This window comes from Orcinus orca, chromosome 7 (genome assembly GCF_937001465.1).
Source record: "Orcinus orca chromosome 7, mOrcOrc1.1, whole genome shotgun sequence".
Taxonomy (NCBI): Eukaryota; Metazoa; Chordata; class Mammalia; order Artiodactyla; family Delphinidae; genus Orcinus; species Orcinus orca.
The window spans coordinates 119421118-119492775 of NC_064565.1; the positions used below are offsets into that span (position 1 = coordinate 119421118).

At 50.3% G+C, this 71658-nt stretch overlaps 2 protein-coding genes across 3 annotated transcripts; both read right to left on the reverse strand.

The window, feature by feature from the left end:
* Nucleotides 1-1471: 1471 nt before the first annotated feature.
* NDUFA10 (NADH:ubiquinone oxidoreductase subunit A10) lies at nucleotides 1472-50480 on the reverse strand. 2 transcript variants are annotated; one of them, XR_004482210.2, is made up of 11 exons: nucleotides 50320-50480; nucleotides 46626-46794; nucleotides 45670-45885; nucleotides 45041-45127; nucleotides 42979-43100; nucleotides 40745-40824; nucleotides 36920-36974; nucleotides 34944-35029; nucleotides 26151-26259; nucleotides 22605-22702; nucleotides 1472-1907 (listed from the first exon to the last, which is right to left on the reverse strand). XR_004482210.2 is itself a non-coding variant. In XM_004262538.4 (10 exons), exons 1-10 carry the CDS (start codon nucleotides 50392-50394, stop codon nucleotides 1839-1841), a joined length of 1068 nt encoding a protein of 355 aa, XP_004262586.1. In that variant the 5' UTR covers nucleotides 50395-50479; the 3' UTR covers nucleotides 1472-1838. The 2 variants fall into 2 exon arrangements, 1 of the variants encoding a protein (XP_004262586.1); XM_004262538.4 differs by lacking the exon at nucleotides 22605-22702 and having other exon boundaries at nucleotides 50320-50479.
* A 4417-nt stretch (nucleotides 50481-54897) lies between these two features.
* Nucleotides 54898-68612, reverse strand: LOC101271143 (olfactory receptor 6B2). Its single transcript, XM_033423998.2, is given in 4 exon segments — nucleotides 54898-55588; nucleotides 55591-55722; nucleotides 55725-55751; nucleotides 55754-68612. Coding segments are annotated over 4 exon segments (828 nt in total). The 5' UTR covers nucleotides 56184-68612; the 3' UTR covers nucleotides 54898-55349.
* Between the last annotated feature and the right edge of the window lie 3046 nt (nucleotides 68613-71658).

The window sequence follows — 71658 nt, forward strand, 5'->3', positions numbered from 1 at the left end:
CACTCAGAATGCAGTTTGACTGCCACCCTGGGTCTGCTCAGGGCTGCGAGCATTCTTGTGAGGCGACGACGCGGCAGCTCTGGGGGAAGACGCGGCGTCGGCCGGGCCCCTTGGGGCTTCAATGTGCAGAGACTTGGGCACCATCCACTTGCTCTTCTGCCCAACCTCATGGGAAAGGAACCACCGAACATGACACCATTCACCCCCTCAGCCCCACCAATCACAGAGCCACACCCCGTCGGGGGTGTAGGCTGCCCCCAAAGCTGGAACCGGCCTTGCCCGCCCGAGTGGCCTGTCTGCCACCCAAGTCCTCTGGCCACACGCACGCCGACCCCGGCGGGAGGGACACTGCAGGGTGGTGGCGAGAGAAGGGACGCGCTGGCCCGTTACGGCCCAGACGCCAGAGCAGCCAGGACAGTTGAACGTGGTCCCCTCTTCCGTCCTCCCCTCTCTAAGGGGTCTGTGCGGCGCCCAGGCCACGAGACTGCAGGACTGGCCCCACGCCTGGCACACTTTCAGTCAACCGTGAAAGCGCTTTGGGTTTTAGTGAAATGCAAAATGTCGCCCACTTAAATCTAGACTCCAACTCGGAAACTGCTGGGAATCTTTACGTTCAGTTCTTAAAATCCAAAGAGAGAGAGAGGGAGAGACGGGCGAGGGGAGGGAGGGAGGGAAAGGAAGGATGGTGCGGGGGCCAGCGGGAGCTCCAACACAGCCACGCCGGAGGGCACCTTCCACGGTGAGGATGCCGTCTCGCCTGCGCCATCCGGGACGGAAGCCACGGGCCACGTGGCTTCCGAGCACCTGAGCTGTGGCCAGCGCAACTGAGGACATGGATTTTAATTCATTTACATTTAAATAGACACGTGCGGGCTCGGAGGGACCATGCTGAACACAGTGGGGCTCCACAGTAGAAAACCCAACTTAACAGGACTTACAGCTTAACTCCGCAACTAAAACGAGGACCTCAGCAATTGGCCTTCAGGAAATCTTACTTTTGTTTCTAAGTTTCAACAGAGGTGGATAAGCAAATGCAATTTTCTCTCACGTGACTCAGTTTTGATCAACAACTTGACTTTTAGGTGATAAAGAGAGTATGTTTTGCTTTTGTGTTTTACCCACTGACACTGTGCTTGAAAGTCCCCTCAGGAAGGAGTCGCACCACCAGCGACGGGGGCCGTCACAGGAGACTCTTCCCAAAGCCCTTTCACAGCCAATACTCTGCTCTATGAATCTAGGGTAACTGCTTCCTCTTTTTGGTATTTCCTCTTTGCTTTTTTCCTTTTTCTCTAATGTAGTAGTTACATTCTAAAACAAAAAGAAGAAATGCTTCAGAAAAACTCTTCAATCCTAATACATGTCTTGATCAAACCAAACCACATCAAAGCCAACTGTTGGCTAATGGTAAGTGTGTGTGCGTACACACGTATGTGGCGCGTATGCGTGTGGGCAGATGTATAATGGAGGGATGTGCCACAGGAACGGTTTTATTTCTTGAAGTCTGAACACACAGTGTACAAAACCTGCCTGACACAGAGCATGACTGTGACGAAATGAGATTCTCCAAGTGACACCTGCTCTTTCACAGCAGACTGTTTCTCCCCAGTGATCATCGTCCCAGAATCAAGCTGGAGGGCCCCCCTTTAAATGGGGGTGCCTCCTTCCACTCCCGTAAGTACACTGCAGGGCAGACTGCTGTTTGCTGGGCCGTTTCTTCCACTGTGCAACTTCAGAATCATTCACTCCCACCCCCGATGTTAAGCTACGTGGAGTCCAGGGGAGTCAGGCGGCCTGGGTGCACCTCCATCCTCGCGAGGCAGCTTCCACGGAGGCGGCCGTCACTTCAGCCAGATCCATCTGTCCCCCACGTCCTCGTTGTACCCAGGGCTGTACCTGCGGCCCGGCAGCTGCGGGAGGGAAAGCCGTGGTCACCAGCAGTTTACAACGTCCGTCCGTCCCCGCAGCTCACCTGACGGCTTCCTCCACTCCGCCCTTCCCCTCCCCGCGCCGGCAGGGCCTGCTTCTGGCGGTCCCACTGTAAGGGTGAGGGGTCCCGCGGAAGGAAGCACAACACGACCCTGCCCTCGGGAGCCTCCATGCTGCTGGGGGGGCTACAAATGCCAGTGGCCAACCCGCGTGTCCGTGCTGCTGCTGGGAGGGTGGCCACGGAGCCTCGGGCAGAAGTGGCACTGACCTAGGGGAGCCGCAACTTTCGGGGGGGAGAGGGTGGGAGGGGAGGTGTCTCAGCCCCTCTCTCTGCCCCACCTGCCCATCTCCTGCCAGCACCTCCTGCCATGGGCCCCACCACAAATCGGGGGCAGGGGCCCCAGGGGTGCAGGGCACACACAGGGTGGACCTGGAGGGGCACAGAGGCTCCCTCACATGGCCAGGAGGGCTCCCAGGGGAAGGGAGCCTGCGGCGAGGGCGAGGGGTCCACAGGCTGGGATGGCGCGTCACGGGGTTGGCCTCCACCGTGGAGCGTGGAAGCCTGGCTCTGAAGGCCAGGCTGGAAGGAGTCTTGCATGGGCCGGGCAGGGAACAGGCAAAGCACAATGAGATTCATCCAGTTAACAGTGGGGACAAAATACGGAGTTTTCTTTTTCCTACCTTCCAGTTAATGTGGTCCAACAGTAGATACGTACACACTACATACTGCACACAAAAATCTTCCACGCTTTGCCCTTGAGAACAAGTACTGAAGCAGCTTAAAAAAGAAATCCGCCTTTCCTTGATTCTCATCAGCAGAGGGCATTCATTACCAGCCACACCGAGGTGGAGGCAGAGGCTACAGTGCAAGGAGGGGGTCACAGTCACACCCGAGGCCAGACACAGCCCTGCCTGGACACGCCCCGCGGCCACACTACCCATCCCGGCACTGAGCCTGCGTCCCCTCTGGCAGGTGCACAGGCCTGCAGGGGGCGTGCGCGGCTGCAGGACGTGGAGAGAAGCGGGGACCTGTAAGTGGGGAGGACCGAAGTGCAGGCTGACCGCAGCTTCCGGCCCTGGAAGCCTCTGTGCACAAGGTTTCGTCCAGGTGCTAGGAGCATCCTGGGTATACAACAGAGGAGAAAGGAAACACCCGGCTCCCCCCCAGGAGTCATCCCCTTGGGCGGAGACTGGGAAGGGAGCCAGTGGCACACGACGGCCCAGGGTGCCCGCCAAGGGGGAGCCGGCAGGGGGCGCACACGGAGCAGCAGAGCCCGGGGACGGGGCGAGCGGGGACGCCTGGCGTGGCCACGGGAGGAGCAGGGGACAGGAGTGGCAGGAGGACCCGGGAGTGAGGGAGGCACCCCCGCTCTCCAACTCCGACAGGCACTGCGGCAGAAGGTGGTCACTGGGCCGGAAGAGCTGCAAATGCGGCCCTGCGCGAGGGTCTCAGCGACCTCCACGGGCCTTAAGGGCTCAGGAGAGCCTGGGCAGCACAGCAGAGCACGAGCGGTAGAGAGGCGGGTGGCGCCCCAGGGAGGCGGGCACCCCCCCAGGGAGGCGGGCACCCCGGTTGGCTCCCAAGCGGAATGGGAGCAGCGCGTGGGCCGCCGCGGGGAGACCACCAACGGGCAGGTGGGGAGCTGGGTCGGTGGCCGAGAAGGCGGGGCTCTGCTGGAGACCCAGCTGCACAGCTGCCGCCTGGCATCTCGAGGGAGGGGCCGCCATCCCAGCGAGGACGGCGCGGGGGAGAACCCGAGGAGAGGAGGGGCCCCGGAGCCTGCGAGCAGGGGGCGCTGTGTGCGGAGATGGGGTGTGAGCAGAGCCTCTGTGTCAAGGGGGTACTGAGATCGCAAAATCCCCCCTAGACTCCCACGCCCTCACGCCCAGACCCTGTGCCTGTGCAGACATGATTAAGCCGGGACCTCGAGGCGGGAAGACCGCCCTGGACTGACAGGTGGGCCCAGGGTCATCATGAGGGTCCTGGAAGAGGGTCAGGTCAGGAGATGCGGTGGCAGAAGCAGAGGTCGGCCTGACCGAGGACGGGAGCCAAGGCGCGAGGGGCCCTAGAAGCTGGAAAGGAAAGAAGCAGAGGCTCCCCAGAGCCCCAGTGGGAGCACAGCCCCTCGCCTGGGTTTGTGCTCTGACCCCCAGAACCGGAAAATGACACGGGCACCTTCTCACCCGCTCCGCCGGTGGCCGTTCGTTACAGCTGCTACAGAAAACCCATGCAGCTTGTTCTACGTTTTATGACGGAGACACTGGGCGTGTCTGTACAACGAGAGAGAGGCCGCGCTGAGGCCGTGGGAGAGCGGCCACCCCCTGGGAACAAGAACCAGGATGGGGGCAGAGGGGCCACAAAGCAGGAGCCGCGGGTGCATCTCCCCACGTGGTCTCTCCCTGTCCACAAAGACGTTCCCAGCCAACTGCTATGAATACACAACTGCTGCAGCAATAAAAGAACAATCTTAATTTTTATCACTCCGTAATTTTTATCACACCAGAAAGTGATTTCTTTTCATCGGAAAGGTTTTCAAGCTTCGCCGACACCAGCACACCGGCACCAGGCCAGCCCCCAGCACCTGCTGAGGAAGGGCCGGGAGGCCACAGTTTGGCTCTGCTGTCTTCTTTGCAAATCAAATTTTAAACCACAGAGCAGAGAATAAAAACTCGCGGAATGTGGAACCGCTGAGTGCAGCCAGCGTCTATTAACTGCATCACAAAATCTGCTCTCTGGACCTCCTGGGGCAGCACCTAACTGGCCTTTCATACCCAGACAAGGGTCCCCAGACCCTCAGGGTTCCCTTTCAGTGCAGTTAAGCCAACAGAGAACCCCAGGAGGGTTCCCATTTGGGATGCTTCACAACGAGAATGCAAAACAAAGCTTCTTCCTTTTCATCACCTCATATCTGCATCTGCTTCTTTAAGTCAGCCTTCAAACCTCCCAGCCCCAGTCCACCACATTCACCACTTGAGAAAACACGCTCTGTGGCCCTGTGAGGACGGAGTGGCCCAGGACCTCCTGGCGGGAGCATCTCTCAGAAGCTGACGCAGGCACCTCGTCCGACCGTCAGCACGAGAGCGTGACTCCTGGCCGCGGGCCCGCAGTCAGTTTTGTCCTGGGTCAGGCGGGGGAGCCGCAGGCATGGTAGGTCTGAGCTCAGGGTGGTGCGGCTGAAACAAAGTGATGCTGCTGAGTTTGACTGTGAGGACACTTTAAACCCTGGGTGAGCTCTGATTTTAGAAAAAGGCGCCCATCTCTACACGCTACAGGCCGGGACGGCGTGGGTGCCGTGAGTGGCTCAAGAGGTCTGGGCTCACAGAGGCTGCTCCTCCCAGGCACTGCTGTCACACGCAGCTTAGAGATGCCGGCACAGGCTTAAACTGGCAGCTGCTTGGACAAAAGCCAGCTGAGAAGAGAAACATACATGCACTCATCCTCCTGGAGGAAACTGTGCATTCCTTCTACATTTGATACACTGTGTCCTGGCTGCTTTGAGACACGAATAAAAGTCCCATCTTCTCTAACCTTATAAAATACACACAATATATAAACCAGTTGGGAAGTGGGATGGTAGCAGGTGGAAAGTGCTGGAGGAGTGGAGGGGATGCAGAAGTCCTCCCTGACCGACCCGGACAGCGGAGAAGAGGACACGGTCAGGAGGACGGGGGGGCAAGGGTGACAGGATGGGGTGGAGCGCGTCCTGCTGGAGCCGCCGGGCGTGGAAAGCTGCTCCCTGATGGCCACGACCTCAGTCACCTTGGCCTCTAGCGGCGCCACTAGGGACAGCCCAAGCGAGAGGCCAACCCATGCCAGGTGATGCCTGTAGTTCCCGCCACGAGGGAGTAATAGGGCCTGGACTCAACCCCTGGCCACACGCATCTGGAAACTGGACCACCTGAGTGTGCTGGTGGCACCGCGTAGACATGGGCTGAGTGCTAGGGGGAAGGACCTGGGCAGAAGAGAGCCACATCAATCCAGCGCGTTTGGTCTCTAGCTGAGCAGCAGGCAGGGTGCGTGGGGCGGTGCCCCCGCAGCGGGTGGAGAGCACCCCAGGCAAAGGACGTCCCAGGGTGTCTCCGGGTGAGCAGTCCAAGAGCTGCCCTGGGGCTGAGCCAGCCAGAGCAGAGGGACCGCTCACTGCACGCCGGGGACCGGGCTAACCCTTCCCTGGAAGACAGGCTGCTCTAGACCCACCAAAACGGTTAAACATCAAGCCCCCAAAGCTTAAACTGACTTGCAAGTATCTTAACTGCCTGCCATTCAACAGAACGAAACAAAACCTGGTGCTCATAAACATAAAGGCTCGTGACTTACGGCAACCGATGTTCTAGACACGTGAGAGAGAGAAATGTAACCTGTAACCAGGGGACAAAATCAAGCAGACTAAGGACATGACAAAGATGATGGATTAGGAAACAAGGACATTAAAACAGCTATAAAAATATTCCATGTAATCAAGAAATTAAATGGAAAAGGAAAATAACGAAAGAACTGGAAAATATAAAAAGAACTTCTAGAATTTAAAAAAACCCAGGATCCCCGAAATACAGATTCCACTGGGTAGGTGTGGCAGCCATGCAGATGTGCTGCTCAGATGCCCTGCTGCGAGGAGGCCCGAGTGGCCGAGGGCCCAGGTGCTGACCCTCTGGGCCCGCCACCCTGTTCACGCAGAGGCCACGCCTCCCACGTAAGGGTGCAGCCCACGACCAAGAGCAGCAGAAGTTCCATGGCAGCCCATCCATGGGCCGTGGGCCTCTTTCAGCAGGAGCCTTTGGCTCTAGGACACCCCGTCGGCCTGGCCAAACCCTTCCTGGGCTGTTCCTCCCCAATCTCCTCCCCTCCCCTTCCCTGTCACAGGGCCAGACTCCTTCCACCTCAGGTCTGGTCCCTTTATCCTTCACAGGGGCTTCCCTCCAAAACCTCATCAGTGTTTACTCCCATCCTGGCTTCTGTTTCTCGGAGGACCCAAACTAACGCAATGAATTAACAGCGTTATTACATGTAACCGCAGAAGAAAACAGCAGTGAACTTGAAGACTGAGCAACAGAAACTATCCCAAACAAGACACAGAGAGAAAAGGTCAAGGACAAATGGACAGACCCTTAGTGGCCTGCGGGACAGGATCAAGTCAGCCAGCATATGTGCACTCAGAGTCCTCGATGGGGGAGGAAAACGATCTGAAGAAATAACGACCAAACATTTTCCAAATGATAGGAAAACTAGAAACCCTCACCGCCAAGAAACTCAATAAACGCCAAGCCGGACAAACAGAGAGGAGACCACAGGAGCACATAATAATTAAAGAGAGAGTAAGGGGAAGTCTTAAAAGCAGCCAGAGAAAACAGCTCCATTAGGTACAAGGGCCAAGGATAAGAATAATTTCATATTTCTCATCAGAAACTGTGCAAGCCAGGAATCTATGGAGTATCTTCAGTGTTGGCAGAAAACAACCGTCAACCCAGAATTCTATGATGAATGAAAAATCTACCAAAATGAAATGGAAATACATATCTTTCTAAACAACGGCTAATAGAAGTCATCACTAGCAGGCCTGTAGTAGGAGCTCAGCTATTGAAGGGGGCTCTGCTCAGCCAGGTGAAACCTGGACCTGCATGAAGGAACCGAGCACAGCAGGAACCACAGCTGCAGGAAGAAGGGCAGGAAGGAGGAAAGACGGAATAAAAAGCTCGAATGAACTGTTTAAAGCCAAAGTAGTAACAGTATATCCTGAGGTTCCTAACATGTGTGGAAGTGAAATACACACGCGTAACAGCACAGAGGACAGAAGGGGGGAGAGAAGCCGGCTGCGAGGGGCTCACGTCATGTGTGACGTGGCCCGATGCTGGCTTTCTGGGGGACCGTGACAAGGTAAAGGTGTGCACTGCACACCTCACAGCAGTCACTAACGATGAGATAAAGAGGTGCAGCGGATAGGTCAACGGAGGGAATGAAACAGAACCACGTTAAACAATCAACTAGCACACAGAAGCCAGGGAAAGAGGGAGTAAGATGCTGCTGCAGGGCTGAAACGTGAGCAGGTCAGGAGCAGCGGGTCCCTCAGCAGAAGCGCCTCGCCCTGACCCAGGAAGCCCCTCCCCGGAGGCGGCTGACAGCACAAAGGTCACGGGCGCGCCCCCTTCAATGGATGACCTCGGTGCCGGTACTCCGGTTTCTGCTCAGAGAACGCCTAACTCTCCAGCCCCAGCTGCTACTGCATGCAGTTATCTACCAGTTAGAGAATCACTCTCAGGAAAGAAGTCCCGTAAGAAAACTGCCGCTTTATGAAAACTAACGATTTGGGAGGAAAGAACACTCAGTGAGTCTGATGACCCGATGCCCTTGGAAATACCATTCGGGAGAAAGCCGACCACACCCCCGCTGCTCAGCCCCCATCAGACGAATCGAGGGTCCTCACGGGCCCACAGCGAGCCTCCTGGACGTGCGCGGGCCCGCTCTCCCCAGCACTGGCTGCCCTCCCTGGAGCGCCCTCCTGAGCATCATCTCTTCCTCCTGAACGCCTGCCCTAAACGACGCCCGCTCCTCCACGACACCTTTCCTCAAGCTGAGGGAGCCAGCACCACTCCTGGGAACTCCCGAGTCCACTGTCCCATCCTCTGGGTACCCACCTTGGTGACGCCTGCCGCAATGAAGATGGACTTGGATCCTAGAGGGCGGCCTGCCTGCCAGTCCCAGCACCGCCTTGGGATCGGACACGGGAGGTCAGCAGGCAGGCACTGTCTTGGAGGTAAAAGATGTTAAGTGCCGCACTCGAGGTCACCGGGCGAGAAGAGGCAGGCTGACACCCGAGCCCAGATGCTCTGACCCTCGAATCCAGGAACGTCTTGCCCACCAGCCCCTGCAGATACCGCTGTATTAAACGGCACGTCTCCGTGCGCTGTTAGCGCGTGAAGTCCCTGCACCACGTGGAGCTTTCCCCTCCTGTCAGCCAGTACACACTGAGCTCTGCCGCTGTGAGACTGCAGGACGCATGTCAGGGTCCAGTCCACAACCATCCTGCCCTGGGAAGGCCCCGCTTTTCCTGCCCTTTTACGTGTGCCTCAAAGAACTACCCGGGGAGTGGGGGCACTTTTATTTCTTAGCACCACCTCAGGGGTAGTCAGTGATGCTCGGGGTTTCCTGGTTGGAAGAGTTTTCCTGGAGGACTAAATATAGGTAGTAATTCTAGCATCAAATCCTGTGTTGTATTACCGTAAAAAGGAGAATATTTTAGAAAAGGATGGACTACGCCTTGCCTCTTCTGGATCTGCTCTACTCCTCTGGAGCAGTAGATAGTACTGTTAGGTACTATTGACTCTGCTCTGTCTAGGTGCACCAAGGAGCTGGAAACTACTAACTAGCTGTGGGGTGGCTCGGGGACTCCAATCCCCCACCCCTGTTACTCATTACTGCATACGAATGCTGATGAGCCCGGCTGAGAACTTCTCATTAATTTTAAAGAAGAGCACCAGAGAAATTAGTTATTAAAGTCACTTCTTTGATATACAATTTCCCCAATTTTCCATTATCGTTAAACATAAATCAAGTATAAAAAAATGAAATCAACTTCCAAAAAATCTTATTTTATCAAAGTCCATTTTCAAAAACAATCTTTTTATTTTAAAAATGAGTGCCTCCTATTTTGAGCACACGAACACCACAGCCTATTACACATACGTCCACACTGAGGTCCTATCTTCACACCACACGTGTCACAACATCATATACTTTAAATGTCTGAATCCCATTTAACTCATGTTAACTGTGAAGAAGAAAAGCTCCTAACTCAAGCGCCCGTTCAAATACCTGAAAGCGGGATGTGTCCTAAAAATTCTAAAACCAAAGGAATGACTGGACACACGCAAAGTCCAGGCACCCCTGGTGGGTCAGGGTGCATGTGAAACACTACCCTATCATTTCGCACCAGCAGGTCCCTGTGAAAACCTGCAACTGCACACCAATCAGTGCACCTGGTAGAAAGTCTACCTTTTATCACTAACTTTCTTCTCCAAGGGACATACGTTATTTTCTGCACGCAGAAATATAAATAACGGACATGGAGACGAACACTGGACTTCGATCATGAGCTTTCCATGGGGCATGCACTGAGGGCAGAGGGGTGCGTGCCTCTTCCAGCCACAACTAATGAAGGACAGACTGAAGACATTTAGCACCTACTTTCATGTTAAACGACTTCTAAACTGAGAATCGGTATTTTAACATAAAAGATAAATACCAAATTAAGCTCTAACTAAGGTTTGAACATCGAGAGGAAACATGAAACGACCGAGTCTGTACCTTTCTTCTTCGGCAGGTTTAGATACATTGATCCTAAGGCCTTTCTGTTTATTGCAAGTTTGTCCTTATTAAGGTGAACTTCGTAAAGGCAAGAACATACAGTGTTAACATATTAAAGTTATTAAACATCTCTATTTTTAAAAATGGTAAAGAGGAACTTGATACGGAAAATGAAAATAGTAACCTGAGATAGTAAAGAAATAAAAATAGCAGGAGAGAAAACCGAAGATCCTGTTGTCCTAGCAACTGTCTTGGACAAGATCGGATTCATGGAAGGAACGCAGTATCTTAACAGCATCTGGCCTCCTTAAATTGGAAAGGGATGGAATCGGTAAAGTGGAGACCGACTCACAGCTTGTCTACCCCAAGGGAGGGCTGCACAGTAACAAAAAGTGACCTGGCACAGTGCCTGAAAAATGACTTAAAAGAATTAGCAGGCGCTCATGCACACACTAGGTATTTACATGAATTTGTCTATAGGGTCACTTCCAAACAGAAAATGGGAGGGGCTGTGTGAATGAAAAATGCGTTGACACATGCTTCTCAGGCTCCGGGGACTCACGCCCCTCTGAGAGCCCCGGGCAGGCCCTGGAGACCAGATGGGAGGCTGAAGGCCAGCAGGACCCCAGCCAGTCCAGCCACAGGACTGAGCCACACGCCCAGGCCACCAGATCAACCAAACCAAACCAAACCGACGTTACAAGTCCTTCTGTTCTATGAAAACCCGAGCTCCCTTCTCTCCTAAAAAGGTCGCTCCGCACTAGTGGAGGCCCCAGGGCCACAACACAGCTGAAGGGGCAGTGCTGACACGTGAACTGTGCCACGAGCCGCCGGCCCAGGCTGCACGGGAGGCCCCGCGGCCCCAGCCGGGACCTGGGCGTGAAGGGCTGCCTGCCATGGACGGCAGACGCCGTGGCCTCACCTGCCCTCCCGGAGCCGCGGGGCCTCACCTACCAGCGGCGACGAGAACCGTCATGCCTTCCTGTGGGCACAGCGCGGGGCCCGCCCACACGGGGGCTCAAAGCTGGCCAGCGAGGCCACTTCCTCGTCAGCCTCCTCCCCCACCCCGCTCCCGTCCCGTGCCCTCAGGCCCGCTCCCACCGTGACCCTCTGGCCTCACCCTCAGGCCAGCCTCCCCGTGCCCCAGGTGCGCGGCCGCGGGGAGATGCCTTCCTGACCCGACCCCCACCCCGCTTCTGCCGCACACCTCCTCCTACCAGTGTCGCCCTGGGCTGGCCCCCGAGCCTCACGCCCTTCCCTTGTCTCTCAGGTTCTCCTCACAGGGCTTCTTGCAGTCAATGATTCTAAACAAAGCCCGCGGCTCATCCCAGGGGCCCACAAAAGCCCTTTCCCCGCAGCTAGACTCAGGATCCCCGAGCAGCCGGGAGCCCCCGGGACCTGCCTCGGTTCCCAGCCCTCACCACTCCCCCTTCCCGTCATGAACACACGCCCCGGAGCCAACACACCAGCCCCCCTGCCCGCGGCAGCCCCGTCCCGGCGGCCTCCAGCCCTCCAGCCTTCTCTCGGAGAAGACCCAGGCCCCCAGGCTCCCGACGAATCGGCTCACCCCCTCGTCCTGTAATCCCAACACCCGGGCCACCACCGTGAAGCCCTCTCCCCCGTCAGCCCCCAGCGGGAAGCACGTCGCATCCTGTGTCCACGTGCCTGTCGCCCCCACTGGTCGGTGACTCTCCAGAGCTCTGTGTCCTTAGAGCAGCGTCTGGAACTGAGAGTGCAACGAATGGGCGCCGGATGAATACACAGGACAGGGGAGCTCCCAGGGCCTCTTCCTGGCTCTGCGGTGTGACAAGCGTGGCCACCACGGAAACGTATCACCCTGCACGCTGTGGAGCCAGAAAGCAGGCGCCCAACGCCAGGGCTGCAAGAGCTGAGAGGCCCCATGAAGAAGTTCCCGGAAAAACAGGCCCCTTCCCAGGATATGGGCCACCTGTCGGGGCGTAAGTCATGCAGACCGCATGCCCAAATGTCAGCGTGGACCTCAAACTACACAAGGGCAAGCAAAAGAAAGAATTACAAACGCCCAGGAAGCAAAATGAGTTGCCTGGACCCTGTGACCTGGACACTTCCCACTCAGGCCCCGGCGCCCCTGAGTCTGTCCAGGCTCTAAAGGAAAGATATCCATAAACCAGAGTGCCTGACGGTCTACAACGAAAGGCACTGTTGCCACAAGCAACTCCCCCTCTTAGGAATCCCCTGCACCCCCACATCGTCCCCACTGCCATCAGCATCCAGTTCAGAGCACACCCAGGTGTGGTCTACACTGCTCCCCACTCTCTTCCTAGGACCATACACGTGAGTCTGAAAGTCGTAAGACCAATACCCACGTCCATCGCAGGGACCTCAGGTGCCCACTCTCCTGTCTCGCAGTCACAGCCCTTCCCCTGTGGACCCTCTTTCGTTTGAATCCTTCAATGATAGTTTAGTTTTGAAAACCTAGGGAGTAAGAACAAACCTGGCTGCACAGGGAACAGCAAGGTCGACATCCAACACGGCACGCAGAGCCATCCTCCTAACACGTGGTTCAGATTCTATCGCTCAGAGCATGCCAACGGGCCACAGCTTTGCTACGACTTCAACCAAAGTCCTCACACCACGGCCCACAGGCCCTTGCTGCGCGCGCCCTGCTACCTTCTCACCTCACCTGCACTGGGCCCGCCCCTCCATTTCACCACGTGGACTCTTCCTTTCCTAGAACGTGCCAAGCCTGCCTCTACCTCCCGACCCTGCCCCCTCCCCGCAAGTGCAGCCGGGACACCCACGTCTTCTGGTACCCAAGGCCTCTCTCCACAAAACAGCTCCCACCCGGGACAGCTTTACTTCCGCCCCACAGCACTCAGAGGCCCCCCCCTACGTATTTGGTGATCGCTTGCCCATTCCTCCCCCAACTCTGTCTTATTCCCCAATATCCCCAGTGCTCAGAACAGTGCCTGCAACAGAAAGTATTTGCTGAGTGGTAAGTGACTCGATGTAGAACACGGCCTGAGATGACCCCACTGGGGCGTGTCTGCAACGTCAGGCTCAGCACCACGTGCGCGGGCTGAGCCACCATCCCTCGTACCACTCAGTGCTCTGGAGATGCCCGAATAGCTCTCCCGGACAGAATCCTCCCATCACCGCACAAGCCTTTTATCCTCTGCGTTTCCCTCCTACGCCTTCAACGCTGGGGAATGAAAGATTTCTCCATCCCGGGGGTTCACTGAGCAAAGGAAGACACAGAGCTCCCCACTTGGACCCTCTGTGGAAGGGACATGGGAAGAACCAGCACCAAATCAGCTTTCAGATCATACAAAGAAACAGACGCCTTCCATTTCCAGCAAAACAACAGCCCGATACCCTGAAAAACCTCGTGATATAAAACCTCTACAAATGCTTTTAAATGCACTGATGGGCTCTGCGAGAAATCATAAGGGGCTGAAATGAAGAGCGAGCTGGAAACCAGAGGGAGAGTTGCAGCCTCCGCCACCCCGGGGCATCTGCAGAGCCGCTGGGAGGCAAGGCAAAGCGGCACCCCGTGCAGGTGGACACCTGTGATGCACCTCTGCACATATGCGCAGCTCCGAGGGCGCACCCTCAGGGGAAGGCGGGAGGGAAGAAAGCGCCCTGACGGCAAGGGGGTCTCAGCGGGCGTCTTAAGAATTCACAGCCTCAGCCTGTCCTCACACAAGTGTGGGGTTCCAATCCTCACCATGCGGGGCCTGGAATCCCACAAGCAGCAAAGGAGCTTAAATCCCGGTTCCTCCTGAATCTCAGGGCCTGGAGGCGGCAACAGACCTTCCAGGAGCAGGGCTGTCAGCGTTAGCAACACACAGGCTGCCCCGTGAACGAAATATTTGGGGCGTGCTTACACCGAGAGAGTCTGGGTTCACCTGAAATCAAACGTCCCTGGGGCCCAGGGATAAATACCCACGAAGCATGAACTCAGTGTCCAAAGTCTCCAAAATGCAGAAGGAAATAAGCCACCATGGGTGAGAATCAGAGGAAACAATAAACGACAGAGTTAGACAGGCCTCCAAACCTGAGATCACACACAGAAGACAGTGACTGCATTTAAGACGTTTAAAGCAAGAGAAGAAACTGAAAACAGAGGCAAGGAATAAGATCCTACCAACAAATCAGAAAGTACCCACGTAACAAAAAAGGAATTTAAATCTAGACCTATCTTGGTTAAACTCTAAAACACCAAAGACAGAAAGAGTAGAAAGTTCCTGAAAGAGAAAAGGAGACCATAATATTTCATTTAAAAAAAAAAAAAGGAAGCAGACACTTCTGGGGAAGAAACTGTCATAAAGGGACTTCCCTGGTGGTGCAGTGGTTAAGAAGCCACCTGCCAATGCATGGGACACAGGTTTGAGCCCTGGTCCAGGAGGATCCCACATGCCGCGGAACAACTAAGCCCATGCGCCACAACTACTGAGCCTGCGCTCTAGGGCCCACAAGCCACAACTACAGAGCCCGAGTGCTGCAACTACTGAAGCCCGCACACCTAGAGCCTGTGCTCCACAACAAGAAGCCCACGCACTGCAACGAAGAGTAGCCCCTGCTCGCCACAACGAGAGAAAGCCCGTGCGCAGCAACAAAGACCCAATACAGCCATAAATTAATTAATTAATTAATTTTTTAAAGAAAGAAGAAACTGTCATAAATTCCTGTTGCTGGGGTGTTTATGGCCATGAACATATGGAAAATACCACTTGCACCTGCATAAACAATTAGTATCACAAATTTTCTTACCTCCCGTTTGTTACCCTAGAAACAAAATTGTTCTTCTGATGCAAGCTTCTTGTTGCCCCTCCCTTTCCCTTCTGAAGTTAATCATGTAAGCGTCTAATTTTAGCCATTTACCACCTACTTATTTTATAATTCCCCATATGCATATGAATAAATTTTGGTTTACTTTTTCTGTGTTTAAAGAAAAAAAAAACACAAAAGGACGTTGCATGACTTTTTCCAAGAATTAGAAGTGTTGGCCAATAATTTCTGGCCACAAAGTATCAACAAGTTCCATATCCACTATAAAATATGCATACGATATAATGGATGTATTATGAGAACACCTCCCTCCTCAGGCTTCCCAAGTGTCTCCATAAGCACAGTGCAAGTGCACTTCAAGCTTCTTATGAAACCATGAAGTGTGTCTCTAAGTTTATTACCCTTGTTATATTAATCAGGATGATACAGTGGACCCCTGAACAACGTGGGCTGAACTCTGTGGGGCCACTTATCTGTGGATACTTTTCGATAGTGAACACTACCGTGCTACCCGGGCCCTGGGTGGCTGAATCCACGGACAGGGGGAACCACAGACCGTGGACACCGAGGCCCGCCTCTAAGTTATATGCCCCCACGTTGTTCAAGGGTCAACTGTATAAACTTCTCACGTTGTCAGTGGAGTTTGGCTAAAACATACTTAACATTAAATTTTTTTTCCCTAGAATATGAGGAACCAGGGAAACTGATTTCTATAGACCACTGCCATAAAAAAGCACCCCATCAACCCCCCCTTATTCCAGGAAATAAATGGCCACAAAACACCCTCCACTCTAATACTGAACCAGTCCTTCTCTAAAAGAAACAATTCCTTAAAATGTTCCCAAACTGCTGGCTCCCTCCCTGCAGGGAACCAATCGGCGTCTCGGTGTCTCAGAGACACACCAGCCTCCCGGCTGCTGGCCTGGGCGTTTCTAGAAATACGCTCTGCAGCCTGGCCAGGGAACCTTCTCTGAGGAGCAACAAACCTTTCCAGCTACAAACAGCTGCAGAAGACGCTCACAGAAGGGCTTCACTCATTCGTCTTTATCCCTCATAACACGCTTTCTAGAGGGAAATTTGGTAATAACTGTTGCTCATGTCTTCAACACTCAAAAGAAATTCTGTGAATAAAGAAATATAGTCACTCTATTTACATTCTAATTTCAATTTATCATTTTTTAAAATATCAAGCAACTAAATTTCCTTTCAGAAAACAGCATTCCTCTAAACAGTCACACAATTTTTACCCCACAGACAAATATAAAGGCTATGGCAGGCATGGTGACTTCTGGGAAGGGGGAAGAGCAAACACACAGCCGAGAGGCCTGACAGACATACCTCAGCCAGGTGTCAACGTCAACACCAGCAGTGATGTGTCACGTTGATGGTACTTAACCCTGTGGTCTTTCTCCCCCAAACACACACATCCAGGCTAATTGTAAGAAAAACACCAGACAAACTGCAGTTGATGGACATTCTATAAGACACCTGACCAGTACTCCTCAAAACTGTCAGAATCACTAAAAACAAGCAAAGTCTGAGAAGTCGTCACAGCCAGGAGGGGCCGATGGAGACGTGACAATTGAAAGTCACGTGCTATTCTGCATGGGATCCTGGGACAGAAAAAGGACATTAGGGAGAAAACGATGGAAATCTGAATAAGGTATGGACTTTAGTTAGTAATATGTATCAATATTGTCCAGTATTGGTAACAAATATACCACAAATATAAGACGTTAATATGGGAAACTGGGGTATATGAGAACTCTCCAGTACCTTCATTTTTCTGTAACGCTAAAACCGTTCTAAAAAATGAAGTTATTTTTTAAAAACAGTTAAGCATTTTAAAAGTTAGATTTCCCCAATCATTTAAATATTGATTAAAAATTTCAACATTTCTAAACTTTAAAACTGTAAGTCCAATATAGTATTAATAGATTCCCTTTGATGCTCACAGATTAAAAATAAGACAGAACTTAACAACGATGAAAACCTGCCAAACAGCCTCCCCGTGGCACTGGGTAAAGCGACGAGTACGTCCAGCTTCTGGTGGACTAGTGCAGAGCAAGCCCCTCCCAAGCCACCAAGACAAACGGACAACATGGAAAAACACCTGTGCGGAGACATCAAAGGCAGGGCGGTGCCAAGGCCCCAGGAAAGGAAAGCAAAAAGGAGGGCTGCAAGGTGACTGCTGCCCCCCAGGGCCCCGCCCACTCTCACTGGCAGGAGCCTGGGGGCTGAGCCAGCCCTCAGCAGGGAGGGGGCCATGGGGACAAAACTGCAGGTCAGGACCCACCAAAGAGGAGGGGCTCTAGTAAAAGTGCTCCATCAGGAAGGTCAAACAGGAAATACACCAGACCGCACAAACCTAAGTGCAGTGTCCCCTGGCTTGGTTTCTGACAGACTCGGGAGTCTGCCCTACTAAAACGCTGCCAGAAGACAGCAAGGACAGCGACAGCAGCCTCACGCTAGCTGTACAGTTCTTCCAAAATAATGACTGGCCTTTTAAAAAATACCAGCATACCAAAAAAGATTAAATGTCCCCAAACGGAAAGGACAGAGCGAGAATCAGTTTAAACAGATGGAACAGAGGTCCAGATATTACAGTTACCAGATAACTTTGTGATTAATATGTCAAAGAATTTAGATAACAAAATAATTTCAACAGACAACTCAAAATTATAAAAAAAATGGAAATTCTAAAATCAAAAAGGACTACAATTAAAGTTAAAACTTCCAATATAGAAAATACATGTCTAGGAGCAGATTGGGAAGCGCTGAAAGAGTAGTAACTTAGAAGACAGACTGAAGAACATATCCAGGCTGAAGGTCACAGAGAAAACAGAATGAGAGACACAGAAAAGAGGGACACAGCACAAGGTGAAAAGGTCCAACATGTGGTCAAGTGGAGCCCAAGGAGAGCAGAGAAGACGGGGTGTAGCAACACTGACGAGGTACCAGCAAGACTCTTCTAAAACTGACAACGAATGTCAGCCAAAGAATGTTCTGAGCTACAAGCAAAGCACACACAGAAGCACAGACGCACACACCCCAAGACAGTGTGACTGCTCAGAACCAAGTCAGAAACACCACCCAAAACAAAACAAAACCAAACCTTGCCAGAAACACAGGAAAACGGTCTTCAAAAGAGGTTTGCACCTACATGGGTGGGCAGCAGGACACAGCAGAGGCTGGAGAAACACCAGTGGAAACTGTGGAAGGGAGCAGTGGTAGCAGTGGTGGGAACCTGGTGATACACTGGGGGGAATGATCCAGGAAGGAGACACACTGACCTGAGGGAAGCCAGGTTTCTCACTATCTGAGAAGGACGTGGGCTGGGGGACAATGAGAACGAGCCTTGTTGTGTCACTCTGGAACTGAAGGTACTGATGTGAATTCATAGCTGTCAGTATACTGAGAGACAGAAATGAATATAGATGTATACGGATAAAACAGAAATCTGTGAGTCCATAGTGATATAAATAAATAAATGAATAAACAGAGCATTTCTTTATAGTAGAATAGTAACTAATAATGTAGAAGGAATGACAGAATTAGGAAAATTACCTAATAATTAATTTAGCCATGAAAATCAACAGATGCTAACTACTGGGTCAAGGTTTGATGAGAAAATGGATATTTACCTAGTTTCAAAGTACTTCCCCTGAAAATACTTATTAATTACAAGGAGTAAAAGAATGAGGACACTATCTCAGTCAAGTGATCAAAGTTAATAGAAACAGTGATGGGACAAAGAGGAATCACGTGCTACCTGATAAGATAATGAGTTCTGTGACCTTCCTACAAAAAACACATGAAACCTAAATCCAATCATGGGAAAACATCAAACAAAACCAAACTGAGGGACATTAAAAAGTAACCATCCTGTAATCTTCAGAAGTGTCAAGGTCTTGAATATCAAGGAAAGCCTGAAGAACTGATCAGATTCAAAGATTCTAAAGAGACAAGATAATTAAATGCAATCCATTATCCTGGATTAGGCCTTTTTGCTCTGAAGAACATTCCTGGGACAACTGATTAGCCTTGAACAAGGTCTGTAGATTAGAGGTAGCAATGTATGAATGTTAATTTCCTGATTTTGATAGCTATATTGTGGTCATATAAGAGAATGTCCTTGTTTATAAGAATTACACATTAAAGCAGTGGTTCCCAAACCTTAATGCATATCAGAATCGGCTGGAGGACTCCTTAAAATAGATTCCTGGGCCCCATCCCCAGAGAATCTCATCCAGTAGGCCTGGGCTGGGGCCTGAGAACTTGCATTCCTCATGAGTGCCCAGGTGATGCCGATATGGGGACCACACTCTGAGAATCTGTGCATTAAGATGTTTGAAGATAATGGGGTATAATGATGACCACTTACAAAGGTTCAGAAGTTATTTTTCTATTCTTGCTATTTTTGTAAGTTTGAAAAATTCCAAAATAAAAACTAGAACAAATTAAAGACCATTTTAAACAATAAGGGTGAGAATTTGTTGTCAGCAAAGCTTCCTCAGTCAGAAGAACTATGATCCTATGTGGAGGTATGGAGACCAGGGAGGGTAAGAGCAGCAGCAGGGCAGCCATGGGTCAATCTGCACGAACTGACCACATGAACAATAACCACAGTGTCCCGAGGGCTTAAAATACATGAAGAATTACGATATATGACAAAAACAACACAAAACACAAGAGTTGGGTAAATGGAGTCAGAAGTGTTACGAGGTCCTTACAGTGCTCTGGAACTAGAGAGCTACTAACTTACAACAGAAGTTAACAAATCAAGGATGAATACTAATTACCAGGTTAGCCACTAAAAACTATTGAAAGGATGGTAACTAGTAAGCAAATAGAGGGGGAAATGGAATAAAAATGTTAAAAAAACCTCTTAATCCAAAAGAAGGCAAGGAAAAAAGACAACAAATACAAAGAACAGGTAAGAAAAATGTAAAACATGTAGTAGGATAAGCTATTTAAACACAAATGGATCAGTAATTACACTAAATGTGAATGGACAAATATTCCCAATGTTTAAACTGGACAAAAACTGAAGACATAACTGTTTTCAGGTTAAAAGGAGTCCACTGGAAATACAAAGATACAGAATGAATGAAATTAAAAGATGTAGAAAGAGCAATACCATGCAAATGCTAACCAAAGGAAAGTTGTAGACACTACATAAGTTTCAAATAAAGTAACCTTTAAGGTAAGAACCATGACTAAAGTTAACAGGGAAAATTTCATAACACATAAAAGGGTGACTCTATTAGGAATGTAGAGCAAGTCTAAATTTGTGTATGTCTAATAATACGACCTCAAGATACACACAAAGCAGAACTTGACAGAAATACAGGAGGCAGAAACCCACACAGAGTGACAGATTTCCAGACGCCTCTCACAGCAAACTGACAGAAGAAGGAAACAAAAATCAGTGAGCATAGAGACAATCTGAAGAATGTGATCAAGAGACTTCCTTTCAATGACGCTGCAAGAACCTTGCACACAACGGGGCAGAGCAGGCCTTCTTCTCAAGGACCGTGAAACATCACCAAAATGACCAATGCTCGGCCGAAAAGTCAGTCTCAGCCATGTTCCAAGAACAGAAATCATAAGACTGTTTCTGCCTAGAGTGAAATTAAGCAAGAAATCAGTAACAAAAAGACAATTAGAAAGATTCCAACTGCTTTTAAATGATCCAATATAATTTGAATTCGCACACTGGTCAAAAAAGAAACCAGATTAAAATTACAAAATATTTTGAATTGAAGGATAATGAAAACATAACATCAACAATTATGAGATCAGGACTTCCTTGGTGGTGCAGTGGTTAAGAATCCGCCTGCCAACGCAGGGGACATGGGTTCGAGCGAGCCCTTGTCCGGGAAGATCCCACATGCTGTGGAGCAACTAAGCCCGTGCGCCGCAACTACTGAGCCTGCACTCTGGGGCCTGCAAGCCACAACTACTGAGGCCACATGCCACAGCTACTGAAGCCTGCACGCCTAGAGCCTATGCTCCACAACAAGAGAAGCCACCACCATCAGAAGCCCACGCACCGCAATGAAGAGTAGCCCCGCTCGACGCAACTAGAGACAGCCCACGTGCAGCAACGAAGACCCAATGCAGCCAAAAATAAATAAAATTTTTTTTTAATTTTTTTAAAAAGAAAGAATTATGAGATCAAGTTAATTAAGACAAATTTGGAGGGCAATGTGACCAGCTTTACATGCATATATTCAAAAGCAAGACAGGCTGGAAATCAATGATCCACCCACTCATACTAAGAAGATAGAAAAACAGCAAATGAAAAGGAAAAAATAAGGAGCAATAATCCGTGAATTCGAATGTACAACAAACAATACCAAGCAAGAAGCTAGTCCCTAAATGACAAACTTCTTTCAAGAGTATAGAAGGAAGGGACACACCAGGACCAACAACAGGGATGGAGAAGGGGAGAGCGGTCACCATCAGATGTGATCTAATTAAAAACGTTAAAAAAGGACACTTTAAACAACTTAGTGAAAGAAATTAGAAAATTAGAAATGAGGGCAACTTCCTCAACAAACACAATTTTCAAACCTAAGAAGTAACAGAATATTGAACATTCCGCATCGATTAAACAAATTTGTAATTTAAAATATTTCAACATAGCTCCATCAGTCAATCCTAAACACTGAAAGAAGCAGTAATAACAATCTTAGGCAAACTCTTCCAGAGAATAAAACATGAGGGTCCCATCTCAGCTTAGTGTTTGATAGCAGCATGATCCTGATAGTAAATCTGACAAGGATATTACAAGAAAGAAAAACTACCATCCAACATAAACACAGAACTCCTAAACTAGATATGAGAATTAGGTTCAGCTACACATGAAGAGTTTATAAAGCACACACAAGTGGGACTGATCCAGGAAACCAAGGTTGGCCTCACATGAGAAAATCAATCACTATAATTTTTAGGACCACATTAACATAAAGAAGAGGAAAATCACCCGTGACAGACAAATGTGATAAAACTCAACACCCGTACTCGACAGAAGGTCCTCGGAAACTACTAATAAAATGGAACTTCCCCAACCTGATAAAGAGTATCTACACCTAACCCAGAGCAAACATAATATCTGGTGAATTATTGAAAACTTCCTCCACGAGATCAGAAACAAGAGAAGGATGACCACTGTTACAATTTCTATCCAACCATGAACTAGAGACACACCCAGCGTATTAAGGCAAGGAAGAAACACGGGTATAAAGATTAGAAAGAAACAAAACTGTCATTATTTGCTGGCATGCATTTTCCTTTTTATATGGGACTTCCAAATGCCCATTTTCCACACAGATTTAATTTTTGAAACTTGTAGTGTTTCCCGTAATTGTCGTGACGATGGCCTGGGCTGTTGGTTTGTTGGAATTTATTTGCTCTGAGAAGTGTCTCCTCCCAGCAGTGAGCAGGGCCACCTGGGGCCCTCATCCACTCCACGAGGGACAACGTCGGTGCAACTGGGTCTCCTCCACGACACGTCAGGCCATTCCGTCCCCAGGAGCCCTACTGGACCTCCTGAGCCCCTCATCTGCCCACCCATGCTCGACCACAGTGCACGCCCCCCTACCTGGCTACGAGGGTCCTGCCTGTTCTGGGTACCATTCAACTTCTCTGGGGTCATTTGGCTCAATCCTCCTTGCTTACAGAGATAGAGATAAACACAACCTGTTTATAAAGAGACATACATTAACAGAAAAGACGAAATTCCTATGAACAGTCTCCCACTTGTAAAGATAACTGATGAAGTAATAAACACACAAAAGCATAAGCTCCCTGAAGACAGTGACTTGGGCCCCCTGCCGTCTCCCGCCCCTCTGAACCTCGTGCTCCCCTTCTCTCCTCACTGCAAAGCCATCTCAACCAGGACCACAGCTTCACACGACAGTCAGACGCTGACAACTTCCAGACTCCAAACCCATTACGGGCAGACCTTGGAAGCAGGTTCAGGTCCAAACAACACAATAAAGCAAGTCACGTGAATTTCTGGCTTCCCAGCGCATATAAAAGTTATGTTTATGCTATACTGTAGTCTATTAGGTGTGCAGTGGCATTATGTCTGAAAAAAACCACTGTGCATGCCTTAAGGCAAACCTTCAATCGGTGAGAAACACAGTATCCACACAGTGCGATGAAAAGAGGGCGACCACCCACTCAGCACCTCCTCTGGGGAATAATGAGCATCTCGAACTTGCCATGGCCAATGAAAAATTCTTGATCTTTCCTGGAAACCTGTACCTCTGCGCCTTCCCAAAGTCTGCCGGTTCCAACTCCAGAGTTCTAGTTCCTGAGGCCAGAAACCTAGAAATCAGCTTCCTTTTCTCACTTCCCAATACAAAAGTTCAATAGCCTCTGTCGGGTCTATCCACGACCTGAGCACTGTCCAAAACGCCTACAAGGACCACGCTGGTCCCAGCTGACATACCTCCCAGTCCGTATGCCGTTACCAGCCTCCTAGCTAATCTCCCTGCTTCTGCCTGCGCCCCTACTCAATCCATCCTTTAATCAGAAACCAGAACGTTCCCACTACCAAGTGCATCTCACAAATCATTCTTATTCCCCGTATCCTGCACAGGACAAGCCAGAGCCCTCACACCAGCCCGGGGGGCCTCCACCACCTCTTACTGCTTGTCCCAGCCCGCCCTCCCTCCCTCCCCCTCCACGCTCCAGCCACAGTGGCCTCCTGCCTGTGTCTCTGGTGTCCCAGACACGTGGAGCTGCGCCACTGCCTCAGTTCTCCTCCCCGTGTGGCCACCTCCCCCAGCACACCCACCCCCTCCCCTCGCCCCTGCAGCCTCTGCTCACCCATCAGCTTCTGGGTGAGGCCTTCCTGGACCACGACCGGACTTCAAATCCAACTCCCCCAGCCCACAACAGCTGGCCCTGCCCTCCTCTGGGAATTTAATTTTCTCCACAGCACTTGCCACCGTCACTTAACGAATTCTTTGCTTCACCTTCTGTTTATTTTCTGTTTCCTCCCACTCGGACGTAAGTGCCTGGGAGGTCGGGGATTCTTCTCCGGGTCACGCGCTGCTTTGTTCCCAGGGCCTAGGACAGGTCTGGCACCTAGTACACACTCATAATACCTAGTACCACTCATAACACCTAGTACACACACATAAATATTTAGTGGAATAAATAACTGAACTAATGAACAAATGGAGTAAATGTATGAAAGAACAAGATGAAAGCGCCTGATGCCCGAAGAACCTGAAATGAGCAGAGGCGGCTGCTCAGGTCATCCGAGGGCACCTTGCCCATCAGGTCACAGCTGCATACCAAGTGCACTGCCGCTCATATTAAAAAATGCAATGCCTTTTTTTCTTACGTAAGTTCATTTTAAAAGGAAACTTTGTATCAGTAATGCAAGTGAAAAGCCATTACCACGCAACCACAGTAGGAAGCATAAGAAAAACCGCCGAAGGAAAGCCACGTCCCTAAACCCCACTGCACATGGGCGACTGCACAATCTCTGAACCCACTGCCCGCTGCTTCCTTGTTTAAAAGTGAGGTCACAGAATGCTACAGAGGCGTTAAAGACACATTATCAGTAAATCACTACTCTGGTGTAATCAGAAAAGTTTACAAGTTAAAAGGGCAATATATTTATCTGTTTCACAATTCTCTGTGCACCACCTCCAAACCCCCAGGGCCCCGTATATGGACTCACGGACACCACCAGTGAGACCACGGGCGCTCGCAGGGCTGCGATGAGGGAGGGGACTCTGCAGGGGCCAGGGCACCCACCCTGCAGGACCGAATTCATCAGAGGTCACGGAAGGGCTACAGGCATGGGACAGACTCTGCCGCTTTGGCATTTCAGCTCAGGCACTTCTGCACTGCAGAGGAGGGCTGCAGGGAGAGACCCGACGCGGAGGAGGCCAGACAGGAAGCTGCAGGACAAATTTAAGTAGGACGGTGGAGGCCGGCACAGGTAGCGGCCCTGATGACAGGACACAGCCGCCTGTAAGACAGCCTCATCAAGGCCGGGTGGGTCATTACATGTAGGGTGGGGACAGCGACGGGGTGGGTCTCTCGGCCTCGGCAGGAGCGGCATCGAGGCACCAGCTGCCGAGAGGAGCCAGCTCGGCCTCTGGCCTGCCAGCTCCCCTCAAAAAGAGAAAGAGACACCACGCATGCACTCAACATCCCCGCAAACATGAGGAAGAAAGAAATGTGCCAAAATACTAACTGTAGGTCCCTCCGAGTGACACCTTTACAGTTTTACGTACTTCCCCGAATGTCTACATTTAATAACACCATTTCCAAGGCCATCAAAAGAACTTACGTAAAAGAAAAGGCCAAGTATCTCAGGTAAGAAAGAGAGCAACGGGGTACCCCTGGACATTCGATCGGCGCAGCTGCAAACAATGTGTTAAGCATCAAATCAGAGAATCACAGTCATGCAAAAATATCTAACCCAGATTTCAACTCACCTAAGTATCGACTGCTCAGCTTGAAGTTCTGACCTAAGTACAATCATTTCACACCTTTGCCGATAACCAAACACAACCACCACTGACGCGGAAACGGGTCACGTTCTCACTACCCCACTGACGCCACGATTCTCAGAGGAGGTGCTCACTCACCGGCCAGGTCCCAAGGCAGAACTTACAATATTCTCTAAGTTCACCATTCACCATGCTGAAAACAGGTAATTCACTAAAAAGCTACGGAAATTGGAAAGAGACCAACAAGCAGTCGGCCCCGCCCAGCTCCCGCCTCACTCCTGCCCCTCCCCCTCCCGAGGGCTCCCGTCCAACCGAGCGCCTTCTGCAGAAACACACACCTTCCCTCCTTATGGAGGATGTACCGTGAAGAGGAAGGCGACGCCAGAGTGAAATCTGACATGAAAGGACGTAGAGGAAAGCTGAGGAAGAGAGAAGGTTCTGATGTCAAGACAACACGCTGACCCGGAAGGCTGCCCGCGGCACACACGGCCCAGAGGGGCAGCGCCCTGCACGCAGCCCTGCCGCGTCAATACACTGATGAAGGGGGAAAGGAGAATTACTGCAGTGAAAACGGAGCTCTCTCACTAAAACAAACAAACAGAAAGCATTCTTCAGAGAAGTGACTTTGTGCCAGTCGTCTGAGACCCGGCACTCGAGGGCCTCACCTCCTTGAACTCGTGAAAGACCCGGTCGCTCTGGTGAGAGCCGATGGTGACCTCTGGGAGGTAGACAGGAATGGTTGTGTAATTCAGCACCTCCAACTTGTTCTGAACCCTAGAAGGTAAGGCAGATATAGTCACACTAAACATCAAAGTAAATATAACAAAATAAGCTATCAGGCTGGTTCTTTAAAACATCCATGTTGAGAAATTCATCCACGCGCTCCCAAGCAGGCATCTCAGAAGCCAAACTCCCCCCCAGAGACCGTCCGGGCTGCGGCGGCTGCTCTTCTGAAACCACCTCCGCAGCCGGAGACGGGGTCTTTCAAGAGTCTCATGGCCACAGGTGACTCCCTTTGGGGGCAGACACAGTTTTGAAAAATAAAAAAGGAGCCGCAGTGTGTTTTAAACATAGGACTACCAGGAATACAGAGCTAACACAAACACCACATGTCACAGTGCCGCGCGTGGTCTGCTCTCATGAACAATGTGCACATTTAATGACTCTTGGGGGAAAGAGAGACAAGCAACTCTCCTGCATCTCCCCCCGCCCCCCCCCACCGCCCCGCGCGATGCCCACGCCGCCTGGGGGACCGATTCCAGGGCGGAGGCTGACGAGGCCTTAGTGGAACTGCAGGGCGGGGCTGGGGAGAACTGCACCGCAGGACGGCCTGCTGCATCCCTGCTTATAAACGTCTCCTCCCCTGCTTTTCTCGGCACCGAGAAACACACATGAGAGGACACACTCCTTGCCTGACCATTTTATTTTGAATGCTAAAATATTTATACTTTGTTATAACTTGCTTATTTTAAATTAAATTTAGTCTGAATATAACCACTATACTTGAAGATAAAAAGCATTTTGAGTGCTTTTAGGAAAAAATGTTAAAATAAAGTTTCCTTTCTTAAGGGCTCAAAACAAAGAAAATGATTCTTTTAAATGGCCCCTTTCCCATTAATGACTTAGTTTCTGTCTGTAATGGCCCAAACGGAAGCTCTTTTAAATGGATCTGGCTCTCAGACGCTTTGTGAGGACAAGCCCAGCCTGTCCCCTGCACCCTGGGCAGACTCAGCCGCAGTCAGAACCGCCTGGTCCCAGCCCAAGCCCAGGTGACGCTCGGCCCCTCTCCCATAGAGGACCACAGAGCACTGAGAACCTGTGACAGGCTGAATGTGACTGAACAGGAGGCACAGGCACATCCCAGGGTCACCGTAAACACTGTGTCTGTGTCACTCATATGACAACTAGTAATCCAATAACCTAACATCACTCCAAGCAAACACTGCTGCGACATCTTGCATATGGCTATAACGTACACGCTCAAACATGAGAAGTGTTTCTCAGTTTTAACCGTAAGTTGGTTATAGAATACCTTTCATCAGCATGTATCAATAAAGTACATATTTATTTTTAACACAAATAGAATTATTCTATACTTATTACAGCAAGGATAACTTTTAAAGTGATCTCACCATAAACAATTTCAACTAAAAATGAAGTTTATATTTTTAAATGTTAATAAATATCAAAGTGGGGTATGATTTGATTTTCTCTGTGGTTTGAAAAACCTAACACAACCCTGAAGAACTGCAAAGTACAGACTGGCCTAGGGGCTTGTGTGGAATACACAGAGCAACGGCGCCATCTATGCATAAGTTGGCAGAATTACAGTTTACACACAACCCCCCCCCCCCTTTCAAAATGGGTGTATCTTTGAACAAATATCTTCAAACTGCCTTTGGAGATTAAAAAAATAATCTACAGTGACTGTTCTCCCACTTACTCAAACTTGGATAAACTGCTCCTTCACTTTCTGACTACCAGCTTAAACGATGACCAAGAAGAGCCCGTGTGTCCTGTCTCCAGTAAACCCGAAATCTCAGCCTCCAAAAACTACAGACACATTCTAGATTGAAGATAAGCGAGGAACGAAGACAACAGGAAGCCTTTTATGACTCAGGAGCAAAAAGCAGTGAAAGGAAAAATTCTGTTCACAGAGCACTTAGTTTAATTAAGGAGATTCAAAACCTGAGCACACGCTCTTCACATCACAGGCCAAAGTGCCCCCCACCCCCCGTAAGAAGACAGAGCATCCTACAGTGTGGTTCACAAAACGAGGTGCTCTGCCACATAATTCCAAAACAGAAGAGTGAGGCCAAGAAGAGGAAGAAAACAAAAATAGTAAACTATGACTTATGACTCAAAGTGTTTCCCAATTAACAGAATGCTTATACTTTCTCCTAAAACATGTCCAAAGCATATTCTTTAGTTTCTCCTGAATTGCAAAGTTCTGCTTGAAACCCTATACTTCTGATACCAAACTCATACCCTGCAGTTTTTGTCGCACTGGAATTTCCTGTTAGAAAGCCATCCTCCAGGAGTCTTAGAAACACAAGTCGCAGTGATGAAGCAGCAAGGGCGAGAGGGGAGCCCAGGCTCTGGAGGGCGGGAGGAAGGTGGGCACAGTGGAGGCCTCACTGGTAACAAGTCTCCAGCACGAGGATGAAACCACCAGGGCGGCGCCGGTCGGTTATGGATTACGGATACGAACACAAAATGCTATCAAGGTTGGGAAATAAGCACTCACACGCACATAATTATACCCCACACACGTTCGGAGATGGTACAAAAATGTCCTAAACCAATAATTTGGTCAGGTTCTAGACAAAATGAGTACAACTGGTAAATGGCAGGTTTACCATAATTATCTTAGAAAATGGCCATAATTTTCACTTGAGTCTCCCAAATTACGAAATGGTACTTAAATGAAAGTAAACACAATTACCATTGTAAACCGTTATGCAATATCCTTGGGAGGCAGAGGAGCAAAAAACTGCGAGAAGGAAGAACAATACCATTTATTTCAAAAATAATTAAACCAATTGAATGCTGTAATCTGTAAACTGTGAGGGAATGACAGGCTCCCTCTCCATGCTCTGATATCAACATAACCGAATAACTAATAAGACTATGATCTTAAGACACGAACTTTGGACATGGTCTTGCATCTAACTGATACACATTCCAGAGTACCTTTAGGAATTACACTGTGCTTACCACCCGGGGAAGGAGTGGAAAAGGCATCCCACAGCCCACTGGGCTGCTGAGCCCAGTCTCAGCAAGATGTCAGGGTGCCAGGACAGTCACCTTTTTGTATGTTTTTCACGTACTCTGCCCTGCAGTAGCTAATGCTAATGCTAATGCTAACAAGAATCACATATAAATCCACATAAAACGACAGCCGGAAAAGTTAAGAGAAGGGTTCAAGTAGAAAAGAAGGTGCACAGAGCGAGGCTTAGGAGAATGCTCAGATCTTTGGGTAATTACTGGGCAGAGGGGGAGGTAATGGATTCAGGATACCGTATCCTGATGGAAGAGGTAGAACCAGATGATTAGGACTCTGAATTAATTCTAGGAAATGAAACTTGGATTTATGCCTAAACCAAGATATGCCACTGAAGGATTCTGAGTAAAGAAAGAACAGGGTCACTGTGATATTTTATGAAAATTAACCTGGCGGGCGTACGCACAGGGGATGGGTGGGATGAAGAAATAACTAACCAAGGAACGGAGATCAAACCCCAAAGAAGAGTCACCGGAGACCAGCACCACCCTGAGGGCGGGACCCAGGGGAAGGTGAGGGGTCTGTAGGGAAAAGGAGGGTTCAAGCAGATGACCCCAGGGGAGGAAGCAACGACCCCACCCGGCCTCCAGGCTGAGATAGGAGGGAGGGCACAACGGAGACCGCAGGAGGGCGCGGCGAGCTGAGGGCGCCAGGACCTCGGCGGGGCAGTGCTCTTGGAGGCCCAGTCCCCCACCTGCAAGAGGACGGGAACCTCCACCAGGCAGAGTGCTGTGGGCTCAGGAAACGTTTCCCAGACGCCTCCCAGACACGGTGTCGACGCTGACTGTGGGCCTGGGATCAAGCTGGCCCCTCGAGCTCTCAGCAGAGGGAGAACGCCACGCAGCAGCTCAGGCAGACCTCATCTCACGTGCTCTGCTCTACCGCACTGTGCAGATGCTGCGTCTCTTACAAGTTGGAGGTTCGTGGCAACCCTGCGCCGTCAGATGGTGGTTACGATTTTTCAGCAATGAAGTATTTTTTAATTAAGGTATGTATGTTTTTCTAGACATAATGCTACTGCACACCTAACAGACTACGGTTTGGTGTAAACGTAACTTTTATATGCGCTGGGAAACCAAACAGTTCACGTGACTTGCTTTACTGTGAGACTTGCTTTACTGTGGTGGTCTGGAACCAACCTGCATTATCTCTCGTCTGCCTGTAAAGATTACTTTTTTTAAACAAGGTTCAGAACGAAATAGTACATAATATCATTTAGGTAAATTTACAAACACATATACATATGTAAGTATCTGACAAAAAACAAAGTCAACCACTAAGCTTTAAAAAACAAAGAGGGACTCCAGGTTCAGCTCCAACAAGGAAATAGCCTGGAAACCACCTCTCTAGTCCTTTACAACAAAGGAAGCTGAGAAAAATGAAAATCAATTGCTTGTCCTGGAATAACAGTAGCAACAACATATGGGTGATTAGAGCACACAGAGTGGAATGAACGACAGCGACGCCATAAGGGATGGAGGGAGGAAACTGCCCCAGCCGTGAAGTGGTATCGCCACCTGAAAGCAGGCAGACGTGAACTGGAAACCACAACAACGATAACAAATTTTTACAGAGTACAACAGATGTGCTAAGAGAAAAGATAAAATGGAATCATACAGAATACCCAATTAAAACCAGAAAAGGTAGAAAAAAGGGGCAGGGGAAGGAAACAAAGAACAAATGCAACAAATAGAAAATGATGACAAACATGGCAGAAATTAATCCAAATATATCAATAGCCACTTTAAATGTGAACTATCCAAATATACTAATTAAAGCTGGAGACTGACAGAGTCGATTCAAAAAACATAAGGCCAACTATATGCCGTCTATAAGAAACCCACCTGAAATCAATCCAAAGAGCGGGGCTAAGAGTAAAGGGCTGGAAAAAGATACACCATTGCCAGATTAAGTGAAAGCTGGAACAGATGCATTAATTTCAGACAAAGCAGACTTCAGAACAAGAAAGGATCAGGAATCCTTTACACAGGGGCACTGTGTAAGAGTAAAGAGCTCAGTCGTCCAAGAAGAGACTTAACATCCTAAACACGCCCGCAACTTACAGAGCACCAAAATAAACGAGGCAAAAACGAATAAAACTCAAAGGAGAAACAGACAAATCTGCCATTGCAGTTAAAGATTTCAACACTCTCCTTCAGGATCGGGCAGATCCAGCAAACAGAAAAGCAGTAAGGACATGGATGACCTGAACATCACCACCAATCAGCTCAGTCTCACTGACATTTGTAGAACACGCCATTTGACGACAGCAGAATACACACTCTTCTCACGCTCAGTCAGAACATTATTCAAGACAGAAAACACTGCTGACCACATGAAACGTCTTAACAAGGGTAAAAGGGCAGAAATCATACAAAGTACGTTCTAGGACCACAGCGGAATTAGACTAGAGGGAAATTTATAGCATCGAGTGCATACATTAGAAAAGAAGAAAGATCCAATCACCTAAGCTTCTACCTTAGGAAACTAGAGAAAGAAGAGCAATTGAAGCCCAAAGGAAACAGGTTAAAAAAATAGCAATAAAAATTGGAGTAGATGTCAATGAAACTGAAAATAAGAAAACAACAGAGAAAATCAATAAAACAAAGAGCTGGTGCTTTAAAAAGATCAATAAACATGAAGAAAAAATTCACAAAGGACAAATAAATAGCCAATAAAAATACACCTGTTTGAAGTTCAGTGTTTATGAAATGCAAAAATAAAGCAAATGCTTTTCTTTGATATCAAAATCACAAGTTTTTGTTTGCTTCTTATTTTAACTATTCTGGCTTAATAAGGGCTTTCAGAAGACCGGTCCAAGTGTGCAAGCTGGTACACATCTTCTGGAGAAAAATTTCAAAATGTGTTCATATAATCTGACCCGGTAACTCCACTTTTATACCTTAAGAAAGTAACCTGAAATGGAACAAAAATAAATACACTATGCTCATTACCGTTACTACGATTATGAAGAAATGGAAATAACCCAAAAGACTGATATTAAAGAAGCGGCAAATGGATTATGCCTGTATCTCAGAGGTCAACAACGTTTTCTGTAAAGGGCCAGATAGTAAATATTTCAGCCTGAGAGAGCTACGTACGGCTTCATATGTGCACTTTTTCCTTCAGTCTTTTAAAAATGTAAGGACCATTCTTAGCAGCTGAGGCCTGGGTGGGCCCACAGACCATGGTTTGCCAACCCCTGACCGGCATCAGTCAATGGATTTATGCAGTGTGAGCAGCCATTAAAAACTCGAGTTTTAAACGTCTAACAAGATAGGGACATGCTCACATTAGAAGTTACAATACAAAGACATAATGCAAGGTAATTTTATTTAGAAATATATGAACACACCGACACTTTACAAAAGACTGGAAGAGCCTGCATTAAACTCTGACGCTGGCTCCTGTGGTGGCAGAACTGTAGGTGATCTGGCTCCGTCTTGGACTTCTGTTTCCTGACTTTCTTCTACGTGTGGGTGTGACTCTGACCTCTGACCCTCCCGATCCCCGTCTTTTTTCAGTGCCCCTCCCCAGGTTAAATTCTTCATCATCACACTCTCTCAGCTCTCCCGCTCACTCACATCCACCGGCAAAGCCTGACCCTGTTCGCATGCAGAGCTCTGCCTCACCCCTACGGTACCTCCATGACCATGCACCCCCGTCCGCGGCAGCCGCCCACAGCTCCTTCCCCGTCCGGTCCTCTCCATGGGCCTGGGCGGCATTCTGGACCTTCTCCTCCCTCCTCAAACTGCAACACGGCCCCTCCCGCCCTCAAGGCCTCTCAGGGCTGATGACCCCTCTCTCATTTCACTGTGAAGACAGAAGCCAGCTGAAGAGAAGCTCCAGGCACGCCTGGCACAGACCCACTTCCCTAAGCCCCGCCCTGTACCCGCCTGCCCAGCGCCAGCGTGGGAAGCAGGAACTGCCCATCAGTGCACCAGCCCACGCCCTCCTCCAGGGCCTCTCCTGTCCTCTCAGCATCCTTACCCCCAGCCCAGCCACAGGACCTCTCTCATTGGTACAAAACATGCGATTTCTTCCACCTAAAACACACAACAGGGCTCCCCTGGTGGCGCAGTGGCTGAGAGTCCGCCTGCAGGGGACACGGGTTCGTGCCCCTGTCCGGGAACTTCCCACATGCTGCAGGGCAGCTGGGCCTGTGAGCCATGGCCGCTGAGCCTGCGCGTCCAGGGCCTGTGCTCCACGACGGGAGAGGCCACAGCAGTGAGATGCCCGCGTACCGCAAAAAAACAAAAAACAAAAAACACACAACAAAAACAGTGAAAAATGAATAAAATTTTAAGTCTTAGTTTTAACAACTAAATCAACAGGTTCAAAAGGAAAACTTATTCACTTTCAAGCACAGGATGTGGAAAACTAACAGCAGGTCCATTTTCCATACACGCTCATATTAGGGTGCGTCCAAGTGGAAAGAAACAAGTGCGTTCGCTATTGAGAGAGACTGACCTAGCAAAGGGCTCTGCACCGCGGAAGGCCAGCAGACCAGCTCCGCGGCGCTCACCCGATGGGCTGACGGCAGAGCGGTCACCCAGGCAGAAGGCCATGCGAGGGTCACACAGACGTGTGTTCCCCAACACTGACCGAGCCCCGCCACCGCCTGAGCCCGGGTGCCAGCAGCGCAGGCCGATGCGAGCCTCCGCCAGGCCCCCGCCCCGGGGCACTACGGGGGTCGGCTCCCTGGATCCCTCCAGCACAGGGGCAGTCACCTACGCTCACAGGAAAGTGACGTTTCCTGGGTCGGAGCTGTCTTCTCTGCCTGGAACACTTCTGCAGAAGCACAGCTCGTATGCCTACAGAACTTGCCCATTGCTGCGAGCACAGCAGGCCTGCACCGCCGTCTCCCTGGGCTGGAGTACCAAGCCCCACGCACCAGGGACAGCGTGACCACGGTGAGCACCTGCCTCCTCGCTGGGAGGCTGGGACCCAAGGAGGTACTAAAGCAGAGGGCGCTGTGTGACCAGCACCCAGCACAAGTTCTGCGCACTGAGTGTCTAATGGGCTTTCTGGGCAAAATACTGCCCACGTGTCACTGCATCTTTCATGAACAAAGTAGCCCACTCAGCATGTCCCCTTCTGCCGTGGCCTCCCCCACCTCCACGTTCACCATGGCCTCCCCGCCCCTCCTCTCCCGGCTCCAGCCCCAGCGGCTCCTGTCTCAGGACCTCTCCACCCACCGGCATCCCTGCCCCTCGCTAACCCCAGACACTGCGGGGCCCAGTCCTCGCACACTCGGCTCTCCTCAGAAGAGAGGCCTTCAAGCCTTCCCCAGAGCGCCCTCTGTCACTCACCCCAGCCACTGGCTGCCCCATTACTCAGGGTTACCTTTCTCCCCGGCCTTTAGCACCCGTATGGCTCTACTGTTTCAGTGACAGCAGGACTTTTATTTGACACTATATTCCCTAAATCTGGAACACTGCCTGGCACAGGGCGCAAGCAAAATACTTGGTGAGTTAATAATGGCTGTCTATCAATTCACCGCCAGGTCAGAGACAGCAAGAGCCTGTGTGGAAGGGAACAGGAAGTACGCCTCATATCTGGCAACCTGCAACACAGTTACTCCAAAATTCTGTAAGTTCCCACAGCGGGCAACGCGCCATACTGGAAGCCAGCCCTGCCCCCCCCCGGCACCGCCCAGCTCCGGCAGACTCACCGCATCCTCAGACTGTGGAAAGTGCGGTCGTCCTGGTCCAGCCACGGGCCTTTCTCGTACTTCAGATACTCAATATCCTCGATCACCTGGACAGAGGAATTTAATGAGACAACATTCAGTGCACGACAAGCCACAAATACCTGGCGGGAGAATCGCACCGTGAAAGTCAAAACGAAAGGAAGGTGGGCAGACAGCCTTCTGTGAGGCGGGGGCCGAGTGACGACGCCCAGTGTGGGCACCTGGCCCAGCTGACACCGGGGTGCTGTGGAAACTCCCTGGCAGGCTGGGAGAAAAGGAGCAGGTGCAGGAAGAATCCAGACGAGGGAGGAAAATCAGCATTCCTCAGACTCCTTATTTCCTCCCATGTAACCTTCCTCCAGAAGGCAGGATTCAGCCACTCGAAACAACAGGCCAAGAAAATAAATACATGTCCTAGAGAGCGCAAATAATCCAAGTTCCTCAGCCCCAAAGCCTGCGGTCCGTACAGCCTGACCTCCCAGAGGGCGGCCTTTCCAGACGCATTCTCCCCCAAAACACACCGAACCTGGGCACCTCTCTTTAGCTTTCAAGAATTGGAGCACATTCAGTTATGAACACAAATAATAACCCAGTCTCAGAGAAAATGTATTACTCTTCTGCTCAGGCACATGCCACAGAAACAGTCTGTCAAAGGAACAAAAATTACCCAAAGACAAACAAAAACCAACATCACAGAAAAAGAAGGCTGGAAGGAAATGAAATGCAACTTAACGGGTCCAAGTAGAAAGAGCCAGGCCGAAAAGAACTGCCAGGGCTGGGCCCAGAGCCGGACTTGACTGCAGGTCTCCCGTCCTGGAGGAGAGAGGCCTATTCCCTCCAACTCTCTCCTCCCCTCTCCCCACGCCAGGAGGCAGCTGAGGGCTGTGCTATCATTAAAGCAGCCAACTGCTTTGCAAAGCTTTCTGTCTGCTGTCACCACCTACACCCCAACCCCAGATCATAAAACCTGTACTTTCTTCTAGATTTTTTACACCTTTTGTTGTGTGTTTTTAGTAATTTATGCTTAATATATAACACAAAATACGGGCCTTTTTTCTTTAACGTAACAGATGGTCATTTGCCTCAATAGCATTTAAGAAATAATCTATTTTCCTCTATTTTGTTTTTTATCAACCTTTAAGGTACTGACTTTTCCAAGCTAAAGTTACAAACACACATGAGCACACATATGCACCTGTTTCTGCACTCTGTTCTGTTCCATTAAGGTATTTATTAATCCTTGCATTAATACCACAGTGCCTTAATTAACGTAAGTTTGTAATATGTTTTCATACTTGGGCAGGAAAATGTTATTCTTTCTCAAAATTTTTGGTTATTACTAAGTTCTGAAAATTGCAGAGGGTGACTTGATTTCACAAATGCACCTGCGAATCTGGGGAAAGCTGGTGTCTTTACACAGTTGGCGCTGAACATGCTCCACGCGGTCAAAGCCCCGAGTACAACCTGGAGGCGGCCCTCCCCGTGCGTGGACGGTACCCTGCACATCCGCGCTGCCGTGTAGCGCCAGGAGGTTTACTACTGGAAACTGAAGACCGTCCAGTGCTATAGGATTTACTACTGAAAAAATCCACGTATGAGCAGACACACACGGTTCAAACCCGTGTAGTTCAAGGGTCAACAGTCTTAAGTCTTTCCCGTTAACTAATCCAACTTTTAGTTTTACCATCTGTTTAACAAAAATGTTGGTGCAGATAACCTGAGGTTCTTTGCATCTTCACCATTCCATAATTTTAAGATTCTAGAAGCTGAATAATTTAAAAGAAAATCAAAATCTCATGACCAGGGGAATGTGATGGGTTGGCTCAGTACTTGTTTTAGATTATAAAACACAGATGCCTCTAAGACCAGTAGGAGCTGAATTCATTACCTGATTTGTAAAAACCTTATACATGAATTAAATTTAAGAATAATTATAAGTTTTTCAGCCATTTTCTTACCTTTTCTGCATCTTCAGCTTCCCTTGCACTGTACTGTAAAACCTCACAGTTTTCACTGTTAGAGAAAACAAGACGACATTCATGTAAATTTCCCACGTGGACGTTACTGTACAAATGAATACCTGACATCAAGGCTCCCACTCTAAGTATCAACACTCCACATTCTCTGAACTGGCTCACGGGGCACGACCAGCTAAGGAGGGCAAGTCAGAAGCAGGGACATGCTCGAGGCTGGACGGTGACAGCTGCAGGTCTGTTTCCTGACTTCCCCTCTGCATGGGCGTGAGGCCAGCGTCTACAAGGAGCAGGGACACGAGTCATCTCTGCTGCCACGCAAACCATCTCCAGCTGCAGCACTCGCTACAGGAAGGTACAGGGGAGCCCGGGGCCTGAGTGGGACGGACGCACAGAGAGCAGCTAAGTGGTGTTTGGAGGGTGGGTGTCGCGGAGCCAGAGGGGGGATGGGAGGGGCACGTTACTTGAGCTGCTGGAATTTCGGAGACAAATGAAACCCTCAAAATAACCTGTTTCAACCAAACTATGCAACAGGACAGCAGCAACTCGGTTCCCTTAGTCCAGGTCCTTAGTCTGGACACTGAAAAGTCACGCTGGTCCCAAAAAGGGGGACAGTGGAGGGAGCTTCCTGCACGTCTACCCGTTTCCTCACCACATCTACTGCTGTGCGGAGACCTGGCTGCCCAGCCAGGCGAAGACTGAAACCCGCCTCCTAGTCAGTGCGCCCTTGCCCACCACCTCCAGACCAACCCGAGGGACGCTTCAGAGAGGCCCACTGGAGAGCCTGTCTCTGCAGGAGTGTTTGACTCCGCCCCCCCCCCCCCCCCCCCCGCTTCCAGGAGGGTACAGCAGAAGGGCAAGGCTGGACCACCGCTTCCGTGAACACCGCTCCGCATCTTCTCATTCAGGCGTCTTTACACCAGAGCGCCCCCTACTGACGGGAGCCACATCTACACCAGGGTCACTACTCCAAGAACACACGGCCCCCCACGCATATGCCCACATACAGCTCCTCCAATACAAACTACTGGAAGCAGGGCTCCACCCAACCTTCCTGCAAAGCGGTTCCAGGCGGGAAGCCCGGCCCCTGTGCAGTGTCGGGCAGCGGCGCACAGGACGGCCTGTGACACCATCATAAACAGAGTGGAGTTTCCTCCTTTCAGGTGAATAAATGCATCATCTTAAACAGATTCTGTAGTCACAGTGCCGCGCTACATGTCGCGTAAAGAGCAAACAAACATCAACAAAAAACCCTCTTTTTTATTTCTTCTGGTTTGCTCACTGCTTATCAAAGTAGAAGCCAGCGTTCGGGCCTGAGGGGCCCGACTGGTGGTGAGTCTGCAAGGAGAGAGACGGAAACAAGGACAGCAGCGCAGCCTCCCGGAGGGGAAGCCCGACTCGGTGCCCCAACAGGTTCGGCTCCACAGGCAGAGCCAGACCGTTGGCTGCACCTTCCCCTTTCAGGTGGCTGAGGCTGGGGACCAAGAGAGAAAGGAACCAACCCGGGAATCTGGGAAGTCCGTGCGGCAGAAACAGAGGTCCGTTTCACAACGCACAGCAGGTCCAACACTCCTGAGCGACTCTGAACTAACTGAGCCCGTGGCACTTAAAAACATCCAGACCCAGCCCAGCCTGCAAGGACGCCGGAGAAGCCTCTCCCTCCAAGTGCGACCTGACGCTAGGAGAGCGAGCGGCCCTGGCACGAGGGACCAGCAGAGGCCGCAAAGGCCCCGCTGTACACGGCCGGCGCACCGCACGTCCTCAGGGGCACCTCCCGACGAGGGCCCCGCACACCACAACGCAGGAAGCTCACCCCGCCCGCAGGTTCCTCAGAATGAGGTGCAGAGAAAGCTGCTGTTTCAAGCCCGGGAATCAGCTGGAAGGCACAACACCTGCGCCGTTACGGTGACACCACCAAGCTCCCAGACTGACCCCGCGGGGTGACCCAGCCTGCGGCACCCCCGTCCAGCAGAGACCAAGAGCCAGTAAAAACCCATCCTTAGGAACTACCAGTCCATCACCAGCGAGCCACGGCCTCCAAATCGTGCGGCGACCCACAAGGCCCGCGCCCGACCACCGAGGCAGGGATGTGAAAACAGAACTGAACGTCTGACCGTCTGCCCTGACCGGTGAGGATGTGAAGAACCGTCCACTCCACGCTGGGATTCACCAGTCACCAGAGGGCAACGTGCTGGGCTGGGTTCACCAGCGGAGGAGGAGGAGGCTGTCTGGTCTCCAGCACAACGGAAAGTGGCCCCTCGGGAGCGCTGAACCTTGGAGAGGCCACGAGCTGACTCCCAACGCGGCTTAAGGGCGGAGCGCCAAATGGAGCAACGATACTTAGAATCACTGCTAAACGCTTCATGATCAGGGAGCCCTGAGGGTAAGTTCTGGAAAATAACTGCCAGGTACAGGAAGAATCCCACCCCATCTGCAAGTTCAATCTAGCCTGTACTTTCCTGATGTTACAGCTGAACGTCCTATTTGAGAACTTGCTGGGCAGCCTTGTTGGTGGTGATTTTGTAGCCAGAAGATCTCCAAGAGGAACCTTTGGAACTGAAATCCTAGGGTCAACCATCTCTGTTTATTCTCATAGCTCTATATATTCCCCTGGACAAGATTTACAAAACTGACTTTTTTCCTGCACTTCTGGCCTTGAAAATAGAGCAGTACGACCTACAGTCCGCCCTGTTGCTTCTACTGCCTATGAGAGAAAAGCTTATCACAAGCAAGCAGAGATACTATAAGCCTCAATGCTCACAGCTAAAAAAATTACATTCCAATTTAAAATCAAACTTTTCTTCCAAAACTGCTAGACATTACTTTGTTTTTATTCACAATTTTACAGTTACTTTGAAATTTTAAACAACAAGAGCATAATACTTTAAGGTATCAAGAGAGGCTTACGTTTTCTAAAAGTCTGAGAAATACTACTAGAGACCTTCAGTAACAGCATTATTCAAACATCCTAATTTTACTTGGACTTGAGTGACAGTAGGAGATGACCCCTTCCACATGACACACACGCAGACCACAGAATGACCATCTAGAGAGAATGGATGAAACCACGAATCCCTCGGTGCTTTCAATAAAGAAAGAGGGAGGGAGAGAAGAAACCAAATGGAGAAAGGTCTGGTGGTGTTTTCATTTAACCCAGACCCCACTTAAGAACATCTTTCAAAGGTATGTACAGACGTTGCTGACCTTCCACAAATTCTGTGTGGACTCACTGAGCACCTTCGGGCAAGGCTTCCAGGTAATAAACATGACCATTCAGTTGCCACCTAGAGTGAACACATGAGTTCTCTAACCCTAAAACCTGTCACAGAATACAGCTTCAGCTCACTTCTAGCATCAAAATATTCTAAAAACACAACAAAAAAATGTCTTGGCAAAATAAGCAAATCAAAAGTCAACCCCAAACCTACTAACTCAAACTGAAATATCTGCTGTCACTGTTGCTTATGAACGTCACATTAAAACTCCCCAGACGACATCCACTGAAATCAACAAGAGCGCGCCCCTGGGCTGGTGGGGCCTAAGGAACTGCACGTGTGGAGTTCTGTCAGATAAATCCTTGCGACTTCCCTGGTGGCCCAGTGGTTAAGACCTCCTCTATCAATGCAGGGGATGCAGGTCTGACTCCTGGTCAGGGAGCTAAGGTCCCACATGCCTTGAGGCCATAAAACAGAAGCAATACTGTAACAAATTTAATAAAGACTTTAAAAACGGCCCACATCAAAAACATCTAGAAAAATAAAATTAAATAAAATTAAATAAATACATCAATCCACTGTGCCCTGGGCTCACCTCATCTCGGGAAGGAAGGTCCTCTTATAGGCATTCTCGATGCCCTGAAGGTAGGCGGAGGTGATCTTCATCTCATGTGGCTAAGAAAAAGCAGAGAAGTGTGATACGTCTGGACTTTTCTTTTTCCCGTGCTTGTGGAAAATGTGAGACAATCAACGAACAGCTTTCCTAGAACGAGTCACGCTGGGTGCTCTAGGAACTGTGGGGTGATGGGAGGGGCTTCGGTACCAGTTAGAACAGTTCTCATTGCACCGCAGAGAGCACGGAAGCCTGCCCAGGTGAACGTATGGCATGACCTTTCTTTCACAGACTCTAAGAGGTGGACTTAGAACAGGATCAGGAAGAACCCCCTTTATAGTTACAGCCCCGCCTCCCGTTCTGGGCCGTGCCTGAGTGCAGGCGATGCAAGACAACACGCCACACGAGGGGACTGGGAGGGGCACTGGCCCACTCCCCCCCGAGCCGCAGAACCCGCCCCCGTGGCCCACCCCGCTTTTCTACCACTCACCCCCACCTCTCCCGCTTTTTCCATCTCCACTGCCCTTTCATACAACGTTTGCCAATTTCAGAAACATAAAGCTCCAATTATGAGTGGCAAGTTTCCATACTGAAAACTTCTCACGGTTTAGCAACGCTAAAGGCTAAGTTATCTGTCACCCTGTTTGATTTTCTTCATGGCATTTGCCTTTATTTCCCGTACTTCTTATTTATTTCCTTGTTTACTATTAGTCTCCCCGCTAGAATATAAGAACACACATCTATTAATGACATAATGTTTCTTTTTTTTTTTTTTTTTTTTTGCTGTACGCGGGCCTCTCACTGTTGTGGCCTCTCCCGTTGCGGAGCACAGGCTCTGGACGCGCAGGCTCGGCGGCCATGGCTCACGGGCCTAGCCGCTCCGCGGCATGTGGGATCTTCCCAGACCGGGGTACGAACCCGTGTACCCTGCATCGGCAGGCGGACTCTCAACCACTGCGCCACCAGGGAAGCCCCATAATGTTTCTTTGATAAAATGTCTCCTTTACTTAGACACAGTGGTAATTTTAGCTGGTGACAGTATTCATGGAATACTGGAAAAATAAAAATGTTCATAGCTCTAAGTTGTTCCTCAAGATGGTTTCTAAAATATTGCTATCCAGATATCAAAAGTTATCTAGAGAATTCTAAATATATATCTTCATATTTCTCAATAAACATCACTCTAATAAGCAAAAGTGTTCAAAATTATTCCACTGAATGATAAATAAATACTTCTGACTTGCAGTTCCCTCCTTCCGCCACCTGATGGAATATTCTCCAAAGTCTACCTTACACATCACACTTAGGAGGAAACTCACACAGGTGCAGACTGGTAACCAACAGGGAGCCACGGGTGTCACATGTGTTCACCACCAAATGAGCGAGGAGGGGGACCCACAGCCTCTTTCAGTTGCAGCAGACGCCCAGAGCGTCTCTGCCACCCTGGCAAGGACCTGCCATCAGAGAGGCACTCACGGAGCACCCACAAGACTCCCAGCGCTAAGGACGGGCCCTGGGATGACAGATATACAGGCAAGCCTACCTTTTCATCACAATGTCAAAAAGAGCATTTCCTCCCAGGAAAAAATACTCCAGGTAGGAGGGATCTTTCCAAATAAGAACTAGTCAAAAGGGCAAAGACGGGCCTTGTTGACCTGCATCCTGCATCACACCTGCAGAGCCAACTTCAAATCGCAGGGTTTCTAGGCACCTGTCTGTCTCGACGCCCCTAAGAGTTAATGAACGCCTGTGGAGATCACTGCTCTACTGTTTTAGGGTCACTGAGTAGGAAAAAGAGGAAGACAGGCCCAACATATGGGAGTGGTAAACTGAAAGGGTATTAGAAATTATTTTCAACTTGTAGGAAACAACAGGGCATGAAAAGCCCATTAGAAAAACAGAAAGGGAAGTCCTGTCAGGAGATGCACCCATCCTCAGAGTGGCTCAGGTGACCCAGGGTCAGGGGACAGTGGCAGGATGGTACCAGGGACGGAGAGCACTGGAGGAGAGCAGTGAGTGGCCGGGGCCTCCTTCAGTCGCCCATCTCACAAGTGCCCGCTCCCCCGGGGGGACCCATGTGCGTGCCCCCGTCCCTGTGGGGGCCATCAGGAATTCACAGTATCCCACTATAAGTATCGGTGTGAAGCACTGATCTATGTCAAACGTAACGAGGACACATAAAGAGACAGTGGTCTTGGACTTAAAGGCTGAGTTACGTTTCCCTTCTTCTGGATCCGGCTCTGGATCTCGGGAACGGGCACGTCGACGTAGATGACCACGTGAGGGGGCAGGTACTCGCAAATGGTGACCTTCTTCACCTCGTTGTAGTGGTCCACACCTGGCACAAGAGAGGCACCATCTGTCAGCCGATGGTCCACGGACAGCCCTCAGATGCACACTTCTCTTCAAATAAAAGGCCAAAGGTACACGCAGTTCTCAGAGCCACGTGTCGACCTGCGAACCACGTAACAGTCACGGCCGTTACCGCCAGCTGCACGCACGTGAGGCTGGCACACGGCGACCGCAGCACTCACAGCCACCCTGCAGGGCAGGGCTTCTCATCTCTACAGACCAAAAGAGTCAGGCCAGAGAAATCAGGCAACTTATACCAACACTGGGATTTAAGGCCCGGCCTAAGAGCTTTCTAAAGGCCAGACCTGAAGTGCGCCCGGCCACACGGGAGGGTGCAGCACCTTTACCCCCTCCCAGCCTGCTGCCCCTCCAGGTCCTCCTCGCTGCTGGCCCCGTCGGCCCAGTTGGGTCCACTCTTCCTCTCCCACAGAGCTGAGCAGCCGGGCTGGCCAAGAGCGCGCCCGTGTCCAGGTCCGCCCAGCCCAGCAGGCTGCTCCGCTGCCCGCCACGGGCCTCCCTCCCGCGGGGCCCCCTCCAACCCCGACTTGCGCCCAAGGCTCTCCTTTTCCTGGACCTGCCTTCCCCGAACGCATCCTTCAGATAAACAAATTCAAACCTAACCACATGCCTCCCGCTCCTAAAACCCCTCAGGGGCTCCTCAGTACTTTCAGGAGAAACCTAAGCGTCCCGGCCAAGGTGCCCGTCCTGCTAGCGCGGCCCTGCCCGCCCCTCCGCCAGCACCCGGCCCCCTCCAAGCCGCACCAGCGCCTGCTGCCCTCAAAGCCCCTGTAGCGGCACCACCAACGGCTCAGCCAGCCTCACTCCTCAGGGACGCTGCCCACAACACCCCGTCTCCCGACGGGTCAGACACTCTCGACACGCTTCCTCTGCACCGGGGACCACGCTGCGCAGCCAGCAAGTGCGCTCACTGCAACTACGCACCTAGGCTGCCTTCCCAGCCCTCCCCCCAGGATGGCGCGGGCCTTGTCTCACCGAGCCGCACACCCCTCTCACCTAAGGCAGAGCCCGGCACACAGCGCGCACCCCGGAAAGGCCGGCTGGCTGGCCTCGAGGCTGTCGGAGTGCCTGTGTGACTCAGCGCCTGGCTCAGCAGCACGGGCTCTGGCTGCCCTCCGCACAGGCACCAGGACTGCGCAGACAGCAGGACGGGCCCGCAGACCAAGGGCGGCCCCCTCACCGCTCAGCCTTGGCTGGCTTCGGTCTCCCCATTCAGGAACCCACCGCTCGTACTCTGCGCTCCAGATCTAGCCACCTGCTGGATCCAGGCGACCAAGCTCACGGTGAAAATGCCCGCAGGCTGAACGACAACACGGCCTTTCCACAGCCCTGTCCAGCACACGCCTAGCTCCAGACACCCCGGCCCCAACCGGACGGGTTCCCTCACTCCTCATGGCCAGGCTACTTTAGCCAGGAGCCTTTATTCTTGTCACTGGCCACTTGCCAGACTTTCAACAATCCCCCAACCCAGTGCTAGTGTCCCTAAAAGCACTAGACCAGCACGTGCAGGAGAGAAGGAAAGGACAAGAATGCTGCAGTCACAGGGGCCAGCAAAGAGGAGTGAGGGAGGCACGGGAACAGGACCGCTCAGTGAAGCTAGCCACGGGCCACAGAGCCACGTGGCTGTGCCACAAGGTGGCTGGAGAGCCGGGAAGTTTCCTGGGAGGCTGTGTGGAGACTCGGCGTAAGCTGTGCGTTCAGGATCCAGTACACCACCGTGCTTTCACAGGGAGAGACGAATTTAGGAGGGAAAGAGGGTGGAAGGAATTGGTTTTTCCTGTGGAATGGCATTATTCATCTATTTAACGGATGTTCACAGAACGCATACTAACTGCAGGGTGAGTGTAGCAGGGCCTTTACCAAGTCACCCCATGCGCCCAGGAAGGCCAGCCTGCCGGCCGGACTCACACTCCTTCCGGATGAAGCCCTGTCGGTACATCGCCTCCACAAAGACAAAGTCACTGTAGACGGAGCGCTCCAGCACCACACCCTGCCCTGTGTAAAAACATGGAGACAAACATCAAAACTCAGATAGTAATTAAAGCAACGAAAACTAGCCCTTTCGTTTTAGAAAGGGAAAAAATTATTTACAATTCCATTTCCAAACCAAATATTTTCAAAAGAACATACTTGCACTTCTAAGTGGGAAATCATTTTCAAAACTACAATACTTTTTTGGTTTTGGCGATACAATGTTCTGTTTCATTCTTTCAGCCCTGATGAAAGCATCCGGCTACTAGAGAAAGGGATTTCGTTTTGGAACCATAGGTCCTGCCCCGTGCTGCCCGCCCCCCTCCGTCCCTGTCCACTGCAACCCTGCCCCCATCCCAGATGCTCAGTAAGACCCCCGGGGCATCCGCCCCACGCCCACCACCATGGATCTCAGAGAATCCATGATCTTATTGGAAAGCCAGAGCTTGCCTCATCAAATATCCTTTAAAAAAGCTCTAATGAGCAGCAATCTAAAATGACTGCATTTCAGAAAAGGGTTCAAGTGCAGGACACGCCCAACAGCTACCCAACCACAGATACTGCACCTGTGCTCAGTAGGTGCTCCAAGGCGTCCGCATACTGCAGGAGGCGACTGGCGTACAACCAGGACTGCAGGCGGTAGCTGTTGCCGTCATTACTTTTCGGGTCATCGTAAAACTTCTCCAAACTGCAGTTGCTGCTGAGCTGTATGTCCAGGGGTTTCCCATCCCCAGTGGTGCTGGCTGCATAATGGATCCCTGCCTCGGGAAAGTGCTTCAGGCCTGAGGAGAGAAACAACCGGACAAAACATGCTATGGGCACGGCGCATCCCACCAGCAAGCGGCGGAGATGCATGTGAACACCATTGCTGAGGCCGGTCGGCGAAGACCTGGGGAAAGTTACCCTGACACCTGTGTTCTTGGTGCGTGAAAGGGAGCACACGAGACACGGAAGACGACATGTCTGAAGCACGTGTGCAAGGGCAGCATGAAGGTCCAGGGCTGCATGGCAGCATTTCCCACTGTACCGTCGTATGAACTCCTCCTGAGGAGAGCTGCCCCTGAGCGGGGTGCCCACTGCATGCAACTGGGCTTCGCCTTGTCAAACACTAGAGAAAGGCATGGGGACGACACCGGCTCCAGAGTCGGGAAACGGGGTGGACGCCTGGCCCTACACAAAGCAGCCTGTGACCCAGCTTCTTACTGAGGTTGCCCGTCCGTAAGTGAGAGATTGTCAGCCCTGTTCCACGGGCTGTTACACAGTTCAAATGAGACTGCTCCTGTGAAAGTGCTCTGCTTACATGGTCAAGATAAAATCCCAATTCAAACTGACAACCAGTGTGGACTTCTAAAATTTTCCAAATCTGAAAGACTAAAAACAGCTTTTTCAGTAAATATTTCAAAAGCGTAAATACCTACCTCAGGCGCAGTTCTACCTACTCAATATTAAAGCAAAATCCAACTCAGATAAGTAACTGTATATCTGAGAAAGTCGTGTCACTCTGCAGGACACAAGTTCATACCTAGCTTCTCTGCTATTTCTTTTGCAAGCCTGCCTTTCCCCGAACATATGTTGCCATCCACAGTTATCACTTTGCTCTTTCCCGTCAGCTTTTTGGTCGTTCTTTCACCAAGCAGGTACGCCAGCGGGCCGTACTGCAGCTTGCACTGGACACTTGTGTGAATTCCTCCCTGAAAAACACACAGCAGACAACAGCACGTGAGCATTCTGGTCACCGCGGGCACCAGCAGCTATTAGGTAAATATAAATGCCAAGAAGACCCCTGGTGACAAAACACCGACCTCTGTATAACCTATTTGTTGAATTACTGCCTCTCAGCCCCACCCCCAACGTAAGTTCATAAAGACAGCGATTGCCTACTTTGATCACTGCTAAATCCTCAGGGCCTGGAACAGGACACGCTTACCACGTTCAATAAAAATTGGATGGACGGATGGATGGACGGATGACAGAAAGGCAGGAGGAGGGGGAGGGGGGGACAGGGCGGAAGGGGATAAGGAACACTTCTCTAGTGCAGGCTCCCGTCCTGAGCTCTGGAACGGGTTATCTCATGCCTTTAAGCAGCTCCTGATGTCCTAGATGTCCTGAAAGTACCTGAAAGCTAACAGACCTAAAACTGAAATTCAGCATCCGCACCCCAAGCCCCAATCTGCTCCCCTCACAAGCTCCCTATCCACCATCCACCAAGCAGAACAGAGCAAAGCCACGAGTCACCTTTGATACCCTCCTCCTTCCTCCAACTCCATATCACTCACAAAACCCTACTGATCCTAATCTGAAGGCTCTCGGGCCAGCGGCCCCTCCCCACCCCCAGTGCACCGATTCTGCGACATCCTCATGTCTCTCGTCTGCAACGCAAATGCCTGCTCTGTCTCCTGTCTCCAGTGTCCCAATCTACTCTCCACACTGAAACTCAAACAACCCCTATCCCTGAAAAACAAAAAACCCCACGGATCAGCAAGGGGAGGAGCTGGAATGACCCATGCAGTACCGCATTGGAGCTACAGACACAGCATGAACTCGTTTAGTGGACACAGAGAAGTACTTGTAGATGTGGGCATGTACACAGGTTAGTACAGTACACTCCCTTGCTCTGTCTGCTGAGAGGACCTGGAAGCTCCAAGATCAGTCACACGGAGTACCTAGGTCTTGGTTTCTAATGCCGTTCTCCAGTAAAAGGAACAAGCGCTCCTCAGAGAAATGGCTGATTCTACGCCTACCAGCTTGCCAGGCCAGGTAGTAAGGAAGTGCTCAACACACACCGTGAGGGGCAGGTTACAGGGACACAGGAGCCACCTGAAAGAGCTCCCAATGGCCACAGCTGGAACGGTCTGAGCAACAAAGGAGAGCTGTACTGAACTTCACCCCCAAATTTAAAATAAATATACACAAGTCCATACTGGTATAAATAAATAAATGCGGAGAAGAGACAAACCTCCCATAAAGAAGAATTCCAAACAATTTATGTGGCTACTCTGCCTTCGAGGAAGGGAGCCTAACCCCCCACTCCCTGTGTGCACGCAGTGACTCCCCTCCAAAGAGGACACGATGGAAAGGGGGAAGCAAGAGTAACTTCACAGCAGAGACACTACCGCCACCTCAGCCAGGTGACGAAGGTCCTCAGTGACAAGTCATGCTCACAGTGTACCTTTCATATTATGTGATGAGAACAGCACTTTGCCTCTGTGCTCTTCCTCCTAAGAACACACAGCCCCAGTCAAGTCACGAGAAATATCAGACGGGTCCCACCGAGGGACAAACTACCCACACAGTACTGCTCAAAACTGCCACGGTCAACAGAAACAAGGAGAATCTGAGAAGCCACCGCAACCAAGAGAAGCAAACAGGAGGAATGACACATATCAAAACGCTCACGGAGTAACACCTGCAACAACAACAACAACTGGAACCAACCAAAGGTCCACTGACAGGAGACCAGGAGAGTAAACTCTCAAATCCCAACAACTGCGAATACCTAATTTACTCAGTTGCAACTGCGTGTCATTCACTCACTCATTTATTCATTCAGCAACTGTTCATTAGATTCCCATACTATGCAGTCTTTTTTCTAGACGATGGGGATAGAGCAGTGAGCCAAAAAATTCCACAGGATAACAAAACAAGCAATTATACAGCATATTAAGTAAGTGCTGTGAAGGGGAGGACGGTTTACGGGATGGGATGTACGTTAAAACGGGTGGTCACGGAACCCTCGCAGAAAGAGTGACATTTGAACCGAGACTGGACGGCAGTGAGGGAACTGGCCATGTGGCTACCTGGAAGAGGGTCTCCCTCTCGGGCGGGGGGAACAGTAAGCGCCCACGCCCTGAGGCAAGGTCAGCAAGGCCAGTGTAGCTGGTGCCAAGTGGACTGGGTGCGGGAAGAGTAGCAGATGAGATAAGTGACGGGGTGTTAATCATATTGGTACCTTGCACCCAAGAAACTAATCACTCTCTCCTCCAGGTTACCTCTGAGCCACGTGCAAACTGTTTCCCATCTGTGTCCCCAACGTGAATATACCTGGATGTGGCGCACAGCAGGTGCACAGTGATATGTGAATGAAGCAACCAACTATTCCCTGATTTCAAATCTTTAGAAAGTGCTTTTTTATGGTTATGACAGTTTTTCTATTATTTCCCATCCTCAGCCTCATTCTTCTGCTCTCTGGAATCACAGGGAATAAGTGATCTTTCACGACACATTTCCAATTCCCTCAATTATTCCAAGCATCAAGCTGTATACCCTTTTCATCTTATTCATTTTTCTCTGGACCTACTGAAGGCCATCTACATCCCCTGTAGGGAGTAGCGTCCAGAGGTGAACACAGTTTTACAGGTGGGTCCATCTAGTGTGTGCCCGGCAGCCCCCTCTACTCTGGGGCCCTCACTGTCACCAATGCAGGGAAGTACGCTGGGTGTTAGACAATCACCTTTCCCTCTTTCATTCTTTCTCTCTTTCTTCTATTTTGCAGCCCGAGTTATCTCCTGAAAACATTTATATGACTTTTTAATAAGGTTATTGTACTGTTCTGTTCAAAATCCTTTGCTCATCAAAATCCTGAGCACAGAGGTCAAGTCCCTTTACAGTTCGACACCAACGTTGCTCCAGCCACTAGTATCCAAAGGAGCTATGATGATACAGTCACTGTCATAAAACAGTTTTCCTAAGGTTTCCAGCCACAGTTCATTTGCTTGTCTTGTTGAATCCGCGTACGTCATTCCACTGTTTCTACCATAAGAAGTTCTCCTAATCCTTCCAGATCTAACCTGAACGCCTTCTGCTCAACGTTTCTGCTCAACGTCACATCGCCCCTTACCTGGCCCTTGACAGCGCTGCCACATGAATTAATGAATGCATCAGCGCCCCCAGGCTCTCGGGGCTCGCCCACACCAGCTCATTCGTCTATCGCACAATCGCACTGGGTAATATCTGCAACCTGGCCTCCCCGAGGAGGGCGGCCAGGCCGCCTATTCCCCTCCGGGCCCCACGTTCTGCTCGGAGCTGAGAGAAAACGACCTGGAGAAGCTCGCGGCGGCCCTTCCGAGGCCTACCCTCGCGACTCAGGACCGAACTCTCCAGGGGACAGTAGGATCCCCCCCGAGAATGACGCCGGGAGGCCCGGGGAGGTGAGGAAGGGGCGGCGCCACGAGGACAAGCCAGGTCCCACCCGCGGCCTCCGCCCGCCGCCGCCTCACCACGCGCTGGACGACCGCCGCGAGGCCCCGAGAGGTCGCGGACACGGGGACCAGTCTCAGCAGCCTCAAGGCCATGGCTCCGCTGTCAGCACCGGCTCAAGGACCTGAGCGGACGCAGTCGCGACAGGGCCCCTCCCACGACCGGCGCGCCACAGTGACGTCACTGCCGGGATGCCCGCGCCGCGCCTGTCGGGAACTTCCGGACGGCGGACGCAGGCGCGCAGAGCGCAGCCGGGGGCTGATTAACCTCGGGTCTCCCACGGCGTCCGCCTCCTCTGGACCTTGTAGTGCCCGCCCGCTGCCCGGGCTCCAAGGGGAGGGTCTCCCGCCGCCCGGGCTCCAAGGGGAGGCCTGCCCACTGCCCGGTTTTGAGGGCGCGCAGTGCGGGGAGCCGAGGCCGCCCCAGACCTCGTAGTTACTGCTGCAGCACATCCCGCGTCCAGGACGCTCCCCACCCTCCCAAACTCCCTAGACCGGCAGGTGCGGACTTCAAAACCACCTCCTTGAAAGTGTCTCCATAGCTCACAAACCACCCGAGGCTAGGAAGGCGGCCTGGGGCTAGGGGCGGGGGGTGAAAGGAGGGCCGGCGTGAGAGCGACCCAGGACGAGCGCGGGCGTCCGAGAGGCTCTGAAGGAGGACCGTAGGCTGACTTTCCCGACCCACGGCGCTTGTCCAGCAGGGCCGGCCTGGCTGAGGTCCGCGCATGCTCCGCCTCCCCAGGGCCCATCTCCCCGCCTGGCTCATGACTCCAGGTCTAAGAGGTCTCATACCCCTTGGCGGGCCTGGTGTTGTCAACACCTTGAGTAACATGCAAACAAAAGCTGTCCTCATTCCCTGTTAAAACCTCAATGATCCAATGACCGGGGGCCTCAGTTCCTCTCAGGTTAGAAGGTGACTTTAATGTGAGATTTCTTACCTACCAGGCTGCCGTTTGAAAAGCCTTTACGATCCTCACTCTCCTCCTCGGGCTTATTGTTTTTAACACCCTAACTTTTCTTTTGTTTAAATTTCATTTGGTTTTCAACTTTTCAGAATGATCATGGAGTTGTAAAAACGAAGGTCCTTTCAATGGCTGTTTCTCTAATAAGAGAATCCCTGCTTGTCCAGAATACAGATTCCTAGTCCCCAGTGCCAGAGGGTCTGATTTAGAAGATCTGGGATGGGCCCTAAAATGTGTTTAACAAGCTTCCAGCTAATTCTGAGGTCAATGAGCCACATCGAGAGACTAGTGTTCTACACTCTGCATTGTCCGGCAGCATGGGCCACTTCCAGATCCTACACCACTGTTCCCCCAGCCCCAAGCAAAGCTCCTAACACATCACAGGTGCACCTCAAATACAGCTGGATGAGCAGGCGTGACCAGGTAGCCCTAAGTCATCCAGCCCTGTGGAATCACCGCTTATTACCAAGGCTTGGCTCTACATTCTGATGTGTCTGAGAAGCTCCATGTCCTTGCCAGCGCGTCTGAGAAGTCCGGGTGGGGGGGGGGGTGAGGGTGGGGACACCTCCCTGTCAGACTCTCTGGCCTTGTGTCAATGTCCACACCATTTGCATCTTCCCTCCAGCACTCCGGTTGTCTTTCCTGCTTCACCCCAAGCAAACACACATCCTTCATCTCACTTCCCAAGACAAAGTTCTGTGTTTAACAACTTTTACTGATGCCCTAGCGAAAAAGGGAGAGCGATCCCAGTAGGAAACAAAATAACCTTAAATTAAATATCGGACATCACTGTCCTGGGACTAGGGAAAGAATTCTTTGGCTTGACACCAAGTGCATAATACAAAAAAGGAAAAATTGGTAAATTGGACCTCATCAAAATTTTTAAAAAGTTTTGCTCTGTGAGAAACCCTTAGAGGATGAAAAAGCAACTGTGGGGATGGGGGTGGAGGTGGACACCTGCAAACCACAGGTGTGACCAGGCACTCGCATCTAGAACACATAAAGAAATCTCAGAACTGAACAGTAAGAAGTAATCCAATTAAAAAGTGGGCAAAAGACATGAACAGACATTTCATTGAAGAGGTTATACACATAGCCAATAAGCACATGAAAAGATGTTCAACGTGATCAGCCATTAGAAAAATGTAAATTAAATCCACAATGAGATACCACTTCACACTTACCAGAAAGGCCAAATGAAAAACATAGTGATAACACCAAATGGTGGAGAAGATGAAGAGAAGCTAGTTCACGCATACACTGCTAGTAAGAATGTGAGAAGGTACAGCCGCTCTGCTAAAGAGCAGTTTAGCAGTTTCCAAACTGGAAAAGGTGTAAAACTAAAAATGAACTGTAATACAGCCTAGCAATTACAGTCTTAAACATTAACCCCAGAGAAATGAAAATTTAGGTTCACAGACAAACTCGAATGAATGTTCGTAGCAGCTTCATTCCTAGCAGCTAAAAACTGAGAACCACCCACCTGTTCTTCAAAGGTGAACAGCTAAACAAAGTGTGGTACATCCATACCATGGAACACTGCTCGGCTAGAAAAACCAATGGACTGTTGATACAGGCAACAGCCCGGACCCCTGGAGAGAATTATGTTGCGTGAAGAGAGTCCATCTCAGAAGATTACATACAATATAATTCTGCTTAAGTAACATCCCTGAAATAACAAAATTATATAGAGATGGAGAACAGATTAGTGGTCACCAGAGGCTAGGGAATGGGAGGTTGTGATGGAAACGTTCCGTATCTTGATGGTGGTGGTCCACGAAGCTACACAGCTGACAAAATAGCATAGAGCTACAAGCGTATCTGCATATGCATGTGCACGCACACACACACAGGTGCACGCACATAGGTGAATGCATGTATAACTGGTAGAATCTAAGTTCCATGGATTGCATCAAAGTCAGTGTCCCAGTGTGGAGGCTACCATCATGTAGGACAGTGTCATCGGGGAAGCCAGGGTGAAGGGTGCACAGAACCTCCCTCCATCTTTCTTTGAAACTTCCTGTAAATCTGTAATTGTTTCAAGAAGAAAGTTTAAAAAATTGTGTTCTATGTACCAGCAACAGGAGAGATAAAAATTTTTAATTTTAACTTTAAAAATTTAAAAGAAAGGATGCCATTTGTGTTAGAATTTTGTTTAAAAAACCCCAAAAACTCAAATCCCCAGAATCATGTGAAAGAGACCTACACTGAAAACCACAAAAGTATATCAAGAAATTGAAGGACTTGTACATGAAGAGAGGATTTGCCTTATTCTTGGATTAAAAGTCTCAAAACTGTAAAGAGGACAGTTACCTCCAAATTGATCTATAGATTTAATAGAATCCCAATAAAAAGCCCCCCAAGTTTTCTTTTGTTGAAATTGACAAGCTGATTCTAAAATGTATCTCCCCCAACCCCCATTGGGAAGGACTAAGAATAACCAAGGCGACCTTGAAGAAAAAGAACGAGGACAGAGGATTTACTACCAGGTATCAAGATATATGAGGAAGCTGTAGTAATTACAACAGCATGGTATTAGTGCAGGAATAGACAAACAGACCAATGGGACAGAATGAGGAGTACAAAAAGAGATAAGGGTAGATAGATAGATAGATAGATAGGTATTTGGTTTATGAAAAGAGTGACGTTGCGGAGGGGAGAGCATGGTCTTTTCAATAAATAGTGGGTTCTTGTCAATTTCATATCCCTATAGAAAAGAATTAATGTTGACCCATATCTCATACCATAAATAAAAGTCAGTTTTGGATGGACTGAATCTAAACATGAAAGGTAAGACAACAAAGCTTCTGGAATTAAACAGGAGAATATCTTCACGATCTTGGAGGCAAACAGATGGAAAATAAAGGGCTAACTATAAACGGGGAAAATGAACAAATTGGACATCAAAATAAAAACCTTCTCTTCATCAAAAGACACCATTAAGAGAATGAAAGGCAAGCCCAGACACTAGGGCAGTTTTGCAGTAAATATAACCAACAGAGGGCATGGACCCAGAATATGGAAGAACTCCTGCATGTTAAAAAGAAAAAGGGACTCAATATAAAAATAGGCAAAAGACCTGATTGCAAGAGCCCTCCAGAAAGGGCACATCCGGAAGGACATTAAACCACTAAACTTACAAAAGTGCCCAGCAGCCTTGGTCATTGGAAATGCGAGTTAAGGTTGCAGAGAGAACTTCTTCTGCAACCGCAGAAGAAAGGCAAATAGAGAATGCTTAGCGTGCCAAGTGTCGGTAAGGATATGCAGCTACTGGAATTCTCATGCACCCACTTGGGGAAACAGTCTTGCTGTGTCTATGAAGCCTGATCATACGTGAATCTTTTGTTGCAGGAATTGTAGGCGTAGCCTTTATGTACGTAGGTCTGGCCTAGCACACAGCTCACAAAACTGCACGTACATTCATGAAAAGACACAAATCAGTTATTTATAGCGGCACCATCCGTAATAGGCAGTACCCATAATTCTATCCCCAACAGTAAAATGCATAAATGTGTTGTGATGTATTTGTACTGTGGGACATTACACATTAGGTGCATGTATTATTGCTACATGCAGAAACATTGAGGATTCACTCAAACATCACAATGAATGCAAGAAGTCAAATGTAAAATCATCCTTCATGGTTTTATTCATAAAAACGTCAAAAAGTAGTACCTGGTGTTAGAAGTCTGGATAGTGGAAATCTTGGGGACGGGCCGTGAGGGTAGCTTCTGACTCTTGATCCGGGTGCTGGTGACATAAGTGTGGTTCTTTTGTGAAACCAAATCCGGATGAAGACTTATTATTTATTCACAGCTCTGTAGGTTTGCTAAATTTCATTTAAAAATTTACTTTAAAAAACCTAAAGTGGGAATTCCCTAGTGGTCCAGTGGTTAGGACTCTGCACTTTCACTGCTGAGGGTGCGGGTTCGATTCCTGGTGGGGGAACGAACATCCTGCAAGCTGCGTGGCACAGCCAAAAATAAACTAATTAATTACATAAATTGTCACTATTAAAGAAAGTAAAGTGTCCTATAAGGTGGTGTTTTTATTATCACCACAGATTAGACTATAGGACATTTAACTGTGCTACTGTGAAAGTTGACCTAAGTCCAGAGCCTTTTTCAGAGCATCCTTGAATTCTTTGTTCCTCAGACAGTAGATCAAGGGGTTGATGACTGGGGTGAGGACAGTGTAAACAGCAGAGATGAGCTTGTTGGAGCTCCGGGAATCCATGGCCTGGGGCCAGACGTACATGAATATCAAGGCCATGTAGAAGGTGGTGACCGTGTAGGAGGCGCGGGTGGAGAAGGCTCGCCGACGGCCGTGGCTGAGGGGACGCGGGGGACGGCCGGGGTGATGTGTCCATAGGAAAGCATGGTGGCCACGAGCGGGAACACCAGGATGCTGAAGGTCAGGACGAAGCCGACCAGCTCGGTGGTCGAGAAGTCCGTGCAGGCAGCTTGAGGATGGGGGAGATGTCACAGAGATGTGCTTCAGGACATTGGAGCCACAGAACATGGTGCTGGAGGTAGAGGAGACCTTGATCACAGGGATGGTGAAGCCACTCACGAAGGCGAAGGCCACCAGCTGGACGCACAGCCCCATGGTCATGATGGCTTGGTAGCCATCGCAGGCCATGGAGGCCAGGAGCACACGCCCGGTGCACACCAGGAAGCTGAAGACGTAGAGCTGAGTCATGCAGCCAACGAAGGAGGTGCATCCCCGCTGCATGAGGAAGCCGTCCAGCATCTTAGGGATGGTGTCAGACACGTACCAGATCTCCAGGGACGACAGGATGCCCGGAAAGTAGTGCATGGGCCTGTGGAGGGAGGAGCTGCCCCAGATGGTGAGGATGACGGCCAGGTTCTCCACCAGCACGAAGAGGGAGGCAGCCGGGGCCGTGAGGAAGCCCACCAGCATGAAGGCGCCGACCTCGGTCACGTTCTCCCCTCATCCTTCCGTGTGGGGAGCCCAGGGCTGCAAACCAGCTTCGTGCCAGATGAGGGCCGAGGACAGCTGGGGAAGAAAGCACAGCTCAGCCTGGGGGTGAATTTTGGCCCAAGGAGGGGACAGCTGGCTCCTGGAGCAGCAGGGGAGCAGAAAGTGTCTCCAAGTTAAGCTTTTACCACTGAACATGGCAGCTCTAGGTCTCCTGGTGACCGTGGGCCTCCAGAACACGCTGCCCTTTTTCTCCCGCAGGCAATCTTGAAACCGTCTAATTGCTCTTCTAACCGAGACTTTCCCAAGGAATCTAACAACAATAGGGATGCACAGCCCTTCGCCACGGGGTCATCTACACTAGTAGGTGCTTGGCCTTTCACCTGGTTTCAGAGACGATTGTACAAGAGGAAGGGACACCAGGAGGGCTCATGGGATGCTGGGGTGTGTGGCAGCCAGCTTAACCAGACCCCAGACCCATGTGGTCCCTCCACAGGGCTGGGGGTCTGCAGGAGCAGAAGCAGCCTCCCAGGCCAAGAGGGGAGAGTGGTCACGTGTCTGTCTTTGCACCATGTCAAGGCCCCCTTAAAATACGGTAAAGGAAGAAAAAGATAAAACCCCATAACATCAAAAAGATCTGGAGGGAGTACAGCAAGGGGAGGTGTCAACACGATTCTGGAGGAGAGAAAACAGAAGGCAGAGGGTGGCTGGGCGGCAGAGGGGAGGAGTCCAGAACATTCTCGAGGGACCTGTCGCTGAGGGAGAGGCCACCTGTCCAGCACGTGACGGGGTGATGGGGGAGTGAAGGGGGCATGAAAACAGGGCTCCTACATGCAGTGTTTCCAGAGCAGTCCGGTGGCCGGCACGCTCTCTCCATCCTGCAGGTGGGTCCCCCAGAGCCAGCCTCAATGCCATAAAGGCGCACCCAGCCCTTATCAAGTGTCAGGTGTGTCCACATAAACCCCCCCTGTAATCCTCACCACGGCCCTGGGAGAACAAGGCTCACATTCTTCAGATGAAAATCTGAGGCTCACAGTGGACAGTTCAACGCCTTACCCAAGGTCGTGGCAGCACCAGTGCACACCGGGTCCTCAAACACCAGGGCTGCGGCTCTTCCCGAGGGATGTCAACAAGAGAAAAAAGTGAACCCATATGGGTGTGGGCTAGAAATTTGGAATTGTTAAGATGGACAGTTAGAGTTTCTGGTTGCCCCCTGACACTATTCTAACAGGCTATAAAATGAAAGTTCACAAAATAAACAGTATTGGCCAGAAGAAAAGGCAAAGATTTACGCAGCGGTTCTTTTTTTTTTGCGGTACGCGGGCCTCTCACTGCTGTGGCCTCTCCCCTTGCGGAGCACAGGCTCCGGACACGCAGGCTCAGCGGCCATGGCTCACGGGCCCAGCCGCTCCGCAGCACGTGAGATCCCCCCGGACCGGGGCACGAACCCGAGTCCGCTGCATCGGCAGGCGGACTCCCAACAACTGCGCCACCAGGGAAGCCCAGTGGTTCTTTTTATAGCTTCATTTTACAGATGAGGAAAATGACACACCAAGAGCCTAGGCGATTCCTAAAGGCAGTCGGTCATGCAATGGTCAGTGTTAGAGCCTCAAAGTCACCACTTTCCGAGAACACTGGCAAGTGAAGACAGAAACCTCAACATCACGACAATATAAACACAAGAATTGTTCGGGTTGCTTCAGAGAAAGCCAGTGGCCTCAGATGCTTCAGCAGCACGAATCTTCCCTTTATACCAGGAGCAGAGCTCCCTCATGTTTTGTAAACTGTCACAGGGCATGGGAATTTCTTCCCAATTCATTTCACAAAGTGGCAAATTCCTTTGCACAAAAGGAGAACTCTATGCCAATTTTCTTTTTTTTTTTTTTTTACTATAGTTACAAAAGTCAGATAAAAAGCCAGCAAGTAGCACCCAGCAGCACATGAGGAGGGCACATGCTGCAGACAAGCCAGCGTGCCGCCGCTCGGAGTGCAGGGAGGCTGCCAGGCTGGCAAAGTGACGAAAATGGTCACACGAGAGCCCAGCTGCTGTGGAAAGGCTTAGATTAAAAACCATTCCAAACTTGTTATACATTTGTCATCCCCAAATAAGGGGTTTATTTTCATATATAAATAATCTCTGACTCAACACAGAAAACAAACTTATGGTTACAAATGGGGAAAGGGGGGGGATAAATTAGGAGTTTGGGATTAACAGGTACACACTACTATATATAAAATAGGCAAACAACAAGGACTTACTGTACAGCACAGGGAACTCTACTCAATATCTTGTAATGACCTATAATGGAAAAGAATCTGAAAAAGAATAGATATATGTATATACACAGTATATATATATTTATCTGAATCACTTTGCTGTACACCTGAAACTAACACAACCTTGTAAATCAACTATACTCCAATAAAAATTTAAAACCAAAAAAATCTCAGTACCATTTGTTGTAGATTCTTTTAGCAATGGCTTCTGATAAATCATGACATCAGGTAAAAAAATAATAATAATCTCTTAACCAACAGCCTGTAACATCCCTGTGGTTGACACCAGCATCACTCCCGTCCCACTGAGATCAGATGAAGATGAGTCTTCTTCTTAACCACCACTACACAACAACACTGCCCTCTGCTACCTACTACAAAAAGGAGAAAGTAGACAAAATTCTCATTATTTCCAGATAACATGGCTTTTATTTATTTTATTTTTTTAACATCTTTATTGGAGTATAACTGCTTTACAATGGTGTGTTAGTTTCTCCTGTATAATGAAGGGAATCAGCTATACATATACATATATCCCGATATCCCCTCCCTCTTGCGTATCCCTCCCAGCCTCCCTATCCAATAACATGGCTTTTAACTTAGAAAATCCAGAACCTTATTATAATTAAGGGATTTCAAAACCGATATTATAACTGTCTTCCTATATCCAGCAATTAATAACAAAGACGTTCCTTGATGAGAAAAATATATTGTAAAGCTATCAATATTTCCAAATGGATTTTAAAATTTAATTTGATTATAGTTGAAATCTCACCAAATTTTATTTTTCTTAAAACAGAATGAAGGGCTTCTCTGGTGGCACAGTGGATAAGAATCCGCCTGCCAGTGCAGGGGACACGGGTTCGAGCCCTGGTCCGGGAAGATCCCACATGCCACAGAGCAACTAAGCCCGTGCACCACAACTACTGAGCCTGCGCTCTAGAGCCAGCAAGCTACAACTACTGAGCCCGCGTGCCACAACTACTGAGCCCGTGCGCCTGGAGCCCGCGCTCTGCAACAAGAGAAGCCACCGCAATGAGAAGCCCGCGTACCACAACAGAGTAGCTCCCGCTCACCGCAACTAGAGAAAGCCGTGCACAGCAAGAAGACCCAACACAGCCAAAAATAAAAACAAATAAATTAATTTAAAAGAACAGAATGAAATAATTCTTAAAATCATCTGCAAGTATGAACAGACGGGAATAGCAAATAAAATTCATGAAAAAGAAAGGAGAGGATTAATGAAGTGGACTGGCTATTTTGGAGATAAGAAAATACAATAAAATGCAACTAATAGTTTAATAAAATAAATGTTAAAAATAACGAGTACTGCCATTTAGTCAATGGGCCAGTGTGGAAACAGTGTAGAAAGTCCTAACTCAGAGCTCATGGGATATAATTAGTGAGGAAAGGGTGGATTGCTTAATAAGTGATGCCAAGGTCGTAGGTTAAATATTTGTTAAAAAACGAAATGACTCTTTTCTCTCTATGTTACATCAGAAAGCAAACTTCCGCTGGATAAAGCATCAGTACTTGCAGCCCAGCAGTCCCAGCCTCCTTGTCCACGGACACCAGTGGAGCAGAGAGCATGGCCGGCAAGCGTGGAGGCATAATCCACTCGCCAGGGGCCTGCCTGCTCCTCGGTTTCCTTTGGGCTTTGGTTGTTAGAGAATAAGTGAAAGATTTAGATGAGCAACATTTTAAGAATACCTGGGGGGCAGGTTTCATGGCGGGGCAGAGGGAGAATTTAAATGAAGCCTGAGCAACGCTGCAGGTCCCTCCCAGACACCATTGAGTTATTACGACCCTTTTTATCCTACACGTTTTATAACAGAAAACTCTTTACACCCCTCACTTTTTTTTTTTTTTTTTTTACAGTACGCGGGCCTCTCACCGCTGTGGCCTCTCCCGTTGCAGAGCACAGGCTCCGGACGCGCAGGCCCAGGGGCCGTGGCTCACAGGCCCAGCCGCTCCGCGGCATGTGGGATCTTCCCGGACCAGGGCACGAACCCGCGTCCCCTGCATCGGCAGGCGGACTCTCAACCACTACGCCACCAGGGAAGCCCTACACCCTCACTTTGATCATCGTTTTGGAAAATCAGCACATTCCACACAGAAGCACAGATTTCTTGCTTCTCCTGAACAGTTGGAAGGGCTGGGGCAGCTTCCATGTCCCCGTGCACCCGGAAGGGCTGGACCCTTGGGCAGGGCGAGAATGGCCCTCTCAGCGGGCAGCACCTGCAGCTCCTTTGTGGTCTGACTCCAGCTGTGGGGTGCGGGGCTCCTGCCTCAGAGCCGAGCCACCCCTGCAGCTCTGCTCACGCCCCGCAACCAGTCTCCTTGGGCACATGCTTCCCGCCCTCTCTCCTCCGGGCTCTCCTGTTTGCCCCTGTCTCCGCTGAGTCCCCAGACGTCCCCCCGACTTGGCATCTCTGTCACGCCTGGACCCCTCTCGTCCATCAATGCTCACGGGCAGCCATGGTCTGGGTTCCTGCCCCCTCGGCCCGCAGCCACCTGGCTTCTGTCCCCACGCGCCGCGGACCGGTGGCCCCCCAGATGCCAGTAACCAGCCCTTCCCTAATTTCTGGGGGATGTTTCGTTCCGTCTCCACTCGCCTCGCCTCCGCATTTGGTGCTGTGGCCCCAGCCTTCTGCTCTCACTGTCCACACTCAGCAAAGCCACCCACCTCCAGTCTCCACCAGATGACGCCCGCACCGCCCTGTCTGTCTGCAGATCCCACCCGTGCGTCCAGCCGATGAAAGGAGGCCTCCACGGGCCCTGGAGTCCACGCCCTCCTCGTGTTCATCTCGGACCAGGGCACCACCATCTACCCCGCTGCCCGGGCGGACACCAAGCTTCGGCTCTCCTTACCCCCGTGGCTAAGACAAGGCCGGTCCCACCCCTCCCACAGCCTCACGTCTCTCCAGCAGGCTCCCTTGCCGCCACCCTCGTGGGCTTCCTCCAGCCACCGCGAATTCGGGCTCCATCACCGCACCGGAATGATCGTAACCAAAACTCTGACTGGTCCTCCTCCACAGTCCCTGACTCCATCTGGTCCACCCTGCGCGGGGCAGAGAACTGCACGCAGATCCCTCTCCCAGCCGCATCCGTCCAAACGCCGCTCTCCTGAGCAAAGCCCTCTGCTGCCCCCTCGCTCCTGTCTGTCCCCGTCCTGCCCGAGGAATCACGTTCAGTCCCTGAGAGCCCCTTGCTGACCTCAGGTAGCCCTGCCGCCCCGTCACCAGCGGAACTTGGGCGTCCGTCAGGTCTCAGCTGTGATCTCCTCCCGAGGGCTCCCAGCGCTGCTATGAGATGCCCCCAAAGGGAGAGCTCAGGATTTGGGTGCAGAAGGGAGGTGCACACTTGTGAGAGAAAGGAGGAGGAAGACCTTGTTTTGGGACGTGTTGGATCTGAGGGACCACCATGTAGAGACCCAGTGAGTAGGGTCGCAATGTTCAGACCTCACGGAGGAAGCAGGGGAGGGGCCCCTACTTATCCATCCATCTGATACTGAGCGCCCACTATTGGGAAGTGATGGTTTCAAGGTACTTGGGGTCGATGGGGAGAGAAAACAGTCGGAAACTTCTGCCTCCATGAAATGTAAGTTCTAGGGAGGGCAGGGAAGCAGACAGGACAGTAAACACCACTCATAACACGCAGATAAGCTGCTTAGGATGTACGGAGGTGGAGAGTGAGACCGGAAGGCGGGTCCGGGTTAGGGCCGTGGGGAGCAAGTGTCAGTGAGAAGGCGACACCGACCCAGGGGCAAAGTCCCTACGGGGTGAGGATTGGCCAGGGGGCTACAGGGGGAGGGGGGGACACCGGGGCACCTCTGGGTGCGTGGAGGGCAGCAAGGACACAGCCTGGCTGGAGCAGAGTGACACAGAGCAGTGGTTGGGGGCTCTGTCACCAAGGAAGGGGGGACGTCAGCAGAACCTCGTGGGCCATGGGGAAGCCACTGGCTTTCACGCTGAGATGCGCAGCAGCCCTTAGTCTGCTGGGCCGGAGCAGAGTGTTTCAAGGAAGTGACTCTTAGGTTCCTCTGCATTTCTTGTTGCTCTCAAAGTTCCCAGTTATGAGGGAAATGTGTGGTCATTTCCAGCCTCATCAGAGAGGGGATCAGTGGAAGTTTACATGAGGGCCAGACACAGTGGGATTGAGGGAGACAGTGGAAGGGGGCCGGAGCCGGGTGAGCAGAGGGGAGGATGCGGGGGCCAGAGGGGAGGAGGCAGGGCAGGAGGGGAGGATGTGGGGGCCGGAGGGGAGGATGCAGGGCAGGAGGGGAGGATGCGGGGCCGGAGGGGAGGAGGCGGGGGCCGGAGGAGAGGATGCGGGGCTGGAGGGGTGGCGGTGGGGGTAGCTCTCCCCCAAATCGGGGGTCCCTTGCACTGAGACTCAGGGCACCCCGACAAGGGACGTGAGCAAAGTGGAGACAGCACCAGCCTGCGCCCCCCTCTCCCACCAACACCCGCTCTGGCTTTGCAGCAAACGGCGAATAGACACAAAGAGTGTTCCTGTCTGGAAACGTCCCTCCATGTCCCGTTTCAGCAGACTCCTTGTGAGGACAGGAGGGAACGGGAGGGGGCCCGGGCAGGCAGGCATGTGTTGGGGAGAGAGATGGAGAGCATCCTGTAAGTAGCTTGGGGTGGCGGGCAGGGACAAGCAGACCTTCGGCAGGGGTTCCCGCATGTTCCTAGAGTGGGAGGAGTCTCCTGGGGGGAGGACGAAGTGGGCGGTGGCAAGGGTGCCCCTCGGTGGAGAACTTCAGAGCTCAGGGGGGAGGATGCTGGAGATGCGGGGTGCAGTGGGGTGAAGCACGCGGGGAGGAAGCCCCCACCTTGTGAGATCAGGGACCTCTCAACCCCGGCCCCGCCCCAAACACTTCCCTCCGAGGGACGAGGTCCAGAGGCAGCCAGACCGGCCACTTCACCGAGGGGCAGGACCCCACGGAAACCTACCTGGAGAGCCGCGGGTGTCCCTGGCCTCCCCGAGCCCACCGCAGGCCGGGCGTCTCTCCTCTCTGCCCACTGGGCCCGGAGCGGGCCGCCCCCAGCGTGGCCTGGCCTGTCCTGAAGCAGCCGGCCTGGCTCTGACATCTGCCTGTTCAAAGGCGGCGCCGGAAGAACGGCTGTTGGCCATTTCCCCATCGCGCACAGATGCGGGGCTCCAGGGTCCACTCACCCCTCCACGGAGATGTAACTGCCCACATCACCAACTAGCGCGGAATCTCCCCTCCCGTCCCGGGCCTCCGGTCCTGCTCGTGACGTCTGCTGGGGGCACAGCCCCGCTGGGCTTCGCTGCTGACACTCCCTGTGCCCTGTCCAGGTGTCCTGGCCCCTGACCGCGCTTCCTCGCCAATCCACTCAGTCTCCAGCCACACAGCACTGTCCTTACCAAGACCTACGCTACCCCTTCCTTTGGAGCTGGGGAGGGGTATGACTCCGGCTTGGGGGCAGGGGTGCTGCATGTGCCATGACCGCGGCGTGGTCCGGGGCGATGGACTCGGTGGGGACCCTGCCCTACCTCAGGGTTCATGGATGTTATTACTCACAAAGGGGCAGGGAAATTTGAGTTTCTGGCATAAGAACCTTTCCCCCATCTATGTAATCAACACACACACACCATTGTGTTAGTCTCAGCCTAAACAGGCCCGTCTTGCAAACGTTTCCAGAAGATGGTTTTGTGTTGGCTGGAGAACAGGAGTGACCTAGAGACCTGTGCTTGCCCAGCGAGTCTGGGGCTGCCCTTGATGGAGAATCACCGAGCTTGGACATGGGGAGGAGCATGCAGAGGGAGGTTGTCATGCTTGTAAAGAAATACCCCAACTTGCCAGTGACTTTCCTGCTCTCGGGAAAGCCAATGGAATGAAAAAAGGACGGCCGATTACAAAATGGGCGGACAGACGCTTCATCAAAGAGGATAAAAGGACGGCCAAAAGCACAGGAGAAAGTGTGCACCTCCATTAGCCACAACCTCACCGCTGGCCAGGATGCAGGGAGACTGGAACTCCCGGACACTGCTGGTGCCGCTGCAACTCTGGTCGTACCGCCACCCTGGGAAACAGCTCAGCAGTTTCTTATAAAGCTAAGTATATTTGCACAAAAACCTATGCACGAATGTTTACAGCAGCTCTTTTCATAACCGTTAAAAGCTGGAAATAACTCAGATGTCCTTTAATAAGCAAATTGTACTACGTCCACGCAATAGAAGCTAACCAACTAACGAAGAGTGTGGATCGAGCTCACATTTTTATGTTCTTGTCCACTTGGATGATGTCTTCTTACATCAGCGTGCATTTCCCTATAGCTGCAGGTAAAGTTGGGCCCCTGCTCATACACTTAGCGTCCAGCTGGCTCTCTTTCTTCAGAAACAACTACTTAAGTCTTTTTTTTAAATTTATTTATCTATTATTTTATTTTATTTTTGGCTGCATCAAGTCTTCATTGCTGCACACGGGCTTTCTGTAGTTGCGGTGAGCAGGGGCCACTCTTCTGTGTGGTGCGCGGGCTTCTCATTGCAGTGGCTTCTCTTGTTGCAGAGCATGGGCTCTAGGTACGCAGGCTTCAGTAGTTGTGGCACATGGGCTCAGTAGTTGTGGCTTGCGGGCTCTAGAGTGCAGGCTCAGTAGCTGTGGCACACAGGCTTAGTTGCTCCGCGGCATGTGGGATCCTCCCAGACCAGGGCTCGAACCCGTGTCCCCTGCATTGGCAGGCAGACTCTCAACCACTGCGCCACCAGGGAAGCCCCTACTTAAGTCTTTTACTTGTTTTTTTTTAATTTTTATTGGAATATAGTTGCTTTACAATGTTGTGATAGTTTCAGGTGCACAGCAAAGTGAATCCGTTACACATATACATGTAGCCACACATTTTAGCTTCTTCTCCCATATGGGTCATGACAGAGCACTGAGAAGAGCTCCCTGTGCTACACAGTAGGTCCTTATCAGCCACCTATTTTATATATAGTAGTGTGTATGTGTCACTGCCAGTCTCCCAGTTCATCCCTCCCCTCCTTCCCCCCATCCTCTTACCCCCTGGTGAAAGACTTAAGTCTTTTACTTGTTTTTAATTGAACTCACTGTATTTCTTTCATTGATTTGAATTCTGTGTTCATAACTTCAGGTGTTTTTGGTAATTTATTTGTATTACAAGTATATTCTCCACTCTGTATATTGGTATATTCTCCATTCTTCATCCTCTCACTAATTTCTTCTGATGAACAGAAGTCCTGGGCACCAGTCTGTCTGGGGGCCCATCCCTTCCCTACTGAGTCCATGGGACTTGGGGCAAGACCACCTGTTCCTAACTCCTGGGAGAGTATTAACTAGTCTAAGCCTGTTTACTAAGCGTGGTTGTTACACCCATTTGCCCTCAACAGATGCACAAGAACCCAGAATTCAGAAAACCAGCTCACAGTGTTGCCTCAGAGAGAGTTCAGCTTCAGGTAGACGTGTGACCTAAGTTGGTCCATGGTGCTGATAGAGGGAAGTTACTCCTTATTAATGGAGAGATGCCTTCTCCCTTATCAGTCTTGCTCGTTCACGTTTTCTTTTACGTTGGCACTGTCCAAGAAATGTTTGTTCTCTCAAAGTCACAGGGGGTCTCCCGTGTCCAATTTGGGAGGCTATCTGGACTTCCCTCCTTGCAGATGACATTTATGCATTCCTTTGCCCTCAGGTATTATCTTTCTTTCTCTCCATTTGTCATCGATTTTAGTCCAAACTTTTCCACCTTTGCAAGGGACATTAGTTTCAGCCCCTGTGCTACTCCAGAATCCTGGCAGCAATGCCAGTCAGCAAGGGCCTCCCCCTCAGCCAGCTCCCCCAACATGGGGGGGCACCCAAGGGCAGAGTCCATGGGCCTCCTCAACCAGCGACCACACCACTGCATTCCCCGCCTGCTCCAATGCTTCCAGAGACAATGGGGCACAATTCACCCCATCTCCCTCGGAAATTCTGGCCTAAAGGTTTAAAGCACCCTTATAGGTTCTTGCTGAGGGGCCTTCCCTGCTTCCAGTACCTGCAGTGGCAGCCCTGGTCCCAGGACCACTGCACAGGAAAAGGAAAGTTGAGAACTGCATCTCCCCTCCCCCTCCCCCAGCAAAGGAGGGGGCTACTGAGTAGGGACCCTCTCCTGGCCTCCCTCATGCTGAGAGGGAGCCAGTGCTACGTACCCTTTAAACAAGTGTTTCGACAACCCGTTCCAACTCCCCATCAAACCACTACTCTGAGGATGAAATGCTACATGATGTATCCACCGGATACGGTGTCTCTTTGCCCACTGTTGGACACCGTGGGCTGTAAGGCGTGTTCCCTGGTTTGAAGAAATGTAGCTCCGCGGTCCAAATCGGTACAGTATCTTATTTCCAGTCTTTTTACAGTGTTTCAGCATTTTCACCTACCGTCAGGTGTGCAAAGCCTTATCCGGAGTGTCTCTTCCCATCAGGACCCATTTACAGCCTCCTGGAGTGCCGGGACAGGATGCTTCCCTCCCTGAACCAAGACTCTTACGGTTGGTCAATCAAGCGATGGTCATAGGAAGTTGTCCGCGCGGCAGCAGTACCTGGCCACTCTGCATATGGCCCTAAAGCCAGCCATAGGCGAAGAGGCTCCCAGCGCGTGAATACAAGGAACCGGTCCTCCCACCCCCAGGCAGCGTGTTCCCGAGTGTCCATTTCCGGGTCATCATGGAACTCCCTCCGTATCGCAGTGTTTCTCTGACATCGCCCAAGACATTATGGGTATCTCCAGCTTCAGGACCATTTTACGTCCTCAGTCTCAGGGACACTCGCACTCAATGCCCAACAGCAACTGGTGACTGGCTCTCAGACGGTGTGTACCATCACCGCTGGGTCTGGAGCCGTCCTGGTCCAAAATCCCAGTGTTTGCCACTGGGCGGCACTCACGGGCTTTAGCCATGAGCTCCGGTCTGCAAAGTGTGACTCACAGATTCTTCCAGAGTCATAACTGAGTGGGGATCATCAGGGCCAAGGGCATGGTAGAGCTACTGCTTTTTGCGACTCAGATATAACCTGCTGTTGTTTAGTCCCCCATTCGAACATGGCCTTCTTTAGGGTGTGGACTGGAGCTAGCCGTATGCGCAAATGTGGCATTTGCGTCCTCCAGACAACCCAACCATGCATGGTGTTTCTCCTAAGTTCCAGGGATAGGAAGGACTGCAGTTTATTTTCAGTTGCCTGTGGGATGTCAAGAGTGGCTTCTCCCAAGAATTTCAGTCTGGTCTGGCCCTTCCGTCTTTGCTGGAAACATGAGCCAGCTTCTGTTAATCACGGGTATCAGCGTCGTACATGTCAGCCTCAGCTTGCCCTTCAGTGTCTGATGTTATTTTGGCAATACTTGTTCTTTCCAAACGACCCTGGCCATCCTACCCAGACACTTTGGTGGGACTCTCTCACTCAGGCTAGTGCCCTCTGGGGGGCTGTTCTCGTCCCTCATCTCTCTGTAATCATTTGCCCTCCCTCGGTGACCTCCAAGATCACTATCTCCGTATGAGGTCGTCCAATCTCCTCCATCCCCATCCGTAATGCACAAATACTAAGTGTGCAGCTCAGTGATTCTCATGAAAATCCCCGTGAAACTACCATCCATGTCAAGACTGAAAACACTTTCAGAACCAAAGAAGGCCCGCTTTTTTGTGTTCCTTTCCAATGAATACCTTGCTCCGAGGGTGACGACTCTTCTGATCTCTAATAACATAAACTGCTTTTGTCTGCTTTTGAACATTATAAAAATGGAATCACATAATGTACGCTCTTTTGTCTGGCTTATTGGTCTCACCGCAGTGCCCGTGAAAGTCATCCACGCTGTTGCACGTAGCAGGGCTTCATTCTCTCCCACTGCTGCCTAGTATCCTATCACATAGATATACAGAACTTATTTATGCTCTCTACTGTTCATAGCCATTTGAGTTGTTTCACCTTGGGAGCTATTATAACTCAAGCTGCTATGAGCAATCTTTTGCATATCTTTTGATGGTTGTAAGTACTGATTTATATTGCAAATATACCAAGTAAACTAAAATTGCTGGGTCACATGTTTAACTTTAGTAGATAATGCCAGTTAAGAAGACTTCATGATTGTTTATACAGAAAATTTCAAAGAATCTATAAAATATCTCTTAGAACAATAAACAAGCTTGGGCTTCCCTGGTGGCGCAGTGGTTGAGAGTCCGCCTGCCGATGCAGGGGACACGGGTTCGTGCCCCAGTCCGGGAAGATCCCACGTGCCGCGGAGCGGCTGGGCCCGTGAGCCATGGCCGCTGAGCCTGCGCGTCCAGAGCCTGTGCTCCGCAACGGGAGAGGCCACAACCGTGAGAGGCCCGCGTACCGCAAAATAAATAAATAAGCTTAGCAAAATTTCAGGATACAAAGTAGGCATACAAAATATTTATATACTAGCAATAAACAATTGGAATTGAAATTTTAAAAGTACCATTTACAATAGCACCAGAGAAATGAAATGCTTCAGTGTGAATCTAACAAAATAAGCACAAGATATATTCGCACAAAATTATAAACACTAATTTTAAAATTAAAGAAAGCCTAAATAAATGGAGAGATAATTTTTGGTCACGAATTGGAATATTCTATACTGTTAAGATATCAATTCACCCAAATATGATATATAGATTCAGTCAATGCAAACCCAATCAAAATCCTCACAGATTTTCTTTTTTTGGGTACATATTTATGAGCTAATTCTAGAATTTACATGGAAATGCAAAGAAACTAGAATAGCTCTGTTATCTATTGCCGATTAATAAATTACCCCAAAATTAGAGGCTCAAAAAACCAAAAACAAACAAAACAAAACAACAAAACATTTATCATCTTACAGTTTCTGTGGGTCAGGAACGTGGAAGCAGCTTAGCAGGGTTGTTCTGGCTCAAGGTCTCTCTTGAGGCAGAAATCAAATGTCATTCTGGGCTGTGGTCATCTAAAGGCTCAACTGGGGGAGTATCCACTCCCAAGATCACCCGTGTCCACGGACAAGACTCAAAAGTTCTACTTCCAAGCTCATTAAAAGAAAAGCATCTTTTCGACAGTACTAATGACATTGCAGTTGACTTCCTCCAGAATAAGCAATAAGAGACAGAAACAGAGAGAGAGAGAGAGAGAGATGGGGAGAAAAAAACCCCAAGGTGGAAGCCAGAGTTGTTTCATAATCTAATCTCAGAAATATATCCCATATTTCTGTGTATTCTATTCATCTGACTCATTTCTATCCCGCATGAATAATACACTCCTCATTCCATCCCAGGGTTCCCCAAATCTCATCCCATTACTGCATCAGCTCAAAGTCTAGGATCTTATCGTTTATATTAGGCCCAAGTGTGGGTGAGGCTCCTCAGGTGTAGTTGCTTAACTATGGCTCACTGAGTACAGTTTTCCTCCATCTGTAGACTTGTAGAACTAAAGAGAGAAGTTATTTGCATCCCCGCACACCAAGACACAATGGTGGGTCAAGAATAAGATGTCTACAGACATTCCTGCACACAAAGGAAGGAAACGGGAAGCACGAAGGTGTCACTGAACCACAGCAGGTTTCAAATCTAGCTGGGAAATTCTGCAAGTTCCTTAATTATGTCTGGACTGCCTGGGAATCATTCTCTCCGGCCCTTCGCTCTGCCCTCTGGGTTCTCAGTTCTGCTATTTGACCCATCTTTCCTTTTACATGAAAGGTGTAAAATGTTTTTAGCTAAATAGCTCTCTCACCCTGACTTCTGCCAATACCCACAGTTCTGGGGACCGGAAGGCCTCTCCGCGTTCTGATTTATCACCGTCCTCCTCACGGCTAGCGGGTGCTGCTTCCGCATACTTAACTCTTTTAAGAACCTGGAAGGTGTCCTGCAAATCTTGGGGGTCCTTGAGGCAACTCCTTCTATCCTTCGGCATCCTGCTGGCAGACGATGTCCTTGTGCCACGCGGAGGCACCATCGCGTGAGTGGCTTGGGGTGCAGCCTTGTTCTCTCTGAAAGAGTTTTTATGGCTGAGGCACCACTTTAGATCCTTCTAAGATCTTAACGAAGGATTTCATGGTCACACCCTTGGCTTCATTTCTTTCCCCGTTTTCCTAGCAGTGCCCTGGATTTGAGCTTTTCTTAGAGCTCATCTCTTTTTTTTTTTTTTTTTTTTTTTTTTTTGCGGTACGCGGGCCTCTCACTGCTGTGGCCTCTCCCGTTGCGGAGCACAGGCTCCGGACACGCAGGCTCAGCGGTCATGGCTCACGGGCCCAGCCGCTCCACGGCATGTGGGATCATCCCGGACCAGGGCCCGAACCCGTGTCCCCTGCATCGGCAGGCGGACTCTCAACCACTGCGCCACCAGGGAAGCCCAGAGCTCATCTCTTAATTAAAGCACCATTTGTCATCTGGAGAAAATGAGAATTTTCAAAACCACAGATTCCTGGCTCCTTTTTGTTTAATAGCATTTAATTTAGTTTATCTATATCCTCTTGCATTTTACCACAAGGATCAAAACAGGTGGCACCTCCAACACTTTGCTTGGAAATCTCCTTAGCAAGACATCTCAATTCATTAGCCGTAATTCCTACTTTCCCCATTAACGCAGGCAATAGCATTAACAAACTTTCTGCCACCACAAAACTGGTGTCCCCTTCTATACAGTTTCCAAGAAAACGCCCCTCACGTTCCTGTAAGCCCTTATCAAAGACCATGGGGCTTCTATAAATAGCTTCCTCAAGGCACCCTAGACTTTCACAAATACCTCATCAAAGCTCAATGCCTGGTCCTAAAGCCACTCCTACATTTTAGCATTTTGTTATGGAAGCACCCACTTCCAGGCGCCAAAATCTGTTCTAGATATCTATTAATGCACAACAAATTACCCCAAAATTTAGTAGCTTAAAACAAACACATATATTATCTCACAGAGTTACCGAGGGTCTCCCATCTGGGAGCAGCTCAGCCGCAACACTTCGAATTCAGTCTAAGTTTTGGCTGCAGCTGCAATCGGCTGAAAGACCCACTTCCCAGCTCACTCATGTGACTGTGAACAGGTGTCAGGTCCTCACTGGATAACTCACTTCCTTGCCAAGTGGATCTCTCTATATGGTGCCTGAGTGTCCTGACAATAGGAAAGCTGTCTTACCTCAGAGAAAATGATGAGGGAGACAGAGGAGAGAGAGATAAAGAAAGAGATC

Bases quoted from the DNA above. Each gene is read 5' to 3' on its own strand.
- NDUFA10 (XM_004262538.4), bottom strand. From the start codon at position 50,394: ATGGCCTTGAGGCTGCTGAGACTGGTCCCCGTGTCCGCGACCTCTCGG. The intron at 46,795-50,319 runs GTGAGGCGGCGG...TGTGTTTTTCAG, and splicing joins CGGCGGTCGTCCAGCGCGTG to GGAGGAATTCACACAAGTGT. The intron at 36,975-40,744 runs GTGAGCCCAGGG...TTTCTCTAACAG, and splicing joins ACCTTCCTTCCCGAGATGAG to TGAAAACTGTGAGGTTTTAC.